This window comes from Haliotis asinina, chromosome 11 (assembly GCF_037392515.1).
Source record: "Haliotis asinina isolate JCU_RB_2024 chromosome 11, JCU_Hal_asi_v2, whole genome shotgun sequence".
NCBI classification, from domain to species: domain Eukaryota; kingdom Metazoa; phylum Mollusca; class Gastropoda; order Lepetellida; family Haliotidae; genus Haliotis; species Haliotis asinina.
The window spans coordinates 46,621,512-46,680,811 of NC_090290.1; the positions used below are offsets into that span (position 1 = coordinate 46,621,512).

Here is a 59,300-nt window from a genome sequence, read left to right on the forward strand (position 1 = left end):
TTTCAAAAGTGACGAGGGTGGTACGACTTTTTAAAAAAAATTTGATAAAAAATATGTGATGCAGGAGGAACGGATTTTTATTTTTTTTCTCTCAGAAATACAGCTTGGAAAGTTTAGCACAGTATAGTGAGGAGTAGATTCAATCACACTCGTTCTTACAGACCCTCATTCTTATAGTGAACAAATGGATGATCGGGACGTGGTCAAGTCAAAGCCATTTTTCTAAATAGCCGTAAAAAAATGTTACACGCACAAACAAAAGTGACGCTCTGATGCCTGAGAAACATTTCACCTTTTCTATTTAGCCTAACAAAGTATCAAGACTACAAACAAAACCTATTATGTTACGAAGCTATTATTGCAAATTCCAATATCTACAGTCACAAAGAATTCATTCTCACATCAGAATGGAAACACAGAAACGTTCATCGGAACTGAAAGACTCAAATGTATCAATGTCTTCAAGTTCTAAATATCAGTAACACAATGGTTATTCAACAACGTAACGCAAGCATGAACTGCTTGTTATTTTACATTCTGCTAACATATATACCATGCTAACATGCTCTTGATTGCTATACATTAATAACAAGTGCGTGACATTCTCCTCATTGTTACACAGAGTTGACATGTGTATGACACAGTCCTGATTACTATGTATTGTTAACATGGACATGAAGAGCTCGATAATTTGTTAACACTGTTAACAGAATGTGCATAACTTGTTCCATATTGTTACTTCCTTAGACTGGTGATCTACCTTCTGCTGTTGGTGATCTATAGCCTGTTTCTACGTTGTCCAAATAGTGACATTGGTTTTCACTTTCCAACTTTTTTAATTCTTATTGTGATATTCGAGTTGTTTTACTGTCCTTCTACATACATTCCATTTCAGTTTTAAATGTTCTCGTCATGATGTGGCTGAAATATTGCCGATGTGACATCAAATATTAGCTCACTCACTCACTCCATATTGTTACATACTGTTGACATATACACATTTCCCTCAGTGTGACAACCTTCTTATTGTTACACAAGGTTAACATGTCTAGAGCATGCTGATGACTATTACACACTGTTAACATATATGCTTTTTGTGATACTTGACCTGCGTCTCATTATTACACACAGATGACATGTATCTTTCTACACATTCAATAACTAAATATTTCCGTAGCAACAACAAACAGCAACAAACCATAACAAACCAACAACAAACATGACTGGAAATTCGTAAAAAATGAAGAAAATATTTTAAAAAGTAAAACGCACATAAGTATATATCACTACAATAATGAATGTACAAACCAAAAAATCAAAACATTTTCATACCAAACTAACAAATTTGCATCAAACATTTTGTCTGAGAAGTTAACAGATTACATCTTATACAAACGGCCGACTAAAGTTCTTCTTGTTGATAACTGCATATTCAAACCTGCATGCAAAATTACTTTGACAATGGTGTAAAAAACTTGTTTAAAAAAAATTAATCGACAAGGTGGAATTTTATGTTTGTGGATATTAGATACATCCCCTCTTTCCTGAGTATCATGATGAAAATATACAAAATGTAGTACTATCATTGTAATATTCGTGGCTACAAGAAATACTATAACATATTAAAGACCATGGACCCTGCATGAAACGCTAGGACACTGCCATTTGTGTCAAACACCAAATTTGTTCGTTCGTTCATTCATTCATTCATTCATTCATTCATTCATTTCTAAAAGGTTGGCAAAAAATGTTAATTGTCAAAGAATAGCCCCTTACAATGTTTGAGTGAGTTTTTGTTCTATCAAATAACTGCCACAAATTTTAATAAAATTAGCTCTGCTTGCAAGACTTCAACTGTGATAGAATCACTTTCTTGTCAAAAAAACTGACTTTTAAAAATTAAATAAATAGAAAGACTGCATGTTGTGATTTATTTGATCACTGATGACAGAATTTGAAGACAAAATAGGATGAGAGTATTAAACCATTTTTTGTCTATCTCTAAGCTCCTTAAACAAAACTTTCAACTTCGGGAAATGAAATATCACATCAACATAGCCAGTTGAATACTTTGCTACAAAACTTTAACTCGCCTCATGTAAGAATGTCGAGTTTTGATTGGTCCACATGACTCTGATAAAATACCATGTACATCCATCACGATCCGCCAGTAGGAGTATACGACTTTTATACTCCCGTTGCGAAAGTCATATCACCCCGCTACGCCTCGGTGACGACGCGAGAAGTGAGAAAAGCATGCATCGACAAGCCTTTAGTAACGTGCAGTGCATTGAGGTCAAACGATCAACTGGTGTCAACATGGCAGCATGTCGATTCGATGTGTGTTGTTTTGTTTTGATTTAGTGAAAACATTCACATAGATAAATGCGTTATCACATCATGTCTCGGGAAATACGGGGTTTTATCAGTCCCTCGTAAGGTTGTATTCCCCTCGCTACCGGCTCGGGAATACAACTTTACTCGGGACTGATAAAACCCCGTATTTCCCTCGACACGATCTGATAACTTATAGTAACAAAGTCCATAACAACTCTGAAATCAATTTAAAAGCCGTACATGAAAAAGACATTATTCTCACAGGTTATCATGCTCTAATAGTTCTGTAAAAAACTCAAAAGAATCAATGTCATGGGCAGTTTGGCAAAATATGTTCTCTAATGTCTGTGTGTAGAATACTTCACAATCCAAATGTATGCCTTTATTTTAAATGTGAATTACAACAGCTATGTTCAGTTTTACTAAGTTCTAAAATATATTCTATTAAACACATTGCACATGTAATGGTTTCGATTAATGCTTCAATGATATATATGGTTAAACCACACAGCTTTTGTCAGGGATAGTACAATCACTCAATGACACACCATATTTATAATATGAGTATGGGATGAATAAACCTCTGTAAGATTTCAATCTCAATGAAACAAATGGAATAATAAAAGAAATAATTTGCTGTAGAACATTTTAAAAATATTCTACATGTCAAATTCTTAACAATGGTAAATGCTATTACAAATCGTTTCCACGGCCTTTGCTTTCTCTGGAGCCTAGCCAGTGAGCAACATAGCCACTGGTCTGCTAGTTCATGGCTGGTGAAAATCCAGTCAAGCCAGTAAATATCCACAGTAACTAGCCTGACCAGTGAAATTTCATGGGGTCATTTTGTAAATATATCACTCTCTCCAACTTTTTCATTTATAGTACGCTTTTAAATCATTCAAGATTATGGCCTGATAAAAATATGTATCATATTATCAGCTTAATGATGAAACTAGTGTCCTGCTAACAATATCTTATTCTCATGTATTTTTGTAGCCTTTATCTTAGTTTTTACATTAAAATTTTGAGCTAGTGAGTTATTTTGTGGGCTAGTAACTTACAGGCATACCTTGCGTGAATGGCTAGCAAAATTTGGAAACTATTTCACACACTGGGTCTAGCTATGAACTATTGAACTTTCTGAAACCAGGTCATTTAACTGCAGTAGCCACAGTAAAACTGTTTCAATGAGGTTTCAGTGTGTATCATCAACTCAAAGAATAAAATAAATCACATGGATATAATACAAATAAGGGTAATAATTGGCAATTTCTACAGTGCTGAACTCCACCTGTTTTGAGGCCAGTATTTAGCACAGTTCTGTAGAAAATAACAGTAAGCTTTCCCAAACTGCAATAACAGTTTCCCATCTCATACTATTCAGCACGTGTAGAGGTGTCTTCTATTACACTACCAACAGGACCAGTGATACATGCCTTTTCACTTTGTATTTATACCATTTCAAATAATTACAAAACAGTCTCTTCTGAAATATACCAAAAGAAAAACTTTAAAATAAAAAAAAATATGACAATATTTTTCCACTTCAGCTCCAAAGAGTTTGGAATCCTAGACAGATCCTTAGAGTTTCGAGTCAATAAATTAACTAACTTGCAAAGACTGCCAATTTGGTCAAACCCATCCCCCAAGATGTTTGAGATGCAGCCCTCTCTTATACACAAGCCTTAGTAACAAAAACAATTTTAGCATGCAGCTTATTTTATTTCCTACACATAACAAAATATACTCACAGGAACAAGTATTTTTTTAGATGGTCTTATATATGATTTCCATTCCATATTTTGTATTTCTAGTTTTTAGCATAAAGGTTGCATACTACACTTCCTGCCTCTGTATCAGTTAGTTTGCTTGTTTAGCAATATTCAGCAATATTCAGCAATATTCAGCAATATTCCAGGACAAGAGAATTCAATGATCGATATCATGAACCCTGGCAGCTGGTGAAGATGATATAGGGATGTAAGAGACTGTACAAGATATGAAGCTCATAAAGTTGAATGCATTTCTACGGTCATCATAATTCACATGGTTTAGTTTGTTTGTTTGTTTGTTTCATTGTGCAATTCTTGCAATATAATGTCTGTAAGTCTTGACCAAACAATCCAGTGATCAACATCATGATCATCAACCTAGACAAATGGGATACATTAACATGTGTCAAAATATACTGAGCAGCAAAAGAAAAAAAATCAAATCTCATAAAAGTAAGCACCATGGCTTCTATTTAAAAACTTGACGAAAGCCAGAGTTGCATTTCCTTGCTGTTCAGTATAGCTGGCCAGCATGACCACTCGATCCTGAACTGGCTGCTCATGACAAGCTGATGAAGATTATTTCTAACTAAATCTTCACAGCTTCATATTTAATGTTGTTGGGTTTTTTCTTATAAAACATGACTATGACTGTATAATGTTACAAGAAAAGTCAAAGCACCATTCAAATACTGATATCATCCTCCCTACTTCTAATGTTTGGCTTTATGTTACACCCTGTTCATGAGTGCTAAAATCTCAGTTGATGATGATCAATGTTATTTTTACACATGACAACCTTATTGTGAACTGGACGGTAAATCTATAAAAATGTTCATAATAAACTTTAATAGTTATTGCATCCTATCACGTTACTATATCAGCATAGTTGTCCCAGATTTTACAAAGACTATGGACAGCAAAATGTCCATGCATTATTGTCACAGTATCTGTTGTGAGCCTCTTTGTGGGATCATCCACACACATTAAGCCATCTCATTAATGACTCCCGCAGATGAAACTGGTAATGTACTATATAATGATTAACGTAAATTAAAGAATCAAATGACCTTTGACCTTCAACAAAGATGACCTTGTTTAAAGATGACCCTGATGACCTTGATTTCTTATGACCATGATGACCTTGATTTTTGATGACCATGAGCCCAGACCATGAAATTACCTATTTGACAAGCTGTAGACAGGTCATAGTGATCTCCACATTGTCACAGTCAGGTGACACACCCTCTCCACATATTTGCATCAGGCCATGATGTACTCTGAAAGGAAACAAAAAAATACAATCATCAGCACAAGTTTACATACATACACTCAGAAACGGACCACGCCTGTTGCTAAAATCTATGAAAGATAATATCATATGGAGGACTTGCAATAAAACAATGGTTGAACATAGCACTACTGGCAACCAAGGATAAGTTGGACGGGCATAGAGAATGCATTAATGAGAAGAACGGATGCATGGCAATGAGCACACCCATCTCTTTCGTGAAAGGCAGAGCAGCAGATGAAGGCTTGTGCACATGCAGTGCATAATGATGAAACTGATTCCATGCTTAGCTGCACATGCCTCATTCATAAGACTCACATGGTCAGTGTAGCAAGTCAGTAATACTCTACACTTGACTGTGGACAACCCAGGGCCCCTTTGCTCACAGTGGTAAGTGCCAGTGGGGAGCACTCATACATGCCAACACAGGTCAATTGTCAGGTCGGTGCTCAACTTATCCTTGTTTGTCAGTAAATACTGCTTACTCACTTACTCAATCTGGTTCTGCTACATTAACTTTAAAATACTATGGAACAAAAGTCAAGGATTTTACATAACTCTGGAATGTGCTTTCAGTCAGCAGAAAAACATCACAAATAACAAGTATTGGGTCCTGAAGGATGCACAATGATATTAGTTCTATCAAACTCTTGACAAGAAATATAAGGTTCCTGAAACTGAAATACTATTTCATTATTTCATTACTCCACAGGACCCTCATATTTCCTGAAATTACTCATCAGCAGTAATTGGGGTCCTGTCATTCCCTACTTTTCAAGATAAGGGTAAATTACTGAAGCCTTACTTGAAATCAAGTTCTCGTTGGTGGCACAGCTCATTGTCAATATTCCAGAAAGAATTCAGGCGAGATTCCTCCTTTTTCTTGGCTTTTTCTTCCTTTTTCCTTTGTGCTTTCTGCCTCTTGGCTCTCTCCTGTTCCATGAAGGTTTGTCTGTACTGGGGCCCGACGTAGCGCGGCTTCTGATGCAGGGGATTCACAGGCTGGAATCAAACACAATCAGTGCACGTCGAACAGTTGATGATGGATGATTACTGTATCCAACAAATACCTATTCCCACTATCTGTCAATGCATTGTCTGTTTCCTTAGTGCTCTAGTACTTACACATGTCCCTACACAGTTTTCCAACTGCAGTCAAGTATGTTGTGTCAAAGTTTGACTGAGTTAAGTTTTACGCCGTTTTTAGCAACATTTCAGCAATATGACAGCAGGGAGACATCAGAAATGGTCTTCACACATTGTACCCATGTGGGGATCCATACCCCGGCCCTAAGTGTGACAAGAGAACCCTTTGACGACTAAGTTACCCCACTGCCAGTTGAACTTTGCAGTGTCAAGCTTAAGACTGTCTTGAAGTAAAACTTTGCTACCTTGCATAGTCCTTTCGTCATTATCTATAATAATTATAACAATAGTCCATTTACACAATGCATGCTCAAAGCACCCAAACAATCTGATTATTATTACCCCCGTTAACCCAAACTGTCTATTAGGCACTAGAAGGTTGGGAGTTACATGACTCTTCCATCACCTGTACCCATTTTCTGCTGGGTGAACAAACTCACGCGCCAAAGGTGAGACCACATGTGTTATGTGCTTTACTGTGGGTCAGGACTGAAGTCCTAGAAACTCTTAGGAGAGCCAAACACAGTCACCCATCCAAGGACTGTCCGGGGTCGATGGTGCCCAACTTCAACTGATTTGTGACCTGAGCTTTGTGCAAAGGGCTACACACCACCACATCTGGCAATTTCCCATATTTTACAACCAATACTTTTGTAACATTTGTTTTGTTTATTCGTTCCTCTAGTCAATACACTCAACACTTTTGTGGCCGATGCATCAGGAACGTTCACATTTGTCCTTCTTACACTCATCCCTGCAGTTTTCCTGTCAACACTCAGACACTGTTTGATGTGTCTACTTACAAGTATCTTGAAGTAAAAGCTTGGTCACAAGCTTGCATGTTCTCTTTTTTAATCAATATCTGGCAATTTCATCAAACTTAGGATACTAGTTACTCAAACTCTTACACAGGACCATTTTGACACTCTGGTGTTTGACCGCACACAAATCCAAACCTAAGAAGGAGATTTTCTTTAAATGCAAAATGACTCAGTCACAGATCTGGACCTGAATTAGCACATTTAGAATGAGGGAGTGTGTTTACTTTTATGTTACCTTGAACAACATACCAGCAACATCATGGCAAGAGAAACCAGCAGTGGGCTCCGTCATATGGTGAGTCATAGTTGGAACTTCCTTGTAATAAGGGAATGCTTAAACCAAAAGACTACCCCAACGCAGCGTTCAAAATAACTGCCGACCCTGAGGCCCAGTGCCGGTTGTTATTGTATCGGGCCGGCAGTTTCAAATATGTGCAGGCCCTTGTGACTTTCAGTAAATTATCAGTCAATTATTTTCCATCCGGAATGTTTCCCTCTTTTTCTTTAGTAACATTCCAGAATCATCCACGATCCATCATGCTACGCTCTGCCGTAGGAATGTCAACACCAGTTTAACAAATAAAACCTCCTCTGTGTGCCATAGACTTCACTTAATTTTGTAGAAACAGTGTGAAATTGTGTACATTGTAGTCAGTTTTGTTTTTATGGGTTTCACTCTAACCATATGGGCCTGCAGATTTCATTCAGGACCTGTAGATTTTAAAGCCTGCAGGTAGCAGCAGGCCATGATGGCCAGCTGGTAAATTGAAGTATTGCAAACACTGCCCCAACGACCCTAGAAATCATGTAGAAATACAAGCAGTACTACTGGGTAACAACAATGATGAGTGAGTGAGTGAGTGAGTTGCCACTTTTAGCAATTTTCCAGATATATCACAACAGAGATAACAAGAAATGGGTTTCACATATTGTAGCCATGTAGGGAATTGAACCTGGTCTTTGGCATGACAAGCGAGCACTTTCACCACTAACCTTCCCCACAACAACAAGGGGATTGAACCAACCAACTTTACATTCAGATACTCAACCTATTTGATGAGATCTAATTTTATTATCTTTGTACCTCACTCTGTCGCCGTTTAGGATTCCTCCGCCTCTGTCTATCATCATTATCTCCATCAAGATCAGAACTATCATCCGAGTCCTCATCAGAATCTTCAGAGTCACTCCTCCCATTCAAAGCCTTAACACTGTCTGCCCTTCTGAAGTCAGACCGAGATGCTCTCCGACCCATGAAGGAATCATCCATATCAAAGTCATTGAGCACTTCAGCTGACTTGCTGCTTTTTCTACTTTTAATCCTGGACATTTCGTAGTCGATCTCACTGAATGTGTGGTCTCTGTGTTTCCAGCTCGTCGGTAACCTGGGACGGAATCTCACCTCCTTCACACGATGTACTTCAACAAATGGGAAGTCAAACTGAAAGAGTTAATGAGTTTAGTTATACATCACTTTTTGCAATATTCCAGCAATATCACAGCAGGGGACACCAGAAATGGGCTTCACACATTGCACGCATGTAGGGAATTGAACCTGGGTTTTCAGCATGACGAGTGAACGCTTTAACTGCTAGGCTACCCAACCATCCCCAGACTAAAAGAAGACTGAATGCTTGATAGGCATTTGAGAAGCTGGTGTTAGTCAATAGTGAAGCACACAGCTTTAGGGACAACAACTGCTTGTTTACTGCATACAGAGATGATTAGATGTAAACTTATTTCGTCCAATAACAATGTAAGAATTTGTACCTAATATTCAGGGATGAGAATGGAAATTTTCATTTACAGCTGAAAACTAGTCGGGGGTCTGGGGGATTTTGGCATTTTACACACTAAATATGGCTTCTAAAATCAATATTAACACTGTATATATATTTAGACGTTTCAGAAAAATGACCCTGGGGATGTAAAAAAACACGGATTTCCGCGGATCCGCGGAAATTTCTCATCCCTGAATATTTACGATATAAGTTGTTAAAATAGAGATGTGTCCTTTGCTAAAGTCTGTAAGGAATGCTAAAGAACACGTGCATACACCTAGTTGCGGGTACAGCAACGTGCAGTAAACATGAACAAAGTGCTGTGACTATGTGTCCCAGTCCACCCAGCTGTCAAATGGGTACCTCGTTAGGATGAGAGAGGTACAATAAACTCGGTGCGCCTAGTGGCAGCAAGAGTTGTACACTCCCCAGGGAGTTGAGATTGAAATACGATGTGCTGTTGAGATTGACATCCGGTGATCGAGGGAAAAATACCTAGCGCCTAGAGAAATTGCCTTGCAGTTTGATTTGTGCGCTATACAAGAACACTTATGATAATAATAATAATAATAATAATAAAGATCATCACAACAGTTGCAACCAGTACAACCAACTCCATCCTCCACCTCCATTCTCCTCCTCCTCCTCATCATCATCACACTAAATATATATCTGATACTGATGCATTTTTGGCACTGCAGTAGCAATTCAGAAAAAGTGAGTGAGTTTAGTTTTACACCGTACTCAGCATTATTCCAACTATTGGGAAACAAGGAAACAATTAAGTCTGGACAAGACAATCCAGTGATCAACAGCATAAGCATGCACGTCAGCGAGTCTGACCACCCGATCCGGTTAGTCACTTCTTGCGATTAGCATGGGTTACTGAAGGCCAGTATTCTAACCCAGACCTTCATGGGTCTCAGAAAAAAACTTATAAATTAAGCTCAATGAGTTCAAACAATAGTTGTCATTGTTCCAGGAATTGTTCCAGTTGTTCATTGTTCCAGGAATTGTTCCAGTTGTTCATTGTTCCAGGAATTGTTCCAGTTGTTCATTGTTCCAGGAATTGTTCCAGTTGTTCATTGTTCCTCGAGTACATCATTGCCACAAATCCTGTTTAGGCAACAATCACCCAAAACCTTCAGATTTTCAACAGAAGTTGTCTTCGTTTTCAATTATACACAACTAGTTGTTCCCACAGTAGAACTATCATACCTCCATTCAGAAATGGAAGCCTGCAGACACTCAGCAATGGACCACCCAGATGGATTACGCAATAAAACAATTACTATTTACTCTGTTATCACAAATTCATAAAAGTTAACCAATCACCTTCAGAATAAACACAACCTGACAATACAAAACTAGAAATATATTAACCGTCAATGTATTTTGATAGTAGATGTGTCCTGAAGCAAATACTTACCTGATTTTTGGCATTGCCGTGTCTTCTAAGGAATCTAAGGAACTCTTTCCTGTCAGTGTCTTTCACCAGCACCAAGTCCATGTTGCCGTCACACAAATGTGTGAACTTACTCAGACCATTGGGTGCAAACTCACTTCTCCCAGGTAAAGTCAATACAGCCACATTCATAAAGGATCCTTTCACTGTCTTCCAGGGACTGTCATGTTCAATTTCTGTCAAAATAAGAACTGAAAATGATTCAGCTGTTTGAACTTTTCAGATAGGACTCCAAGGAGAACTTTCAGTTCATTCCAAGAGGAGATTGGACAGGCTTTGTGCTGCAAAGGTTCAGTTGTGTGAAGGATGTGTGTTGTGTACAGGTTGTGGGCAGTGCAGGTTGTGCATTGTAGATGCTTTCATTGTGTGTAGGTTGTGTGTTGTGTACAGGTTGTGCATTGTAAATGGTTCCATTGTGTATAGGTTGTGTGTTGTGTACAGGTTGTGCATTGTAAAGGTTCCACTGTGTCCAGGTGTGCTGTACTGGTTGTGTGTTGGACAGGTTGTGTGTTGCTCAGGTTCCCTGCTGTACAAGTTGCATTTTATACAGGTTACAATTTGTACAGGTTGTATATTGTACAGCTTTGTCTTGTAGATGTTGAAGTCACCTATGAGTGAGTTACTGGAGCCAGAGTTGGCAAGAGGGTCCAGCTCCTCCACCAGGTCCTGGGTGACACTGTCCTGGTCCACGCTGTCTTCATGCCAACATACATGGCACCTGCAACGTCAACATCATAACAATACATCATGGCTGGACATGTAAGCAGAACATGTACAGTACCAACACATACATCATCTACTGATCCTAACCTTACTTAGGGTTGTAGAATGAAGAATAAAAATAATCACACTGAATTCCGAGTCCAGTTTTTTGTATGCAGATCATATTTGTATGTTATTTAGTTAATACAACATTAGCTGGTCAGAACCCATATTCACATCCTTTCTTGACATTCACTAAACAAATACGCCACCTAGTGGCCCTGTATGTATGAACACCACTTATACGCCACTACATATGAACGCCACATCCTGCGTATATATGCCACCTACTGGTGGTCACCTAATGGTCAGCGCCTCCTAGTGACCCTAATGTATAAACTAAAAATAAGGGGAACTTTGTAGCTCAGTTCACTGAATTATTGAGAATAATGATTATTTTCAACTGCCAACTCTGAGTGACCACCTCGATTTGTTGAGAGGGGATGTGTTGACAGGAGATGGATGAATGCAGCAATGACAAGCCTACGAATTATAGGAAACAACATCTTACCCTATCCGACATGGTGTGTTGAGCAGGGGCGTGTTCACAGCAGTAGCAGGAATATATTCTATGTCACAGTGGTAGGATCTGAAAACAAATCACACAGATTTAGCAGACACATGCAAACAAAACATTCTCCACTGCTTCTGTCTGTTTCTGTTTCCTTCTTTCTTTCATTTTCTTCTCTGCTTTACTAGGCAATATTCCATCTGTTGAGGCAGTCTCTGCAAATAATCGAGCCTGACAATCCAGCGATGAACACCATTTTGACATAAACCAAGTTACTACTTGATTACTACTTGATCCATCTAATCCCACTCACCACTTACAACAAGCAAGGTTCGCAGAAAATCAACTCTACCCTGGAACTTCAATTCCCTGCCCCGCCCCTACCTGTGAAATGTAAATTAACAATTTTATCTTTAAAAACTAGCATCAACGTCCAGCTGAAGAATTTGACCAGTACCATACAAACATGATATTAGATATTTTGACTATTAGATTATCTCCCTTGGACCAAAGCTGAGTTAAGACAATGAAGAAATATTTTATAAATTGAGTTATGTTCCTGTAAACTGACACATCAGAATTCAATTCTTATATACCCACACAATCTAATAAGGGACAGTGGGGTGGCATCGTGGTTAGATGGTCAGCTCATCATGAGTATGAAGTTTGAAGCCTATATATTGCACCATAAAACCATAGTAATTCACACTTTCTAATAACTTAATCATATTACTTTATTTATTGACTTGTCAATAATAAATATTTTAATAAACTAATTCAAGTTCAATGTCATCATGTAATGTCCACAAGAAAACGGTTCATTTTCTGTGAGGCTCATAGGTCAATCAAGATCCAGGTTAGAATTGGTCTTCAGTAACCCATGCTTGTTGTATCCAGTTGTGCAGAATGATGCTCATGCTGTTGATCACTGGAGTGTCTGGTCCAGACTGAATTATTTACTGACCACCGCCATATAGCTTGAATATTGCAAGCTGCAGTGTAAAACAACAAAAATGTAATGCTGAGAACTAATTGACTAATCCTGGAATATTTTACCTGAGTTTTGCTTTAGTTAAAGCTTTGATAAATGCAACATCTAGCTTCTTAGCACCTAATGAGCTGTATCTACTCCGGAAAGACAGCACATTGCCAGCAAAGCCGTACTGGGAGTTGAATGCCCATCGGAGAAACTTGTCTTCAGAGTACACGGAACACACATCTACATGTTGTTTATGACCTGGGAAAACATGATGCAATATAAACATTACTAGACTAACAAATAGTCCCTCAAATAAGCATACTGTACTGAAAAAAGCATACTGTACTGAAAGAAACTAAAATGAAATGAAAAGAAGTCCTGAGACTTTCTTAGTTGTGGAAATCTACACTTGCCACATTTTGTAGACTTGCGTGGGCTTTCTTTGTAATATTTGCTTCTGGGTCTGTACAAGAGACTAACAGACAACAAAACATTGCAGAAAAAGATTTGTTTTCTACACTTGTTTTAGTTTCGAGTGGACTATATTTCCATTTCATGGGAGTAATATTTCTGTTTCATGTGACCAACTGTTCTACATTTATGTGAACAGTAGTTGTTTCATATGACTAATTGTTTTAGTTTCATGTGAACAATAGTTTTCTTTCATGAGACCAACTGTTTTAGTTTTATGTAAGCATCGTTTCTGTTTCATGTGACCAATGTCTGTTTCTTGTGACCAATTGTTTCAGTTTCATGTGAACAATATTTCAATTTCAATCAATCATATATCAGCATTATGTGAGACAAAAGTCTAAGGAGACAACTGTCATACCCACAGGCAAACTGTAGCGGAATGGGGTTGCACAGCAGAAAGAAACTGACCAGTCTTCATGGATGCAATCGAAGCAAGCAAAGGCTCGATTCATGAAAAATATTTTCATGTTAAAATAAAATATCGCCACCATCAATGGTATACACCTATTTCAGCATGGGTTGTGCTCTCAGATTTCCAAACCCATGATTATTACTTACTGAATAATTAATCATTTGTCAACTGTGCCAGAATTTTTTGTGTGTAGAATAAATGTTACGAAAACTCTAACTATAAGAGATAAGAAAAATAAACTCCAACAGGCTCATGGTAAAATTAGGCAATATGGTATTTCTTCTTAATTTCTGCTTATTTTTGTTCCTTCACTCCAAACACAGGATGGCAAGGAGAATGGAGGGGAAGAACAATCTGAATTAACTACGAGTGGTGCTTAAAATATTAAATAAAATACATTTCACATGAATAATTATTAAATATGATTTTGGAAATATGAGGAAAAGGCAGGGTACCTTTGATGGTGTCAATATTTAATTTTGACATGAAAAATATTTTTTCGAACGGAAGCGAGGGAAGTATGGTGCCAACCTTTGCTCACCTTGCTCACATATAAGAAGACTAGTGATATTCTCTACGCTGTGCAACCCTATTTGCACTATATTTTACCTGTGGTTTACCATTCTGAAGAAACCTATAAGTATGGTTGTGAAATTAGCAAGATGGATGATCAGGAAGAATCATAAGTTGCCAGTTAAGACAAGTGTGGGTTTCTGAAGACCAGTTCAAACCCAGAATCGTCACACTTTTCAAATTGTGTGTTCTTCTTTCAGCCACTCGTGCCAAATAGATTTTGATAAATGATAGCGAGATGAGAGAATGTTGGTTTATGTTACAGGTACATAAGATATATATATATAATTATGCACACCCCATTTGCACCATAATTTACACGTGGCCCTGGGTACTGCTAACTCAGCAAGAACCTTGTGTGCCTTAGGTTCCCTAGACTAACGCTTAGTCTCTGCATAGCGTGAGAAAGGAGATTCATAGCCTGATTAAATCTACTGGATAATCTATTGGATCTACTTCAGATCCTACCACTGTGACACAGAACAAGGATAAGTTGGACCAGCACCGAGAACAATAGGCAGTGCATGGCAATGAGCAAACCCATTTGGTTTGTGACAGGGACAGGACAGCTAGGCTAGTGCATGTACAGTGCATCATGATGAAATTCATTTGCACCTAGCTACACATGCCTTGCACATATGACTCTCATGTGGTCTGAGTAGCAACTACGCTTGATCACAAACAACCTGGGGCCCCTCCTTCACAATGGCCAGCACCAGTGGATGGCGCTCATACGTGCTAATATGGGTCATTTGTCAGGTTGATGCTCAACATATCCTTGTTTTACAGTAGACCTGCTCATTTTGGGCTTCAAAGCTTGGCAGAATGGAAAATAATATGGTTCAGTGACTGTGATCCTGACTTAGGACACCCCACCAGTCTGGACATACTGACCGTATATGATGTGTAATATAGCAGAGATGGGGTCCACAGTGCCAACAACAGACCCTGCGATGTGATTGGTCAGACCTGTGAATATAACAGCATGTTTGTTAAACCTATATTATGACAGGGCACTCTGTCCAACTCGGACCATATATTTCTCAGATTGCTGTCTAAACACGACGGAACTGACTAATCCAGACTTTTTAGTCGCACCCAAGCTGGTCAAAATTAGACAGAGTGCACTGTAGATAACAATAATGAACATCACATCATCATATTCATCATATTGGCAGGGTATTGTTTGATCACAGGAGAATACTCTTTTGGCTGATCTTTGTTGTGTCGTGTTGTCTGCTATTTTGATACAAATGGGATGTAACTCTAAACCAACACAGTCACAGGGACGAAGCAATGCTTATTGCTTATTTATCTAGCATGACGCAGGCAGTGAGGATTTCACAGCTGGAATATTCCAAACCCATTTTTAGAGGTACATGGATTGTTACATCGAAGTGGTGCGGTTGACATTGCTTAGTGTCAAAGCTGTCATGTGACCAAGTGGACCTATCAGAAATCTACCTGTCATATAATAATGGGCATTATGTCTTATATGAACTGTCCACCAATGGGCATTTATAATGCCTTATATGAACTGTCCACCAATGGGCATTTATAATGCCTTATATGAACTGTCCACCAAAGGGGATTATACCTCATATGAACTGTCCACCAAAGGGGATTATACCTTATTATGAACTGTCCACCAAAGGAGATTATGCCTTATATGAACTGTCCACCAATGATTATTATGCCTAATGTAAACAGCTTACCTATGGGAATAATGCCCAATGGCATATTACACCGGGCAGGTGTGAATCCTGGCTTCACATCAATGTCATTGTCTTTCTGCCATCGGTTCAGAAGTGCATCTGCCACCTTGTTTGCTGTCCCATCACCACCACACGCAACAATGCTGAGAAACACAATAAATAAATTATGATGTTGCAAGGGTTGGTCCAAAGTGAAGGAGTACGTTTGGGGGTAAAATATTGATCACATACAGTCTGAGTGAGTGAGTGAGTGAGTGAGTGAGTGAGTGAGTGAGTGAGTGAGTGAGTGAGTGAGTGAGTGAGTGAGGGAGGGAGGGAGGGAGGGAGGGAGGGAGTGAGTGAGGGAGCGAGCGAGCGAGCGAGCAAGGTCATATGAACTCAGCAGCCATTGTGGCCAAATTTGTTTCTTCTGCCTTACCTTACACTCTCTGTTTGTTAACAGGACACTAATCAATATTCCAGCTACTTGGTGTCAGTATCTAAAAATGAGTCCTTATCAGGTAATCCTGTGATTAGGAGATAAACCTACAGCACTTCTAATTTTGCTGAACTTCCACAATTGAGTTGATACCTCTTACTGTATTTTGTAGTGGTGACTATTAAAGGAAAAACAACTATATTGCAACATGCTATTGTGATGGCAATAGTCTACTGCAACCAACTATTGCAGCGGGTCTTTTTCCTTCTTGCCATGGCTTACTTGAAGTTATTTCCCAAATACATATATAGTTTAAATGAAATAGAAACAAGTTGAAGTAGTTTCAGTTTCCTTTGATGATGGATAAAAAACTAATGAAGCCCAGATCAAGTAAACAGTTAAAAGAGAAACTCAATGAAGCTGCAAGTCTGCACACAAACATCTTGCATTTTGTGATGCGCATTTATCAACAGAAGTCTGGACCGGCAATCCAATGATCAACAGCATGGGCATCGATCTGCGCAATTGGGAACCGATGACATGTGTCAACCAAGCCAGCGAGTCTGACCACCTGATCCCGTTAGTCACTTCTTACAACAAGCATAGTCGCCTTTTATGTCAAGCATGAGTTGCTGACGGCCTATTCTCCCCCGAACCATGACGGGTCCTCAACAACTACAATCCATCAGTAGTTAATGTATCATTACAGCTGTAGTAATATGGGACTCAGCACTTACACAATCAAACAATTAACTTCCTCCACATAAAATTGATGACTTACACAGAATAATGGCCTAAAACTTCTGCAAACTTACCAATCAAAGTCCTCCAAGTTCAAGTGAATCATTTCTTGCTTGATGTGTTCATTATGCTGAACCTCTGTAAAAAGATTTCAAGATATTACCAATCACTTGACACAGCAGCACAGCAAACTCTTGTCAGTACTGATAATAATTTATAGACCATTTGGGTTCAAATGAAAACGATGAATGATAAAATAACTCAAATTAGGAGATAAACATTATGAGTTGGTCATTTTGCGGGTGTTATTGAGTATTTGAAGCACGGGCATTTGGAACCGACGGCGTTAGCTGGAGGTTTCAAATGAAATATTCCCGTGCTTCAAATACTCAATAACACCTGCAAAATGACCAACACATGATGTGTATCGACGTTGTAAACACAAAAGTAAATCAAAGGGTTTTACTGTCTGCACTCGTTTACATCGAGTATGGGTTCAGGAGTGCAGTGTCCTCAGCTGGCCGTTCCAGCTGGTTCCCATGGTAGCATCTGGAGTTGCTCATTTGTGACGTCATTCTTACTTTACGTCACAATATGATTTGAATGACGTCACCACTGTTGATGACACAAGAAAACAATTGTTTGCGATGTTTCTTCTTGTTAATACACAGTAAATGGTCTTGCAGTTTCCGGGAATCTAATACCATTTGATCATGTTTTCCAACCAATCAGATTACACAACACGGTGACTTTTGGTTTACTACTAGGGATAAATGCTGAAAACATAAATAGGACACATGGTTCTGAAACCTCGGTATCAAACAGGATCTGAAATCTGACATCTTATGATCGATCATGGAAAAAGCTGCTTAAGAAATGTAATATTGTGCAATTTTCACTTTTCACATCAAGGAGTGACAAACAGCTGCTGCGGCAGTGCTGGCACACTCTTCAGGTGCACAGCTGCACAACCAGGTGTGACTGCCAACATGCAATACTCAGTAGTCCCGCCAGCTGTTTGTCATCCCTCATTGTGAGGCATGAAAAAAAGATCAATATCGCATGTTTTGTGTACTTATTCCTACCTCGAGTTATTTAATCATTCATCATTCTCGTTTGTACACAAGGTGACTGCAAAGTAAAACAGAACACACTACAACATTCCATCACGTAACAGAACTGTAAGCGACATAAAAATCATCCTCGATACCTCCAAGGTAAACGTTCAGATGAATCTTCATTACACCCTGGATGCATCGATGACTCAATCTGATGAATTTATTACCTCCCTTGGTTGGTTTTCTAGTCAATCAGAAGTTGAGGAAGTTGAGCATAGCAATCACACTTTCTTAATTATCTAACTGATTAAACCTGGCAACACAAACCATGCAGAGGTCCTCTGAAAGAGGTAGGAGTTCTAGCATATATATTTTTTAAAGTTTCAGACCTGTCAATTTGTCTGTACGATTTCCCCAAAATCTGAGTGGCACTGTGAACAAACCTTCACAGCTGCGAACACAATCTTTTTTGACAATGCCAAGCTCGGTTGAAAAGGCAGCTTAGTTGATTGGCTACTGTGAGAATGGGCCACCAGCAAATTGAGGTAATAAAATTATCAGGCCAACCTGTAGATGCATCCAGGGTATAGTGGAACTATTGGAACATATACATTGGAGATATCTTGGATGCATAAAAGTAGGCATCTAAAGTAATCAGTTTATGTTGAAATTGTTGACCTCTGTTTCAAATATCAATTTTAGAGTCCTCTGTACAATTTATACTTTTCAATCTCACCTGGCTAGCTATTTTCAAAACGTTTATAACCCTATGAACTTCTTAAGCCCATTCTTAACACATAGACTACAATCAAAGTTAAGAATTCTTAGGGCTATGAACGTTTCGATCTCACCTGGATTGTAGGTTATACTACATCAAATCAGATGCCACAGGTTAACATTTAGTATCGTTTTGTAGTTTACACTGAGCCTTCAGTACTGTCAGAAACATCTGACACTAGTGACAACTGTGACTGGATAATGTTGTGTAAGTTTTTGTGGTTTTTAAATTGACATCCATCCAGAAATTAAATGTGACCATATTTCCAAATATTAAATGCTGTCTTTTTATGCTGAATGTGAGCAGAGGTACTTTCAAGTAGGTGGCATTTGGTATGGATCTTGGGTTGGTGAGTTCAACGTCCTGTACTCAGAAAAGGAATTGGTTAAACAAGCCTAAATGGGAATTTTCATTGTGGGTTTCTGTCTATACTGTGCAAATATATCAATTTAATGACCGTTAAAGGCCTGGTTATTTTTTAAGACAATATGACGTTACTATGGAAATCTATGGAAAAACTTTTTTTTTAGTTAGTGTCACTTGTAGCCTATCCACAAACAAATCACAGCAGAATAATGCTGATTGATTGACTTTCCGATACAATAATGGCAAAATACATTATACATCAACTACCAATGAGCAGAAAAATCCAATAAACAGCTTTCCATTAGACCATTAACTAAGAATTCCAATGCATTACGAATTCTCTTTGCATCAACCACCATTAACATATTTAAGTGTGCCAAAGCTATCAGTGAATTTCAATCAATAAAATTTCATTCAGCCATGAACAATAATTACTCCCTCTCAATAAGTCACATCAAGCATGTGATTAGATATTCAAATGAATTTTTTGTTTGGTATTTATGGACTGTATGATGAATTAGTGAACATTTCACAACAACACTATAAAATGAGAAGGTTTTATGGGCTGTCAAGCTGGTGGTAATCTAGGAAGTCTATAAGTATTCAAAGTTTCCTAAAAGGATACGGTTTGACAATGGGCTGGGCTCAGTCAAAATCTACTAGCAGAGCTGCCAGCCCTGAATGTAATGAAAGCAGAGTCACATCTGGCTAAAAACCTGAGGCAGTATTCTATAAAAGTCTTAAGTCATAAAAAAAACTTAAGTCTAAAAACTGTTTTTCAGCCAGATGTGACTCTGCTTTCATTACATTCAGGGCTGGCAGCTCTGCTAGTAGATTTTGACTGAGCCCAGCCCATTGTCAAACCATATGAGTTAATTGAATTTTTGACAATGTATAATGAACAGCAAAAGAAACTCAAGTTTTGAAAAAGATGAAATCTCACAAAAAGTAAGCATTTGTGTTTATAACGCATATTAAAAACTTGACAAAAAACAGTTGCATTTCTTTTGCTGTTCAGTATATTATGAATCACATGACTCACTATTCATCAGGGTAGGCTTGTGGGTACACAGGTCTTATTCAGTACCCTTCCCTCCCTGACTTACATATTCCTGCCCTCTCTGCCTTATGTGTAATTCCAATTTCATACTTTTTTTTTCAGTTTTAAGCAAATACCTATCTTTGACCAGGTGCAGGAGAACCCTGAGGTTGAAACCATCAGAACATCAGTCATGGTTATGTTTGTATGTGGTTTAATACCGCACTCAGAAATATTCTGGCTATATAAGGAAGTCTGTAAATAATCAAGTCTGGACCAGAAAAAAACAGCACTCAATAGCAAGCATCAACCTGCTCAATTGGTATGAGATGACATGTGTCAACCAAATCAGTGAGTCTGACCACCCGATCCTGTTTTTTGCCTCTTACATCAAGCATGGGTTCTAAAGGGAAAATCAGGATATGGTGGAACTCAATCAAGCCTGAACAACAGACCCAGTTTCGTGCCTGATTGCAGGATGTGATGCAGATTTGTTCTTACCTCAAAGAAGGGTGTGTGGATAGCCAAGTGGTTAAAGCGTTCACTCATCATGCTGACTGGGACCTGGGTTCAATTCTCAGGCAGGCACAATGTGTTTAGCTTGTCACTGATTTCTGGTGTCGAACACTGAGATATTGCTGGAACCATACTCACTGATTTCTGCTGTCTAACACTGAGATATTGCTGGAACCACACTCAGTCACTCACTCACTCACTTGGAATTATCACTCACCTGTCATATCCACACTGACATCAGCATTTTTGAACATCGGTAAAATTGTGTGTCGATAGAACGAGCGTCCATTCTTGTGTCCAGCATGCTCTTGTAGGAACATTTTGATTGTTTTTGGCCTGCCTTTGATAGCTGTAGTAAAGAAATTTCATTCACAAACAAGCTCCAATAAATAATGTACTCATGATAAGCACTAATAGTATCATAGAAATTGTGTATTACTACATATGTGCTCTTGATCATATTTTCTTAATATGTACGTAACAAGTGACAAGGGCTGTAGGACTTTCGTTACATATTTGATAGAAAAAAAGTGACACGTGAGGAAGACATTTTTATTTTTTTCTCTTAGAAATACAGCTTGGGAAATTTAGCGCATGCTAATGAGTTATAGATTTAGTCACACACATTCTTACAGACACTCATTCTTGTAATTTACAAATGGATGATCAGGACGTGACTATGTCAAAATTATTTTTTTTGAATGGCAATAAAAAAAATTTACAAGCACAAATAATAGTGACGTGCCAATGCCAGATAAACATTTCAATTTATAATTAGCCTAACCTATCAACAGTCACACATATAGTTTTTTCTACCATTGATTAATTGCTATGGGAGACTAAACAATTGCAATCCACTGACAGTTTGATGCATGTTTGAGTATGGTCCTCCTAACACATGATAAGCTCTAATATTATCACATAAATTATGTATTACTATACATGTGTTCTTGATCAGACTGTTTTAATATACAAAAACAATGTTAGTAAAGATTACTTACTGACTGATATGGCAAAAGACACTGCAAAAGCAGGTTCAGACAGTTTTAAATGTTACTTCTCTGTTCGATGTATTTTTATTTCAAATCATGTTTAATATGATTGAGTAACATAATGTGCAGGAGAGTAACATAATGAGTAACATAATGTGCCATCATGTTACTGTTGATCAAAGTTTGATTCTGTTCCATCTATTTGAAGTTCTTATTTCAAGAGTAACTGGCATTGAAACTGGCGGACATCGGAAACAGTTATGCAAGCCAAAGCTTTCATTCCAAGCTTTGGGTACCAAGGGCCCAGATAATTTTTCAATATGAGCAGTATGTACGCCTTTGTTTCTCAATATAAGTGTACCGGGAAAAGTTAGAGTACACTTAGAGTACTGAATGGAATTTAATGGCATGTAAGTAATCTCGTGTTTCATTTCACACATGCACCACAGCATTGCTACTCTTGTGTAAACCGGTCAATAAACAATAGAGCAATTATACTTTTTCACATAAATAGGTCAATAAATGATTCTAAGACTACATTTTCTGATTTTTTTCCTACCGTAACATGCATATTTTTTATCTGTACATATGCCGATATGCCATAAAGTTCTCTACTGATACTTCACAGGACCGTCATTTTGTCCAAAATGACCCATAAAACAAAAAATTGGGACCCCTATGTTTGTGACTCGAAGTAAAACGTTGTGTTTAGTATTTGTCTGTACACCAAAATAAGTTAAAACTTTGCCAAAATGTACACATATTTAATGAAAAAATATACCGATATTTTAAGAACTTGCTATTAACTGTGTACTCATCAAAATCAGTATTATTTTATATCCACCTTTAGCTTGACACTGAATAAACTGTAGTTGAAATGTATTGTGTATGGTATGTATGTTTTACTGTTAGACAATTTAATGTATTTCTTTTAATTTGTACGGTTTTACTGTTATCACAGACACTATTTTGTGTTGTTTTTTGTAACGAATATGATCGCATAGGTTAGCATCTCTCAATGAGTAATGAACAATCAAAATAAAAGAGCAGTTTTGTCCAAAATCTAGTTAGATTACAATACAGGTCCAGAAAGAGGTCACTAGTTGAATGTGACCAATGGCGCCTACGGCTGTACAGAACGTCAATGACTTTTTGACATCCATACGTTATTTATAGACGTGGCCATCAATTGTTGATGAGGATGGTCTCAAACGATAGGCTCACATGCAGGTACAATCAATACGTCCAATGAAACATGACAGCGTATCTCCATCCTCTGTGAATCACCAGGATCACTAAAGCAGGATTAATCAAAACTTGTGCCTACTTCAGCATTAACACAGATTTATCCTGACTTTTACATAAAGAATCTCTAACTGGTAATGTCCGTATCAATCTACTGACTAAAAACATCACCATAATGACAAATAACTGATCACAATTTTTTTGTATGCTTTCATATCAAGATCTGTGACTGATAGTGCCAAGACTACGATGATCTGTCAAATGTTTGAATTGGAATTTTCTGCCTTTTGATTCTCACTGATTTTGGGAAGAATTCCAATGGTTATAACTCATATTATTCATGATTTTCTTAAAGTTTGCTTATTTTTGTTACGGTTAATAAACTGCCATGACAAAAAGTATAAGAAATCCCATCTGAACAAGCAAAATATAACACAGACACATCTTTAATATTCAATAATATATTGTGCAAAACGGTGAGCAAGTTACAATGAATCACAATACAGATTTCTAGTACAATGCTATTGAGTCAAAAGTCTGAAGTAAATTGGGTAACAAAAGTAAAATACTAAGTCACCAGAATCTTGGAATTACACAGAGGGAGCCAAAATTCCAAATGAAGCTTGTTTCATTTGTGTGCCATCAGGCATGGAGTGTAATTCTTGGATGTAGGTTGTAGGTTGGGGTGTTGCTGACAGTTAATGAGAATAATTCCGAGTGTAAGTCTGAGTGTGATTTCCCATCCACAGCACAACAACCAGCCTTTATATATACGACACTCAATTAAGAACAGTCGAGCCAAGCATGGCTGTTGTCAAAATGTTCCCAATTAGGAAATAAACAATAGATTGCCAAGGGCAAGTAGCTATGGCAGTGATACGAAATGTGACTCATAATAACTATCACTCAAATTCTAAACATTGTTTCCCAATTACTTAATCAATTATAATACAAATTACAGAAAACATTGTCTCAAAACAGTTTATCACTGCTTTACAAGTTCATCTTGAATATGCAGAAAACTATAATCAAAATGACCACAAACTATAGTTTTTTTAAAGACGTGTGGTCCTGTGCATAGAGCTCAAGTCACAAATCAGTTGAAGTTAAGCAACATAAAAACATGGGTCACAGAGAGGTCTTGGATGGGTGACAGTGTTGGCAAGTTGAGATTTTCTTTCGACTTTCTTCAGCCCCACAATGAAGTACATGAAATATATGTGGGCTAACCTTAGGCAAGAATATTTGTTAAAAAATGCCTCTGTTCACATAGCTGTGAATGGGTACCAGGAGGGATAAAATTGTTAATCAACTTTTGATAATGACTATTCTTTGCACATAATTTGTCCTTATACCACCAGTGGGTATCTTTGAGGTGGATATTAGATACTCTAAAATGCATGGGATCAAAGCATCTTATCGTTATATCTTTTTGTTTGTTGCAAAGTTATTTGTAATAAACACTTTTTACTATTTTCAGGTTACTACATATATCCTCAGGGACATCACATATTTTTCAGGAAATAACCATGCAGAAAGAACATAAAATTGCAAAATAACCAAAATATAGAAACAGCGTTTTGAGTTCATTAAAGTTTGTAAAACAGTTCTCTTTTAATCTCTGACATATAAGTATATATATCCTACCCTATTACTACAAAGGACCTGGCAACATTACGAGAATTAATAAATGAATTTAGGTGAGCTTTTGTTGTCATGCGGCGGTACCTGTTTTCATCGAGTTGTGGTGTTAACTTTTGAAATAATGGTCCAATTGTGAACACTTACTGCTAATTTTGTATGGAAATTATCTAGCTTTTGGTGTGTGGGGCTCAGCGGGGCCTTACAAGTATTTTATTCGTGAAATCTAACTTTGATTGAGCAGTGGTGGTTCCATTCTTACATCCCTTTCCTTTTAGTAATAGAGTAGGGTCCTATATGTCTTTCTAACACTGTTTCTAAGCACGATATGCCTCTATGGTCAAACCTAGAATCAGTAAATGTTAATGCGCAAATATACTCAGTCCATATGAAAACGCACCACTCACAAAATCTGGAATTGCTCCATGGATTGATATGTGAAGTATATACTTATGATGCATTTGAGATAATGAATGATTTAAGAAGACGTGTAAATATCATTAAATTTCATTCACAATAATGTTAATGCATGAGAGAGGCTTAACTGGTGTAGGGGTCAAACAGGAAAGTCAATAACGGGTGTGATCGCCATTTGCAATGACACATGCAGTGCATCGTTGTCGCATGGAGTTGGTCTCTGGATAGTGTTCTGAAGGATAGCATTCCACTCCTGAACAAGGGCAACCTGAAGTTCTCGGATGTTGTCCATCTGGCATCGACGTGAAAGACGTAATCCAATTTCATCCCATGAGTGCTCGATAGGGGAGCGGTCGAGTGACAGAGCTGGCCACTGAAGCACGGGGATGTTCTGCTGTGCAAGGTACTGCATGGACACCCTTGCAGTGTGTGCCCTAGCGTTGTCCTGTTGGAACGTGTGGACATTGTGGTGTTGGTTGAAGAATGGCACAACCTGGTTCAGCAGCACCTGGTCCCAGTTGTAGACGGCATTCACCCTTACTCTGCAGATATGGAGAGGGGTTCTGTGACAGTAGCGTATTCCATCCCACACCATAACGCTTCTGCCACCCCAATGGTCCGTCTGACACATTCAGCGTTATAACGTTCACCACGTCTCCACCAAACATGTATACGGCCATTTGCGCTCCTTAAGTGAAATCGTGACTAGTCAGAAAAGATGACACCGTGCCATTGTCATAGTTGCCAATTCTGGTGCCTGTTTGCCCACTGTAGACGCTGGTTTCAGTGATGATCCGTCAATATGGGGCCAAAATAAGGACGTTGTGCACACAGGCCTGCAGCTCGCAGACGGTTCCACACGGTGTTGGGGTGAATGAATCCACGTCATTCTTGCCACTGGCAGTGTTCAGTCTCGGACATGATCCCATACGATCTGATGGTCCTGACGTGCTGTTGTCACACGTTGTTGACTCGGTCGAGGACGGTTCCGAGTGCTCTCCGTTTGCAGAAACCTTTGATGGAGTCTTGCGATCGTTGTGTGTGCACAGTGTTGTCGTCTGGCAATTTCCCTGGTGCTGGTGCCGGTGCCATTTTGAAGCATGAATATGGCACGTTCACGTTCAGGGGCTGTAAGTTGCGGCATCATGTTGGCGTTTCACAAGTGTCAGTGAAGAAGTGAAATTCTATTTGGACTCACATGCTTTTAAAGGCAGTGTGTGCACAAATTCAGAGTAAAATTTACTTTTCCCGTGGTGTGCCTGCAAAATGTTGCGTTTTTGCGAAAAATTGCCTAGCATTACTGTTAACATGAAATTCTCGCATTTCTTGCATCTGGCATGTCGGGTGACTTTACTGTAGTGTTGTTGTTGTATAAAAATTATATTTAAGTTCACTTGAACTTATATATTGACTTTTTTCAAGTGGTGTGTTTTCATGTGTACTCGGTATATAATGTACTTACCAGACAGGTAGGACGATATCTGTTTCACCCATTTAATACAAATATCTTCACTTGGATGTTCGAAGAACAAAATCTTGTCTTTCAACATATTAGCCGATTCCTTCATCTCATAAGTAAAAAGTCCGAACCCAAGACAGTAACCTTCTCCTTCACTCTGATCCGCCCGACGGCGACGTCTTATTTTCACACCATATGCATCTTCAAGGTCAAGGCCATTGGTGTCCGCAGAGGTTTTGTTGCTTTTGAACAGTGACGAAAGCCCTTTGGATTTCTTCTTGCCTAATGAACACAAAAGGTACATTTAAATGAATAAAAAGAGATTCAACAACCAGCCGTAATGAAGACCTGTTCTGATATTTTGTGAAAATAGGGGTTCCAAGTTAACAATGCCTCTTGTAAGAGGAAACCAAATCAATAAGCTGTCAGGTTTACAGATCTGGTTTGTTTTGTGGATTGATGCTCATGACATCAGTCACTGGATTCAACGGACCATATTCATTTACACAGATGGAATACTGCTTGGTGAAGTGTTAAATAAACAGCACTGAATACATAATGGTCATAATGGACTGTGTCTGACCCTCTGACAAATCTGGCAGATTCACCAGTGGTCAGATAGAAATCACCAACCCGCCAGCCCCTGTGTCTGACTGAATATTTCACAGTGTTTTTGCGTCAAGTTTTTATTTGTGGCATGTGACCCTTGTTTGCTGTTTAACAATCTTATGTTTGCTATCATATGATGTTGATAATTTCAATGCCAGTTGTAAGAAATGTTAAATCTAGGTTAGGTTAGGTAGTGGAGCATGCCTCTGGCGTCGTGGCCCTTGCATGTACCCTCTCGTTTCTCCTCTTGATTATATTGATGAATTGAGCCCATTCATTATTTCTGTTTTCAAGGGCTTCTTTAAGATTGTTGTTGGCTGTTGACCTGATTTCATCATATTCGGGGCATCTGAATAAGATGTGCTCAAGATCTTCCTCTTCTTGATTACAAAATGTGCAAATGGAGTCAGTTGCCAGATGACATTTGGCTAGATAGCTCTGACAGGGAAAGTGGTTCAGTCGGATTCTAGAGATGGTAACTTGATCCGTTCTTTTGATATTTTTGTAGAAAATTCTGTTGGGTTTTTCCTGCAGTTCAAAGTACTTTCGACCTTTGCTGTTATTGAGCCAGATATTTGACCATTTATCACTAGAGGTTTCCTTCACTCTGCATTTCAAACTAGGTAGAGATGACATAGGTTTTAGCAGAGGGCCACACTCAGATGCTTGCTTGGCAAGTTCGTCAGACTTTTCATTCCCAATAATCCCTACATGGCTTGGGATCCATTGTAGGCAGATGACAGTTTTCAGGGTTTGTAGCAGACTGTTGATGGCTTTGGTTTGATGGTAGTACTCAGTAGGTTTGTATGACAACAGAGTGTGCAGGGATGATAAAGAGTCAGTCAGGATGGTGTAAGGACCGGAGTTGGAAAGATCTTTAATTTCCAGCAAGGCTCTTTCTATTGCTGTAAGTTCTGCACTGAGGATTGAGCAGGGGGTGAGTGGAATGATGACACTACTCTCATCGTCTTGGAGATATATGCCTGCCCCAGCTTTTCCATTGTTTGGATCCAGGGAGCCGTCAGTGTAGATCTTTCTGTATTCTGAATATTTAGTCTGGATTAACTCCAAGGCTAGCATCTTCAACTTGACTGGGTTTTCTGACTTATTGGCTTGTTCTGGAATTGATGTTACTATGGTTGGAGGTTTCCATTGCCATGGTGGTATATCATTCATGATTGCTGTTGGAGAGAAGTTGGGGTCTGACCTAGAAGGGAGATAGATGTTTCTTTCCTTGAGTAGCCTGCTGGATCTTGCATAGAAGGAGTTCTTTGCTTTGTTTTTCTTGAGATGCCCTGGAGAATCTTTTGGAAGGAAGTGATTTTTAATCCTTCTGTTCAGGATAACTGATTCCGAATGGATCTGAAGTGGAGGGATGTTTGCTTCTATCTCAAGTGACCCAACTGGCGTGGTTTTCAGAGCACCAACTATGAGACGGAGAGCACAATTTTGTAAGGTTGAAAGTCTTTTCATTCTCGTTGGGCAGCATGATGACCAGATTTCCATGGCATATGACATCTTACTCCTGATATATGTCAGATAGAATGTTCTTAGGGTGGTAAAATCGGCCCCCCAAGCTTTTGATGAAATGACCTTCATGAGGTTCAGTCTCTTTAGACAGTCATGATGTAACCGGTCAATATGGGCATTCCATGTGAGTTTAGGGTCGAGTGTTAGCCCTAGTATTTTTGGATTTTTGTTGTAGCCTATTGACCGACCAGAGATTTGTATACCAAGTTTGTCAAGTGGCAACACATGTTTTCGTTTTCTGGTGATGACTGTGTATTCTGTCTTTTCTTGGGATATCTTAAATTTCCACTTGGTTGCCCAATTGTTTATTGCTTCCATACATTCATTGGCATGCGTCACAATGTGGTTGAGATCTTTGTGAGTGATATATATGGAGCCATCATCAGCATATGTGACTTGTCCCAGTGGCTTTGAAACTACAGATGGTAGATCCTGCATCATGATGTTAAAAAGGATTGGGCTGATTATTGAACCCATCATGGAATAGGGCTGGTTGACTTGAGTTGGTGTTGCCGTTGATTGCTTTTATTTTCCTCCAGATAGTATGGGAAGGAGTGTCTCTTGTAAGCGTTGAGATGAAATTTCTCCAACTAGTGGTTTAGGCGATCTTGATATCCCTCTTTACTTTGGCTTCTAGACATTTGTATGCTATTTTGTCCCTCAAGTTGCGGGTGCGTTTCCAGGTTCTTCTGGCTCTTCTTCTAGCCTTTCTGTCCTTGCTTATACTTTCATTCCACCAAGGTGCAGGTGGTCTCTTGTGAAGTTTGGTTGAAGGATAAGTTTCTTCTGCCACATCAACAATACACTTGGTAATTGATTCCACCTTCTGTTCAACAGATGAGTGTGTTATGATGGCTTGTGTTTCCTCAATCTGGTGTGCTAGTAGAGATGTGAATCCTTCTCTGTTAGCTTTTTTGATGTTGAATCTCACTTCTTTGGTGGTGTTTTGTGGGGAACCGGGAAGTTCTATCTCTGTGATGATTGGGAAGTGATCGCTGCTGAGAGTATCATCCATGGTTTTCCATGACTTTATTTGAGGGGCAAGATTTGGGCTAACAATTGTTACATCGATGGAGTCAGTATGCCCCGTTGAGTGGCTTTGATGAGTGTGCTCAGTACCATTGATTGGCAGGAGGTTGCTGTCAGTTAACCATGCTGAGAGTCTTGCACCAGATGAGTTGGTTTGGGTGCTGTTCCATTGGGTGCTTTTAGCGTTGAAATCACCGGCTAGATATGAGTTTGTACCCTGACTGATATCATCTAGTTCGTTGGTCAGCCTGCTACATCCTTCCCTGGCATAGATGGATGAGGCACAGAATGTGAAGTTTTTACAGACTGTGATATCTGCACTGATGTACTCTATGATCTCAGAGTAGTAGGTCTTTACTTCTGACACTCCTAGATGACTTTTTGTCAATAGTGCTACACCTCCGCCCTCCTTGTTTGGCCTTGGGGAGTTATATAGGCAGTAGCCTTTGAACTTGTCTTGCCAGTTCTCATGTTCTGTTATTCTTGTTTCACTGAGCAGTGCTATGTCAATGTTTTCCTCCTGTAAGAGTAGCTTGAATTCACTAACTTTGTTCTTCAGTGACTGGGCATTCCACTGTAGTACTTTTAGAGCTTTAGTTTCATCATGTACAGCTTCTGAGTCTTGAGGTAGGTCTATGGTATTTACTTCAGATATAGAGGTTGTGTCATCTCGATAGTGGCGTGATTTTCTTTGGAGGTAATTGCAACCCAAACTACAGAACTGCCTCCATTTGTTTTCATGACATTTTTGTCGAATTTGTTGAAAAAGCGATTCCACTGATTGTCTATCCGTACACCACATTTCGATTCTTTTGTTTCTCTTGACACCTCTTATCACCATTGGTATGTTGTTGCTTATCCCAAACTTACTTCGAGTAAGTTTGATGAGGGTTTTTCCATGTTTCTTGTCTGGAACAGCTCTCCATAACAACACTTTCAGTCTGTCAGGGTGTCCATGCTTTCCCACCTTAGGTGGTTTTGAGGTATGAGTATGTTGACCCCTGGCTTGTGTGATAGGTTGGACAGTTTGAGTATCATTGACACTGTTCTCTTTCATGCAGATCTCTGTATGTTTCTGATAACTCTCTTGGTAGACATACTCCTTGTTGCAATATTTGCATTTGTAGGTGTTACTTTTCTTTGCAACTTCTTTGTTCTGGCAACTGGCCTGATGTTGTAGGAGGTGTTTTGTCCTAACATACTGTTTGCCACATTTGGCACAGCAGTTGTTGTTAAATCTAAAATGTTTGTTTAACTTAATTCTGTGGGTCCTGTAATTTTCAGTGGGTCAGACAGACATGGTACTCATTGTTTCCTGCCTGGCACTTGGCATTAATGGGTACAAGGACTCGATTGTCAGCTCTCAAAAGATAATGGATCTGCTCAATTCATATTTAGTAATAAATTCATCAATGGCAGATCTGAAGTGAGTGAGTGAGTTGGGTTTTGTGCCTCTTTTAGCAATATTCCAACAATATCACAGCAGGGACACTAGAAAAGGGCCTCACACATTGTACCCACGTGGGGAATCAAACCCAGGTCTTCGACATCACCAGAAAATGCTTTAACCACAAGGCTATCCCACCGTCTATCTCTATGAATAATCAGCCTTATTGATTCTTAAATAACTAAAATTTAGAGAATGTAATACTTTTGTACAATTAGTTGTTATAGTTGTTGTCAAAATGTACAGGTGTGAAACAGCTGGCATTAACAGGAGCCTGTGATTCTTGGTTTGGCAGCTCCATACCTATGCTCCTGGATTTCATATAAATGGTGATTATGGAAGACCTGCATTACTTTAGACTTTCCTCCAACACAAGCTGACATGCCATGACATACCTTGCTAAATGCAGCATTAACCCAAACTTTCTCACCCAGTTCACATGCTCATCAAGGCTAGAGATGTGACAGTTTAGCATTGATAATCATGATACTTTATCTAACAATAAATATATGAATACTTTTTTTTTCATTTCCCATCATGTATAGTTGACCTTAAAATTGTTAATTTGCCTCTGAAAATGATGGATATGTGAAAATTTACACTAAACTACACTAAAAATAAACCCCTTTTTCATGAAAATAACTTCAGATGGCAATTGTGATGTGCATGAAATCAAATCATATCAAATTATATATCATTCCAAGATATCACAATATGTTTTAATATGTTTTATCGTGAAAATTCTGTATTGTCACCCGGCCTCTAACCCAATGAATTTAAACTATCAAATCCTAAATCTACAATTCTGAGGTTGGGATAGCAAAAATAACATCTGGCATTTTCAGTGTATTCATAGCACCAATGTTTACATGCCAATCTCTTAAAGTAGATCCTTAGAAAGACAATGTAAGAAGTTTCAAAAGTCTGGGTTTTTTCTTCTTCTTTTTTAATGCATTAATTCCATAATCTACACATTAATCTGGACAATGCCAAAGTGAAGGCCATTACACAAATTCCATTAATAAAAATATATAATAGTGATCAAATGTCAATTATTTAATATCATATGATTCGTCTTTACCCACCATTTGGATTCATCGAACGCCAGCTGATTCTTCCTTGTGCCAGGGATAGTGTGACGTCATAACCCTCGCCGGCGATGTCGAAAATATTCGTGATGTCTTCTTCGTCTTCGAAGGAAGGAAGGTGTGAGGAGGGTCCAGCCTCAGACCTGTAGTTAACTTTTGGATTTCCATCCTCGTCGTAAGTAACTCCTATTGGATCAAAGTGTGTTTGCTTAACGCTGCTCATATTCTCTTCTGTGTGCACTTTCCCCACATTGATCTGTTGTGAATAGTATTGACACACTTACGGGCTGACAGCATACGTCAGCCCTGATTGGTTAAAAATCCATTGACCCGCTGGCGCGGGTCAGTGCGTGTCTGTAGTTATAGCAACGTATAAACAAGGGTGAACACAAGTACGAAATAACTGTCAAATCGACCTAGAGCTAGTTGATAGTTTGATCCCACGTATTGATTAATTCCATGTTGTTATACAATTAAACCCAATTCATATTTCAGGTGTTGATAAAGTGTTTTGTTAAGAAACGTACATGCGGGCACGAAAATGAAGACAAGCAGGAGAATAAAATGTAATCTGATGTAATGGATCCTTTCATTTGTTTGTTTGTTTGGGTTTTTTTCTGTTTGGGGTTTGTTAGGGCTTTTTGTTTGTTTGTTTTGTCCTGGTTTATTTTGGGTGTTTTTTTTTATTTTGTTTTGTTTGTTTTCGGTAGGCGTTTATGCTTGTTTTTGTGTTGTTTTTGTGCTTCGTTTGTTTGCTTGTTTGTTTCTTTGTTTGGGGTTGATGTTCTTTTGGGGGTTTTTTTGGTTTGTTTTGGCTCGGTTTGTTTTGGGGGTTTTGGGGGTTTTTTTGGAGGGGGGGTTGTTTTTGTTTTTGTGTTGTTGTTTTTCTTCTTTTTTTTGGGGGGGGTGTCTTCTCTCTCACTCATTATTATTTTGTTTTGTTTTTTGTTTTGTTTTGGGTTTTTTAATTTGTTTTGTTGGTTTTGGGGTTTTTTCTATTTTGTTTTTATTTTGTCTGTTTGTTTTGTTGGGGTTTTTTTCTGTTTCTTGTTTGTTTGTTTTTTGTTTTTGGTTTTTTGTTTGTTTTGTTTTTCTTGTTTGTTTGTTTTTTGCGGGGGTGGGTGGTCTTTGCAATGCGAGAGAACAATGCTAAAATACTTGATTAAATATTAATATCAAAATAAACAATTGCCATTAATTTACATGACATGTGAGGGGGTACGCTACAAAGTGAGTTCATTTTGTTTTCCATCGCTTTCAGCAGCCATTCTGGCCAAAGTTTGATGAGGGAACGATTTAACCATTAGCCTACCTCTAATCTCCATGCTTGTGGGGTGTTTAATGTTTTTGAGAGGATGCGTGAAGATAGGGGTCAGAAATGTGGACTAACGGGATCAGGTGGTCAGGCTCGCTGACTGAGTTGACACGTCATCGCATCTCAAATGCTCGTACTGTTCACACATTGTATGGTCCAGAGGCGATTCTTTACAGACCTTCGCCATATAGATCAAACATTGCTAAGTGCGGCGTTAAACAACAAAGCAACCCCCAGTAAAGCATCGTCATCACAAAGCAAACAATTGCTCGATTGTGTTTTATAATACCATGGCTCTACTGGCTTACCTCGTCACATCTATTTGTAGGCTATCGTGACGACAATAATACTGCCGTGCACGGTTTTATTAACAACTACGGTAGGGAAGTAGTGAGGGAGTGGGTTTAGTTTTACGCAGCACTCAGCAATATTCCAGCTATATGGCGGCGGTCTGTAAATAATCGAGTCTGGACCAGACAATCCAGTGACGAACAACATGAACATAGATCTGCGCAATTGGGAGCCGATGGCATGTGTCAACCAAATCTGCGAGCCTGATTACCCTATCCCCTTAGCCGCCTCTTACGACAAGCAGAGTTGCCTTTTATAGCAAGCATGGGTTGCTGAAGGCCTATTCTACCCCGGGACCTCCACGGGTCCATTAGGGAAGTACATATGTAGGCTATAGTTCAGTGAAGTAGTATATGTGATCATATTTTACACCGCTTTTAATTCTAGCAATATCGGAGCGAAGAACGTCCATGTACCACCTGGATCATAATATTAACTGAACTCATAGTTTGTCTTAACTCTTACGGGGTGGTGGATAGCCTAGTGGTTAATGCGTTTGCTCGCTCCGAAGACCCGGTCGTGTTCGATACACCACATGGATACAATGTGTTAAGTCCCCGACGTGATATATTACTGGAATATTGCTAAAAGCGGCGTAAATCTCAAATCTCACCTACTTAAACCTTAAAACCGCTCTTTAGCAGACTTCGTGCACGATTCGACCTAATATCGTTTATTTCTTGTTCCCGGAGTCAGAAAAGGTCTCTCCAAATGGCAGCCATGTGGGAAACGCTCTTGGCGCGACTAGGCTATCCCACTTCACCCTCATGGCATGAATGCAGTAGGAATGGGACTGTCTTTTTAAAACTTTCTTTTGTGTGATTCACCTGGATATGGAGACCTATTAGATTCTGGGTGAGGTGGGGTGGGGTGGGGAAGTGGTGGTTCTTGGAGATAATTTGTGTTGATTGATGTGTTGAACATGCTATACATGTAATTGTGTTTTTTTTCTGTGGCAGTGTATACTAGTATACACAACACGATGGATCGATTTATTTTCCACGGTTCTGAATCAGTGAACCCAGTTTGTTAGGATAACATGACTGGTTCGTATAATTTCCCAGACAAAGCGATGTTACCACTATTTGTGCCTATGCAGGTCCGATGAATCTCTGTAGTGTTCTCCGGTGTACAGTATGTACAAAGCAACAAAGCTGTTTGTGTTCGAAATCACCATGTTTATAAATATCCACTTTGTAAAGAAATATACCTGTATATGTAACTCTTTGATTTCATTTTGCATTCATTTTGATAGAAAATATTCATCGAAAAAGATTCTCAGGTGTTTGATTGTAAAAGACGACATAGAACACCTTAGGACGGACTATTTGAACTTTTCATATATGGAGCTTTCGGAACCAAATTATATCATTCTTGAAGAGAAGACGTCAGCTACGATCAAAGCCCAGGACATGATCCAAGATATCCCTATTCGAGGACTCACGGTGTTCAACAATGGGTTAATCCTGATAATGTATATATTTGCAATCGCCCAACACTAAGGCCGACTTAAAACGGTGCATTATTACACGGGTCAGTGGATCAGTGTGTCCTACATTCTCAATTCCACATATACTGGGGCAGTGGGGTAGTACATAGTGGTTAAAGCGTTCGTTCGTCTCGCTGAAGACATAGGTTCGACTCTGCACATGGGTACAAATGTGTGAAGCCAATTTCTGGCATCACAGCCGCGATATTGCTGGAATATTGCAAAAGGCGGTGTAAAACTCAAATCTCACTCACCCTGTATATATGGGACCTGTTAATATATGGACGATGACCACTTGAAATACATTTCTATTTCATCCATATTTTCCGCCGGCGAATAATTGGGATACGATGACATGGTATTTTGTTGACTAAATCACCGAACCAGACCACCCGATGCCGTCAGTCGTCCTTTACGACAAGCATGAGTTCCTGAAGACAAGTTCTAAGCCGGATTCAGATATATAGTTTTATTTATATCTGTACAACATTGGTGCCTTTGGGTAATGGGAATCATCGACTGCCAACGTTCGGTAAGAAATTGTATCATGATTGGACTCAGAAATAATCCTCAGAAGTATGTCTTCCTTTTGAAAATTATGGCACTAAAGGGCCATTATACGTGCGTGCCTAATGTGTACACAGTTTCACGTGGATGCAAAAAGTGTCATGTGCTTGAAACGAACCCCATCCTCGTTTGAGCAGGTGCAATTGTTGACTAGAATGGTTCGTCCTCTAGTTGATACGGGTACAGTGTGTGAAATAAATAAATAAATAAATAAATAAATAAATAAATAAATAAATAAATAAATAAATAAATAAATAAATAAATAAATAAATAAATAAATAAATAAATAAATAAATAAATAAATAAATAAATAAAAAACAACTATGGTCATAGAAACGAATAAGAGAACGCATGAAAGTACTAGTATTTCTTTCTATATTTCCAGAATTTCACTCACAGTGCAATGAATACCCAGTGAAGACACCTTGAAGAGAATAAAGGAACACTTGTACTCTCATATGTTCCCTTATTCGTTTCAGTGAGTACATAGCGAATGAATTGTCTAAGTTTTGGACTTAAGAAACCAGCAATAAACAAAAGAATCAAAGAAACATATAGAGTCTGTTGAAAGAACACCTGGGTTGAACACGTCCGAACCCTCTGTGAAGTACATTATTCACAATACAGGAAGTCATCTTGCAGTTTTCAACGCAGCTACAGTCAGGCGTCGAGATTACCTCATGCAAACGGCTGTAGATTGTTACAGGTATCACTTAATTTTGAAGTCTCCTTCTGTCACTCGAAGGGGGTAATTGGGGATCTAATCAAATGGACCGAAGGACAAAAGGGACGAGAAGTGCCGAGTCAAATGGGCCTTACTCTCAGTCATACGGATCGCACGAAAAGCAATACATATAGTTCATATGTTAAAGCTTATAAGCTTTAAAGTATCAGAGCCACTAACGTTGAGTTTCATTCCAGCATGTCGTTGCATTTGATGACGGATTCATAGTTCATAATATAGGCCCCAGAAATTAAGGCGCGAAAGTATCAGTTCATTCCAGAACTGGTATATCCGGCTCATGTACTACACTACTTTCAGTTTCTTACTGGTTCATTCAAGCATACTTGAGGCATACACTCTTGAACTAAATGAATAAATGGTGTCATCCTCGGCTGTGGACCTGGCAGACTTGAACATGTCTTGCATGTGTTGCAGCCTTCTTCACCTAAACAACAAAGTTAAATGATATGATTTCGAATCAACTCGATTCGTTAGCATCTCAAAATAGCAATTAAAGAAATTAGAGAAGTTCGATTAATAGTTCACTAGCAGTTTGGATCCAATTAACTACTGCTAAATAAATAAATAAATAAATAAATAAATAAATAAATAAATAAATAAATAAATAAATAAATAAATAAATAAATAAATAAATAAATAAATAAATAAATAGAGTGTAGGTTTGAGATGAGATTTTTCAACTTCAGAACACATTGTCAAAAATCCAAATCACTCTGTCAGCTGGCAACACACACGCTATCAACTGGCATCACGCTTGAATCATGGCTTCCAACATCAGTAATTGGTTCAAAAGAAAACTACTTGAGTCAATCAACATAAGAAGATTAGTGCCCGAGATCAACAGGGATCGAGGTTTACCTCCCTAGCGCCTGGTGCATCACCAAGAAATCATAGACTCTCAAACCTCTCTGCTATGTAAACATACCATTGTCTTTATTGTAATAACATGCCGATTCATTGTATTGCTCTCTTACTTGGACTGAGACAAGTTTGCCTGTCTCTGCTGTGCCTGGTATGATTGCCTGGCACTCCTGTGGACTTGGTCTCAGCAACAATTGCCTTACAGGGGCGTATGCGGCGTCTGTAGTAAATCTTCTTCCTAAGACATCTTAATTATATATATAACTAAACACCATTTACACTTTTTTATTAGTGGTTTATTAACTTTTCTGTCCTTTTTCTTTGATGAGTTTTGATTTTGGTCGATTTGGTCTTTTTTCGGCCGTTTTGCCTTTCGGCCCATTTGACTACAACCCATTTTCCATTCCCTTTAGGTGGCCTCTGATTCTCATATTTTCTCCACACTTCACAAGACAGTTCTTGCCACCTTAATGATGTAATCGAACGCTCACCCGATGTGAGGAAAATTGGGATCACGCAGAATTTTCCCCAAAACAAAGTCAAGTGCAGGAGGTTAGTTTACGTGTGTCTCTAACTGCTTAATGCTACTGTTTACTTGACATTTGAACCTGGTAACTTCTCATCCGAGTAGGTTTATTACGTCCAACTCATTTATGAATCAATTTATGTGTCATCTACTTTGATAATAGATTAATTACAACATTAACCGAGGTTCACTGCAATGAAACGTACAATAATCAAACTAGTATGAACATTGGAATTAAATTCGAATGGATCAAAAGAAAATTTCTAAGGGACGTAACTCTGTATGCTCTTTTGTAAAGAAAGCCGACATTTAAACTTCCGGTTGCGCTCGCGCGAGAAAGGGATTTTCCATGCAGTCTGACATCGTACACAATACAAATGTTCAGTTCAGTGTCCGATAAGATAAAGTCGTTTATTTTCCAACCATCCCACGAGGAATCAAACCTCAGTGTTTCAAGAAAACGCAAAAGAATTACGGATGAAACGTAAGTGTATGTTGTCTGCAGGTGTCAATAAGTGTATAAAACACCATAATGAAAACAGCGCTATTTTCCCCTAGTTTGTAAACATTACGCCGGTCGATCTAAGCCGCTGATCACTAGTCTTCAAAAGCGTTCGATACACTCCAGTGTTTGGTTTCCTAAGTGTATTTGATTACACACCGCCTGGATATCGTTGAAACAAAAATCGGTCTACTGAACATGTACCGCTGAGATGGAACACGTAATTTTGTCATTACCCTCGTAAAATATTATGTTCTCTTTTCTGTCGTGAATTCTTTAAATATTTAAAATCTCCATCACCTCCAATCATGACTTCAACTGCTTGAAGGTAATTTAGTATGCTAAACAGATCGGGGACATCCACATTTACATGTAACAGTTGTTTAATCGGAGTATGGAATTTTGATGTTTTGATTTTGAGGATATTCATACAATTAGCAGCCCGATTAAAGTAACTTATATTATTCTACCTACAGTTTTTTTTCAGAACTCAGGTTACTTACCTGAAAGAAAAGCATGTAAAACTTTATTATGAGTACAATTGGCACCTGACATTTGACTATTTTGAGCACTCTAGTCACCTATATTTTCATGACACATGTAAGATATTATCCCATTTTTCTCAAATGATTTCACCAGAATTGTTAAGTATGAAATAAGTATGACTCTATATATTGACAGCAATCTCCAATATGTCTTAACTCACAACATCCTAAGTATTAAATAAGAATCAAAACCACTAGGCTGTTTTTCACACATCACTTTGAAAGTAAGGTTCTGAATGATGAAAGGATCATGAAAAACATTACCATTTGCTTAAGCTGATTATTTTTCAAAACATTAAACATTTGGAATATATTTTAACATGTATATTCAACTCTTGACAGCTTGATCGTACGATATGAATGATGTACTTCTCAGGGCTCCAGATAAAGGCCGTATCGGTGTACATACGGATAAAACATATGCACAGTACGGCAGGGGATAATGTAGAAAATGTAGCAGATACGCACCGCAGCAAGGGTGCACATTGTTAGAATCATTTACAGATGTATTTGTCAGAAACATCATTGTTTATTGACCTGTTTACACAAGAGTAGCAAATGTTGTAGTATATATGTATATGAAATGAAACACAAGATTACTGATACGTTCCATTCAGTACTGTAAGTGTCCTCTTACATTTTTCCAGTGCTCCATTCTCTTCCCACAGAGGTTACTTGTCATATCTTCCTACGAACCTCTGTTCTAATATGGCCATATTTTGCGGTTCTCATAAAATCCCCTACCGACAAAAAATGGCAGCAGATTTGTCTCCCTTTTTTCTGTCCAATCAGAACATGTGTTACATCGACCTAGATCCAACTTGACAAATGCAAGCAATGTGGAGAAACAAATATGACATGACTGAGTTCTGTCTAGAAGAAACATCTGAGTATCGCGCTCGGGAAGAGGTTCTAGTTTTCACGATGCATCCGGAAATTACCGAGATCTTGCGAACGATCACTTTTGAAACAAGGTCGCTGATTGCACTATTAAATCTGATTGCCTCCAATCACGAGTCGAACACTTGCACCATGAAAGGGTCATATTAGAACAGAGGTTACGTAGGAAGATATGACAAGTAACCACTGTGGGAAGAGAATGCCAGTACTCATATATTGTATAAATAAGGAGTATGTACTCATCATGATGAAAAGTTATCTGGAGCCCTGCTTCTGCAACCTTTTATTAAAAGTGCAAGTTAAGTATAGTCATGCTTTCGAGTTCTTACAGTGGGTACTTCATAACTGATGTCTAAACAATAACAATTAAAATATTGGTTTCTATTGGCATTCATACTTCTTATCTCCACCTTCGAATCATGTTGATAGTCATTCTAAATGCATCAATATGCCTATAAGTCATATCTGAAATCAAGACATGAACTAACTTCTTTTTCACAAATTGACTACTTGATATTTCAAAAGTCAAGGGTTGTAATGAACTGTGTTGTGTTTAGTTTTCATGCTGTTTCTCCATCAACTTTTGTTTTTCTTCATTGCTCCGCATGTATGCACTTTGTTTCAGTGATGGTCAAGATTCCGATATTGAGATTGTTGAAGTTAAGAGACCTAAAAAGGAATCTACAGGCACATCATGTAAGTTGAATGTGTTTTTGAAAGTCACTTTTTGTGGTTTATTACACAGGGCATGTAATGCTAAAAACTGCCATCAAGGAATATATTGTCACTAACCGGGTACAAGCACTTAAAAGGAAAGGGATGTAACCAGGTGAACACACCAAGTTTGCTTTAGTGTGAATTCAACAATGATCACTGTATTTATTTGAAGGTATGCACACATTCAGGCCAATACATTTTCCTACAAAATGAGACATGCAGATTAAAAATTGAAGCAGCACTTTTGGAGCTAAGGTCTTCCTAAACTCAAAAAAATTGTGGTTTTTCGATTCCGAGCCCAAGTCCCTGCTCAGATTTTGAAGCAGTAACTTGTTTCTTGTTTATTTATACAGTATACACAAATGACTTGTACCAAACATGTTGAATTGATGGCACCTGTCAGAGTGGTAATCACCATTCTTTCAGGGACACTCACACCTTACTGTCATAATGACTTTACAGACATTTATTCATCACAAACAGGATTGTGCCATGCCTGTTCACCATTTATGACCATTGCCTTAACCTGCCCTGGCCCTAAATTTTCAAAGCGCTCTTGAGTCTTAGTTCTAGCGCTAAGATAGTTGTAACTGCCATACATTAACATTAACATATGATAAACGTAGCGTTAAGAGATCTTCGAAAATCAAGACCCTGCACTGAAGGAGTTGGCAATCTGATGGGACATATTTTATTTATAACCAATGAGCTCTCTGGCTCTTATTGATATCTTACTGCAATATTTTGTTTTTGGTTCAGCAGGGACTGACTTGGGCCACGATGTCACGATTTTCTTGCATCTGTTGCTAAAAAATCACACTCAAATTTATCTGCAGAGATTTAAAGTCACGTTATTCTCACCTGTATGATTAGAAATAAAACAACGTTCAAATCTCTTGTTAAGAACTCATTCAAATATCTTGCTAAGAACTCTATTCTATGGAAGAAGTCATGAAAAGGCACTTTTGTTTGGTTCCACATTCCAAGAAGATATACTCCCTCGGAACTTTAACCAAGCTAACAGTGCCTTTCCATGAAAACATTTATCCTATAGAATTTTCTTGTTACTGAACCGAACCGAGAGCTGTGTTCTGCGATACATACTGAATCCTGGCATGGCACCCCTAGTCAACTACATGTCCAGGTGAACTGCCATGTTGTAGTGCAATGCCATTTTACTATCACACTAATAAAGCCTTGATTCTGAATAAAGAATAACATTTTCTTTGTTTATTCCTGGTACAGTCTGGTCTTACCTGAAGCTACCAGTCAACAAGATGGCCCAATGGGTGCGGCAACGAGGATCAGGCAGTTTTTCCACAGACTTTGGTGTGAGGGAATTACCAGAAAACAGCCGATGGCGCCAGCGCCAACGACCACATCATCAGGAGCAGCATCCTGCAGTCAGGCCTACAGTGAAGGTGCCTACAACCAATGGAGGCTCTGTTCACACTCAGGTATGTGTGCCATGAGAAGGTTGCCTTGGTTACAAGAGTTGTGTACCAGTTTGTGTTGCATCACATTCTTATTATTAGCCTACTAAGACTAACCCCACTTTTAGTGTACTTTTCAAAACATCACTAAAACATCGCTTTTGTACATTTTGGTAATATAAATCAGCTTTGCACAGTATATAGCTCAGTCAAGCTGTTATAATGTAGTCTTTTATCAGCTAAACTTGCAAGGCTGATGTTTTTTATATTACTTGACAAGGCTTGAGGCAAGTCCTTCAAATCCCTGACCTGGTCAATAATCATGAACCATCCATGTGTCAAAGTGATATTAGTGTCTGAAACTGATTGTGTGAAACACAAAGGTCGTGTGGCCTAGTTCACCACAGTTTGCAGTACTGTGTGTATTAGGTATGTCAGATATGATTGTGGTTTTAAACAAAGGTTGAATCAATTTCCATTTTCTAGGATTGTCAGCTTGCCCATAGATTTCACCAAAGCAGAATGTCCTACACATTTGATTGTAGTCCTGCCATGGTGTACTCCATTCACTTCCCACAGATGTTACTTGTCATATCTTCCTATGAACCTCTGTTCTTATACGGCCATATTTCCCAGTTCCAATAAAATCCCATAGTGGCATAAAAAAAATTGCAGCATGAGTTATATTCCTTCATTGTATCCAATCAGAACAGTTACTTAGACTTAGACCCAGCTTGACTAATACAAGCAATTGTGAATACACAAAATCCCTCATATGCCGAAGATATATGACACACAAGAATGTAGTGGGTAGCTTGTCTGTTTTCAATGAGGGGTATGGAGATTCCATAGATCCAGTCATTACATGACTGTCTGGAAGAAACATTTGCGCATCGCACTGGGGAAGAGGTTCTAGTTTTCCTGAAGCATACAGGAATACCCAAAGCCTTACGAATAATCACTTTTGAGACATCCTTCCTGACTGCACGACTAAAACTGATTGCTTGTGTTTTTGAAAGTCGCTTCAGCAATTACATGACATTTGTTGTTTTAATTTCTCAAATGTAAGGTATTCATGAAGAAATATTCGTTAGCATCATAGTGTATTAGTAGCAGCTTTATTAGACTGTTTTTGTTGGCGTATCCAGAGGTGGAGGTAAGTTCATGGGGTTCAAACTCTCTTTTCCTTCCCATTTTTTCAGAAATAATTCACTTTTTTAATGCATATCCAGGGATTTCTCATAGTCACAGAATTCCATATATATTCTTGATATCCAGCCTCACTTACATGAAGCATTCAGTGAAAGTATACTTCAGTGTCTTTCAAAAATGGTGTCTCATAGTTAACTCTTTGCATATCCTTTTCCTTGCAGATTCATGGTAGACCACCCATCCACACAGACATGGCTGCCTCAAGTGAGTACAGTGATTGGTACCATTATAGCTGTGTCATTGTTGATGTCGGATTTTCTGTCCAGTCAGAAAGTTTAAGTCAGGCATTGACATATTGTGTGTATATTCTTGCCAAAGACTGTTGATAAAATGTTTCAGTTATTGAAAATGTGAAAGATGATTAATGTTAATAGCTCTTATCAAAATTTATGTTTGACAGAGATGCTCTGACCATGTATTAATCTGTACCACAGCATTTTGACACTTTTTTTGTATACATGGTAGAATTTGTAACAAGAAACTTGATCTGTTTGTTCTGTTGAAATGTTACCATGGTTACACCTTCTATGACGACTGTTTCAACAGTCATACATTCTTTCAAATGACACAGATTTCTTAGGTAACACGCTACTTGAAAATGTTAACCAGCAACACACTCCTTGAACATGTTAACCTACAACACACTCCTTGAAAATAATAGCCTACAGCACGCTACTTTAATACGTTAACCTGCAAGACACTGCTTGAACATATTAACCTACAATGCTTCTTGAACATGTTTACCTACAACATTCTTTGAACATGTTCACCTACAACACACTCCTTGAACATGTTCACCTACAACACATTCCTTGAACATGTTAACCTTCAACACATTCCTTGCACATGTTAACCTCCCACACATTCCTTGAAAGTGATAGTCTGCATCGCTCTCCTTTTGCATGTTAACTTACAACATCCTCCTTGAACATGCTAACCTTAAACAAATTCCTGAAACATGTTAACCTACCACACACTCCTTAAACATGTTAACCTACAAAACACTCCTTGAACATGTTAACCTTTAACACATTCCTTGAATATGTTTGCCTACACTTTCCTTGAACATGTTAATCAACAACACACTCCTTGAACATGCCCGCCTACAACACACTACTTGAACATGTTCACTCTCAACATGTTCCTTGAATGTGTTAACTTGCAACACATTCGTTAAACATGTTGGCCTAAAACACTTTCCTTGAACATGTTAACCTACAACACAATCCTTGAACATGTCCACCTACAACACATTCCTTGAACATGTTCACCTTCCACACACACCCTGAACATGTTAACCTACAACACATTCCTAAAACATGTGGAACTGTCACACCTCCCATGTAGTTTGATATATTCCCTTGAATTATTGCTCATTTCCTTGTACTGTCACACATTCCCTTGTGATTCAGCCTGCAGTGCACCTGTGAATGAAACTCCCCGTGTGAATGGGGAGCAGAGCGTCCATCACCAAGAGGTCCAGACTGATCAGCGGTCTCCCCGCCGCCGACAGGTCACCCCATCTGTTCGCAGTAGAGGCCTCTTCACTGCACAAGAGGTGACAACATCAATTTTATGCTCATGTACTAGGGGGATAGGAATGTTGTACTGAACAATATTTCCAAAATAGGTTTATAATTTATGGAAAGGCAGGTCATTGATTTTTTTACATGACATGCACGAGGAGCGATGACATCACCTCCATTCCTGTACCTTTGTCAACACATGAAGTAGCCATTCTAGAGAATGGCAAATCAATGACTGTCTAATCTCTTAAGCGAAGCTTGAGGTAACATGCATAAGACCTATGGTAGGGTAATAATTAAAATATTTAGATTTTAATAAATTTGTTCGAACCCCAGAGTGTGCGTCTGGATGAGAAGAAACGATATCGTGAGCTGCTGCAGACGTTTGCCCCTTCTGTTCGGTTGAATGAAGAAAACAGAGACAAGACAGCAGACGCTTCATCTAGCAGGCTGAAGATACCGACTACCTTCGATTTTGGGTAAGTATTGTAATGTTTTTTGGTTATATCAGTTGAGATTGATGATTCAGGTCTCAAACATTGAATGATTGACTAAACCAAGAATTGAAAAATAAAAAAATGAGAAACATTCCAAACTTAGTTGCAAACTGGTAAGTGTTAGTCATGAATGCAGTCTGCATGCAGTTATTCATTCATGAGGTAGAGAGTGGGGTACTTCAATTCCCCACAGGGGTACATTGTGTGAAGCCCATTTCTGGTGTTTCCCTACCCTGCCATGATATTGCTGGAATATTGCCCAAAGTGGTGGAAACCATACTCACTCACTCACTCACTTATGCATGAGGGACATATATTCTGCAGTTCTGGTTTTTAATTGTGCAGTATGGTGGCAGATCTTGCCCTGTGGCAAGTGGTTTTAAAAAATAATCTGTGAAGCCCTGATGTCAAGAACTTCTTTAGCTTGTGGTATATGAGAATTTAGTTCTCAATAAGCACATCATGTAACCATACTGAACAATGTGCTTGAAGTAGACTTAAATCATGCTGAAAGTGATACAATCTTTACAATCTATATTTGTTGAGAATATTCTTTAAATGAGTGAGAAAAGTACATGAAGTTTGAGTGCAAGCATGTCTTTCATGATTAGACCTGTTAACATGGTTAAGGTCAGGTTAGAATATTGATCTTCAGAAACCCATACTTGTTGTTGCAGCCAAGTAATATGATCGGTTAGTCAGGCTTGCTGAATTGGTTGAAATGTCATCAGTTCCCAGTTGCACAGATCAATGCTAATGCTGTTGATCACTGGATTGTATGGTCCAGACTTACATTCCAATAAGTCTCCACTATACCATGGATACATCTACAGCTAAGCCCGATAAATTTATTACCTCCCTTGGCTGGCTTTTATCCAATATTGTGTATACGCTGGGAAGTTGAGCGAACCAATCACACCTCACTTTCACTTTTTAAATGATCTAACCAATTAAACTTAGCAACACGAACCATGCACAGGGTCCATGAAAGAGACAGAAGGAGTTCTGGCATATATTTTTTTTTACGGACTTATTAATGTGTCTGTATGATTTCCTCCAACTTTGAGTCCACTGGGAACCAATTTTCGCAGCTGCAGCTGCTATTTTTGTTGACACTGGCAAGTTCAGTTGCAATGACGGCTTAGCTGATTGGCTAGTGTGAGAATGCAGAACCAGCAAGGGGAGGTAATTCAATTTCGGATTAAGCCATAGATGCATCCAGGGTATAGTGAAGATTCATTGGAAGTATACCCTGGAGATATCCAGGATGGTTCACTTAATGCTTGAGAACAGTGTTTCCCTTGCATCATCTATAGTATTGGAACACAATGCCTGCCAATAATAAAGAGGTTCAAATCTATGAAATTTAGATATTAAGTCATTTTATCTCGTGTGTAAATAGCAAATAAAGACATCTTGTTTGGGTTGCTAGGGGAAACAACAGTATCCTTGGTCACAGTTACCTTGGCAATGACAGTGTGTTTGCCTCTGAGCTGAAAGCCAAGTCCCCTACTCCTCGTCCCACAATCTCCAGCACACTCCTGACCACGCGGAGGAAGAATGCGCTGGATGTCTTCCAGTCAACGCCTTTGTCTCGGACAGGCAAGGAACAGAGAAACCTGTCCAAGCTTCGAGTTCACCAACAGACAGGTAAATTGTTATTTTAGGTCAACAGCCATTATGCATTATTTGTGATGACCAGGTAGACCATTAATCAGCATTATCAACAGACCACAAGACCATTATTCATGATCAACATGTAGACCATTATTCACAATCATCAACAGCCATTATCCATTATTTGTGATCAACAAACAGGTAGGCCATTATTCAGATTATCAACAGCCTATAAGGCCATTATTCATCATCAACAAACAAGTAGACCATTATTCATGATCATCAACAGTCTTCGTACATTATTTGTGATCAACACACAGGTAGACCATTATCATTGTCATCCACAGACTGGAAGACTGTCATTCATTTTCATAAACAGAGTGCAAGGCTGCTATATTCATTATCATCAACAGACAAGTAAACTGTTACGATCATTATTATACAAATATCCTGTTATTTATGATCACCCTGAGACAGGTCAAAGGGATATGAGTAGACCATTGTTTATGATATCAACAAATAGGTGGACCATTATTCATTATCACCATGATTACTGGATTGTCTGGTTTACAGACCACTGCCATATAGCTGGAATATTGCTGAGTGCAGCATAAAACTAAAGTCACTCACTCATGATCACCTACAAGCTTATAATTAAAGTATGATATAGTATAATATAAAGTTAATATTGTATTGATTGAAACCTGGCATATTCTTGAATGGATCCTAACGCAGCACAGACACAGATAGCAAGCAACAAACCGATTTATGTACACATTCATTTTGGGGAGGGAGGGGCGGGGGGGGTCTCATTTTAAAATTTCATGTTTGGGATTCAATATAGATTGAATATAATCAAAAACAAATGTAAACATAGAGTGCATTAGTAACCTGAAAATATATAGAATGTTATGTATTGTTTTAGTGTGTTGAGCGATGAGGTCATTCTTAATCAGTCTCTATATACTTCTACGATGTCTTACTGTGCCTTCCCAGTTTGCAGTAGGGCTTCCCCCAGACCTCAATTCAATTCCCTTTTCAAGATTGGATCCTCGATTCAATCACTTTTTATTTCATTTCTTATACAAGTAAAAACATCAGATTTCAAGTCAGATTGTAAGTGTGAAATTCATCGTCAAGTTAGCAATGTTTACCAATAAGTCTCATTGAATAATAAGGCCTGGCTTCAAGCAATCACGATTTGCCTTATTTCAGTTCTTGAAACTGCTTGAGTTGAGTCAAAATTACATTCCCACTGTATGGAAATAATTTGAATGATATTCATATATACAATAGAATTTGTGATAATGGTTATGGAAAATCAAAAGGAAGGTGTCAGATTTGATTTTCGATGAATCGAACAAAATCGTTGCAGCCGTAGTTTGCAATCCCCAGGTTTGGATGTCTCTGTCATCTGAACTAAGAAAAAAATCCAAAGACCATTTCTTTTAAAGATCTTTCAAAGACCTTTTAATCGCACCTTCTTCACTCAGCATTCCGCTAGACTAGATTATGTGTTTATATAATTTGCATGGTTTTAACTTAGTAATAGCACCAGTGAGCACCTGTTGATGGATACTATCGTTTTAGAAATCTTATATATATGTATATTTCCTATATCATTATTGTTGTATCCTTCACAGTTGTGATTCCCGACGACAAGAATGATGAGATCTCAGAAAGGATATCGCCAAGGTGAGCGTATTGAAATTTATCACTGATGGTGAAGTATAATCACAATAGGCCACTATGTTGACAAAGACAATGCTACACTGTCTTGAAATGACCTTGAAGTCCAGAGCCCTGTGAATGAATATTAACACTGTTATTTTGATGTTTGGACTTTCAATTGAATATTTTTCCCTGTATTTGAATGTTAATGGTTAATGAAGATATTCTTGCAGTGAGTAATATTATTGTTATCGTATTGAATTTGAAAGGTTCTTTAGACTATAATTTTACACTTCTCTTAGAAAGATCTCTAAACTATGTTGAGGTTGGTGCCTCATGTTTTCTTTGACAGAGTTTGTTCCATGTTTTGTCTTTAAACTTGTGTTAGGTATAACTTTCCTCTCTGTGTTACTTGTACACAAGATAGAGTATGGCAAGCCTTGGATTGTCCAGTATGAAATATATATGTGTTCACAGTCTGGAGAAGACGACCCATGAATTCAAGACGTCACCGTACGCCAGCGAGGGTTGGGTGGAGGACTTGTGAGTTGATTTACATTGTTCATGCTCAGCAATGAATGGGAGGATGGAGGGAAGGATGGATGGAAGGATGGATGGGTGAATAGATGGCTGGAAGGGTGGATGGATGGTGAGTGGTGAAGAAGGATGGGTGGGTGAGTGTGAGGATGGAGGGATATATGTGGGAAGATGGATGGAGGGATGGGAATGAGTGAGGGGTGGATAGAAGGAAGGATGGGTGGGTGAATGGATGGGTGGGTGGGAATGAGAGATGGGTTGGTGAGCGAGGATGGACAGGTAGATGTGGGAAGATGGAGGGAGGGGTGAATGGATGTAAATGAGGGAGGTACAGATAGATGGGTGAGTGGTAATGAGGGTTGGGTGGGTGACTTGGAGGGTGGTACTTGTTGGACCTTGGCGTTCGGCATTAATTGGTACAACAAGGACTGGTCAGCTTGGAGTTTAATGTGTCTTGAGTGGGGCACTCTGCAGCATGGACTCTCAGTGAGCTAGCTCTACAAAACCAGCTTAAATCTTGGCTATTACAAACAGCCAGATATACACATGCATGCACGTTGACATATGAGTGAAATATTCTTAATTACAACACCATTTCATATCACCTCGCTCTTTCACTCACTCATTCTATGCTCCAGAAAAAATCGCTATTCAGCAGAAGCAAGAGAGAGGAATCGGAAGATCACTGAAGCAGAAATAATCGCCAAAGTGCATGAAGAAAGGGTATGTTACTTTTAGTTTCTGGCTTTACAACTCTTGTGTGTTAACACGCATTTTCCACCATGTATAATGATATTTTTTATTTATATATGTGGTGGTATATTTGATGAATTTATTTTCATAATCAATTGCTGTTAAAACCAGTGATCAATCATTAAATTTGAAACAGTTCTCTGTGTGATGATTTACTCCGGAATGGTTCAAAGGGCAATTAATAAATGATTCTTTGACAACTCCATTTGTTGTGTCTCCAGTTCTATACTGAACAGAAAAAGAAACATGACTGTTTTTTTGTCAAGAATTTTTAATAGAAGACATAAACATAAACACTTACTTTTATGAGATTTCATTTTTTCAAAACTTGCATGTCTTTTGCTGTTCACTATGTTTTTAGAATGTTGCTAAAACCATACTCAGTCAGCCATTTACTTTTTTCAGAGAAAAGAGCGGGAGCAGAATTTGGAGAAAATGGTACGTCTGTTAATGTGAAAATTTAATCTGTATTGAAATATTTTGAAAGTTTTTTACCAGAATTATCTACTTGTTGACTGCATGAGAAAGTAATGATTAACTTCTATAGACCTACTCAGCTTTTTCAAAGTTCTTCTCCTCGTGTTTTAGATTAAGGAACGGATGAGGCTGGAGGATAAGGAACCTCCAGTTTTAGAGGAACCACCGCCACTAGAACCAGAGAAAGAAGAGGAAGAACGGTTACCAGGTTAGTCCTATGTTGATAGCCACAAAGATATACTCATCCTCTTCATCTCCAGGGCGTAGATTTTCGAAGCTGTCTTAGTGCTAAGATAGTCATAAGTGCCATACATTTACATTTAGTTACGATTATCTTAGCGCTAAGAGAGCTTCGAAAATCTAGGCCCAGGGTGCCAATCCAAAAAAATGTAGCATCATGACACATTGTAACTCTATACTCCATGATAGGCTTACATTATCATCATGCTTTGTGCATGTAGACAAGGGATACTTTTAAGTAAACTTCACTAAATCCTACATACCCGTGTCTTTTTGTAATCTCAAATACCTTACCCTTGATTTTGATTTGAGAAATTGGTCTTTCTGTGCTTCTCAAACATAGGGGTGAAATCTTTTCTGAAAGGTACATTCTTACTTACCCAATGCATGGAACCACCTTATCCTCAGTGACTAATCTTTATCCAAACATCTTTACCTGTAACTCGTTAACCTAATCAACACAAGTCTGCACACCAATCAGATGAAGCCTGTACTTAAGTTGAAACCTGTACATCAACCAATCGAAGCCTGTACATCAATTAATACAAACCTGTATATCTTGTTACCCATTGTTATCAGTCTACTGTTATGTGTATATATACTACAACCCTTTAGTTTTATCCTCACCTCACCTCACCTGAAGAAGAGACTAGAACCTGTCTCTAAACGTTGTGACCTTGTATAATAAAGAAGCTGAACCATAAAGCACTTTTAGTTTGATTCCTCCAACTTCTAAATGCCTTTGAAACAACAGGTACATTTTTACCATGATATTGCAGTTCACGTTATTCAGTTCAGTCCGTTTTGGTATATAAGAGGTGATGATAATGAAGAAAAGGAAAGAAATGCAAAGAAATTTGTAGATTTTGACAAAATGATCTGATTTTTATACATTTGGGAAAAGATTTAAAAAGAGTTGGTAAAATGGTGGTACGAATCAAGTTTTTGGAATCCATAACAGTATGCTGAACCAAAGGCGAAATACTGCAGTTCTACTAATACCATGGCATACTGTTTCAGCCAGACGTATCAGTCTAGATCTGAGTCGCAAACCAGACTCAATGTTGGGTTGGCAGTATCACCAACATGGCAGCCTGTCCTGTAGATCACAATTAAGTTACCAACAAATTCAATATTGAAAAACTGACAGACTGTAAAAGAAAGCCCTCAGGATACATGACTGTGTTTGCACCTTTAAAAGTCTTTTTGATGAATGATGGAATTGATGTCTTTATATTCATTAAAAAGTGATGGTGGTGTTGGTTTCAAAGTAATTTGAGGCACCTTCCTTTTGTTATTTTGATAGTGTTGATGAAAATCAAGGGCAGGTAACTGCAATCCCAAGTACCAGAGAAATGGTAGACAGTGTAGATTTACTGATATACATGCCTTAGATATGTTTAGGATAGGATTAAGTGAAATCAAACAGAAGAGAAACTCTGCACAGTACTGCAGTGGGATGTTGAAAATTGGTGTATCTGAAATTAATTGCAGAAGATTAAAAATTTGTTATTACTTAATAATACTTTATGAAATGCAATACATTATTGATTCAACAAATTATGAATGAAGTCGCTTTGTTCCAGACATCACAAGTGATATGGAAAATATCATCTCTACTGCCTTAAAAGGGTTTCCTCCAGACCAGGTGCTGGTGGAGGGGTACAGGCTGCAGATAACAAGGAAAGACATGGCAACGTTAGATGGCCTGAACTGGTTGAATGATGAAGTAAGATCCTTTAGTGATCACGTGAAGCTTGTTACCAGCTTACCTTACATTTTACATCAGTTAGATGTTGGGATTAAATTTATGGGATAGTGCTGTATTTAAGCACAAACGTTTCATTGTTTAATTTTTGTAAAGATAGGGTCACTTTGCACGCCTCTTGCAAGAAACAAGGATCATGTAGCATGGCTGTCATTCTTTTGAGAATCTGGGGCAGTGGATTTCTGGTGTCACTTCTTCTGATATTGCAGACATATTGCTAAAAGTGGTGTAAAACTCACTTACTGAGACTCTTGAAAGTCCATACATCTTCAAGTCATTGAATTATGAGTGAGTTTAGTTCAGTTTTTTGCCGCACTTAGTGATATTCCAGCTATATGGCAGCTGTCTTTAAATAATCAAGTCAGGACCAGACCATCCAGTGATCAACAGCATCAGCATCTCCTATTTGGGATGCAGTAACATGTGTCAACTAAGTCAGCCAGCCTGACCAACCGCACCAGTTAGTTGCCTCTTACGACACGCATGGAATACTGAAGATCAGTTCTAACATGGAACTTCACATTTCCCATTGTATGGGGCAGTGGGGTAGCAGAATGGTTAAAATGTTCATGAGTCTTGCCGAAGGTAAAGGTTCTATTCTCCACATTTGTGAAGCCCATTTTCAGTGTTCCCAGTTGTGACATTGCTTAAAGCATCATGAAGCCATGCTCACTCACTCACTTTTTTGTACTAAATGCACAATTTGTTAGAGAAACCATTCAAGAAATGTCGTAATTAGAATTATATTTTCGTGGTAGAGGTCATGTTCTTGTACTTTTGCTGGCTGAATCCCATCCAGAATTTAAACCCTCACACTCAGCAGTACATCTCCAGCACATAAGGTCATTGACCGATCCTACTTGGCTACGAGTGCTTCCACAAAAACAGAATCCTAACAACTTGTCGTCTTAACTAGTGCAAATTGACACAGCTTCCATGGCTGAAAGCTATGAATGCACAATGCTTTTTAGAATGAGATCAGTGTACTTTTACAAATACATTGTAACCCCATGTGTAACACATGGTAAGTTTCACCAAAGATGTAGGTAAATGAAGTAGCGTTGTCAAAGATCTGGGTTCAATTCCCAACATGGGTCCATGTGTTATGCCCATTTCTGGTGACCTTAGCCATGATATTGGTGGAATAAAGGTGGTGTAAAAATCACTCTCACCAAAGATGTAACTCACACTCACTCACTCATCCACTCGCTCATCCACTCACTCACCCACTCACTCAAGATATGAGTGTCAGAGCCCTGGATCTAGTTTGAGGTAACTGGTCTTTTTCCCACAGATCATCAACTTCTACATGAACATGCTAACAGAGAGAGGAGAGCAGGAGGATCGACCCAAAGTGTACGCCTTCAACACATTCTTTTATTCCAAATTAATGAACGGTGGCCACTCAGCAGTGAGAAGATGGACAAGGAAGGTGGACGTCTTTTCACACGACTACATCCTTGTTCCAGTTCATCTGGGAGTTCACTGGTGTTTGGCTGTAAGTAGTTGTTAAGGATATCGCTGGCAGTTGCTGATGTATTGTATTTGTTCCAGTTCAAACCTATTTCTGAGGTGTCCCGCTGTGATGTATCTGGAATATTACAGAAAGCTACACTCATTCATTCAGGTTCATGTAGGGTCCTTGATCAGTTTCATGTAGGGTTCATTGGTGTATGGCTGCTAGTAGTTGTGAGGGAAACAGCTGCACAGCTGCAGATGTGCAATTGAACACCGTTTACTCGGACCCCACATATACGGAAACCCTGCTTTCTGGACGATTTTTATGTGAAACGAAACTTACGTTCATTAATTGTACTCGCCTAACTGGACCCCGCGCTTCCGGACTGGGATGGCGAATTTTTGTCCCTTAACAGGCACCTTGGGTTATCCGGGGTAATAATAATCAGATTCTGATTACAGCATCCAGTGAGCAACTCGTCCGATAGATACTAGGTGTTAACTACCATCGTTTATGACTTACATTTTTAATTCCTGGAACTATATGTTTTAGTTAATACAAACAGTCTTAAGAATGTTTCTCATGTTTTCATTTTCAAAAATTTTCAATTATTGGATGGTAATATTGATAACATTTGGATGCCTGTTGGGTGTCATGTCAAGTTTTTGAATTAGTACTGTCACACCTCCATTTCTGATTTCAGGTGATTGATTTTAAAAAGAAGAAAATCAGCTACTTTGATTCAATGGGAGGCAAAAATGTACAGTGTTTACAGGGACTAAAGTAAGTTTGTTGTTTTTCAGCATTGTGTGTTCAATCAAAACATACAAGCCTGATGTTTGCCCCATATTTTTGCATGATTACTGACATATGCCACTACAGCTAGACAGTGAGGTGTATGACAATACAGAGGTTTATCAGTGACTGTGTCATTAGCCATAAAACTTTGAACTGCACATACAACTTTTCAAACAACGTAAAAATACTATAATCACACAAATATTGTACCAATGAAAGCAAGATTTTCCCTTCAGAGATGTTTATTTAGAGACACATGATGGTATCCCAATTACATAGAATGATGCTCATGTTGTTGATCACTGGATTGTGGGATCCAGACTTGATTATTCACAGACCGCAGCCATGTAGCTGGAATATTGCTGAGTGTGGTGTAAAATTAAACTCGTTCACATTTATTTAGACAAGTAAGCTAACAGAAATGAAAGAGTTAAAATACATGTGTACAGTCAGGCCGCGTTAATCCGGACGCTTCTGTTTTTCATCAAAAACGTTCGGATAGTGAAACGTACGGACTACTGAAACGAACTTTTATGAACACAGCTAATGTAGGGTTACTTCCCTTTGATATGGCAATACAAAAACATACGAGCGTATACAAGTTTCAAAAGACTTTATTACAGTTTGTAGACATAATAACTTGAATATTCATATAATAACCAATCAATGCATACAATCATGTCTGGATAGATTATACATACACGTAACAAAACTCACTTGTGAAAGAAATCTACATGACGGTAACAGTTCAGAATGGTGGAGCTTTTTACCTCGGACCAGGCAGTTTTCTCAGTGCTTCACACTGCGTCGGCACACTGGATGAAATGCTTGATGAGATATTTCTTGTAGTGGGCCTTGAAAGTTCTCATGATGTCAGCATCCATTGGCTGAATTGCGATGTGGTGTTTGGGGGCAAGAAATTAACTTTCACACTGGTCAGTTTGACATTGGCACACTTGTGACTGGCAGCATTGTCACGAAGTAAGATCACGTGTCAACCACGTGATTGCATCTGTCTGTCAAATTATCATAGCCAATCACAAAACATATCCGATGTCCGAAAATGTCCGAAATTGCCGATAGAATGTCCGAATTCTTGACCAAAATGTTTACACATAAGATCAAAATTGGCTTTAGGGTTTTCTCTTTTTTTTGTGCGGCAGTAATTTCACATCTTTTACGCCTATGGGCGGGACTTGCCATTATGACTGACAAGCGTCAGGTGATCTCATTTTGACGCGATCAGTGTTTTATACAGGAAGTAAGCATGACAGGTATTACTCCAACTAACCAAAAGTCAGACCTACTAATTGATCAAAATCACAAACTAACGACATCTTCAACTCGCAAGTGTCACTTAACAATTACCACTGAATGGGGCTCATGGTGTGAAGAGATTATCTGAACCTTTTTGATGTACCGCCGGATTAATGAAGCAAAACTATGTGTAATTAGCTAATCTGTTACCGCTGATTAACGTTCGGATACGGAGAGTGAAGCACCGGATTACTGAATCAACAGGTAATGAGTTTACATAGTAAACAAGATTGGTTACAGCTAGTAATTGTTCGGATATCGCGGGAATCGGATTGTCGGGGTCCGGACTAACGTGGCCTGACTGTATTATCTCGATTGGACCCAGTAAAGTGTGAGGGACAGTGGTTAGGGTATTTGCTGGTCATGTTGAAGACCCAGGTTTGATTCTTCACCATGGGTACAATGTGTGAAGCCCATGTCTACTGTTCCCAGCCATGATACTGCTGAATATTGGAAAAAGTGGTGTGAAAATAACCCCCCTCACTCACTAGAAGGGGTGAAAGATTTTCGCATGACAAAAATGGTGACTGCATGAAACGCTGCAGAGGAAACTAGCAGATTTCGTCCCAGATGAAACTCATGAAGCAGTAGCTGTTGTTGACATGGTTGAGGATGTTTGAAGCATTATCTGAAATGAACTTGTGTTTGTCCTCAGAAAATACCTTGCTGATGAATCAATGGACAAGAAAAAACAAGCCTTTGATTTCACGGGATGGGAATTCCAAATAGAGTCTGTGAGTAGTTTTATTTCTGTTTCTTGATTTCATATTGATCCACTGCTTATGTAGATAGCTACAGATGGTTTAAAATTTCTGATTCGGGCTTTTAGGCAGCAAGCAGCAGCAGCAAATGATGTTTCCAGTGCTGGCTAGAGTGAATTGGAGTGTGAAAGTAACTGATGTCTGTACATTGTAAAGTTAGTAAACCAGAATAGATGTCATAAAACTGTATAAACAATAAAAACATGTCTCACACGAACGCAACATTCATAACATTCTCTGCTCCCCTATTTAATGAAGTTAGCAGGACCTGCCATTTGGGCCGTTGGACCCCTTGGGTCATGCATACTGTAGTATGCAATATGTAGAGTAGCTCAGGTCAGGGTGAACAAGCTGTATAGCCACACCATATACCACCCCTCCATATACCACCCCTCCATATACCACCAAACTGATCATACCGCCTGAGTTGCCAGAGCTGATTTCCTCTCTGTGTAATTCTCTCTTAGGAGATATCGTTTTGAGAGTAGATTTTGCACAATGCCCTGACAATGTAATGACATTGTGAACTTGACGATATCACATTGCTATGACATCGCTGCACTGCAAATCAAATGGCAGTGCTGTGTTCAGAGATGTACGTTTTTCAGGGAAAGCTAATAAAGAATGATTTTGGATGATAAATAGAATCCTACCCTTGTGTCTACTGATATCAGTTATATGAACACGTGTTGATATATTTGATATCAGTAGACACTTTGGTGAGATTCTCTATCTATTTATGCAATAGTATGTCCTCATACAGAGGTCGATAATGTGAGAGTAAAAACCTACACTCAAACAAGTTTGGAATAAAGAAGTTGTTCCTCCATATGTTGTTACTCAACCAATATGTTGTAAAATGTAATCCTAAAATGTTTTGATTGTATTCCAGGACATCCCCCAACAGATGAACGGTAGTGACTGTGGAATGTTTGCCTGCAAGTTTGCTGAATACATCACACGAGAAGCCCCTATCAGTTTTACACAGGTGAACTGCTAACTTTACAACATCTCACTAGGAACTCCCAGGGAGCTGAGAATGAAGAACAAGTGCACATTGAGCCATTAACTGGTGTGATAATGTAGTGCTTTGAACATGCGTTTAGATGTGGATTTTCACATTGCCCTCCTCCTCATCATCATCGTTATCATCTTCAAACATCACATGATTATAAACAACAAAGATGCTTATCATTATCATCATACTCGTCAATCATGGAGATCATCAAACATGCACATCATTACATAATCAAACATGCACATTATTACATAAACATATTACATTATTATAAACATGTACATGTACAACATCATCATCATCATCATCAAACATGCACATCATCAGATATGCACATCATTCATCATACTTGCACATCATTAAGTGATCAAACATACACATCATTATCACCGTACTCATCAAACATGCACATCATTATAATCATCAAACATGCACCTCATCTAAATGCCCATCAAACAAATCATCATCATCATCATCATCATTATCATCAAATGCGCATATATTCATCATATTAATCAAATATGAACACCATCTTTGTTATTATCAAGTAATGACACCTTTTGTCGTTTTCAGGAACACATGCCCTACTTCAGGAAAAGGATGGTGTACGAAATATTAAAGAAGAAACTGCTACAGTGACAATGAACCCCAACTGTAGTGGTCATTATCATATCTTACCTCATTCTATACAGACAGCTGACAGTTACCGTGGTTACGTGAATCCTCAAGTTATCCTTGTTTACACACATTATATTTATAGAGCGTCCAGTTTTGTTGAACTAAGTCAAGTAATGTTTCCTGCTCTGCTTGAGTGGCATTAGTTGTTTCAGCTAGATTTGCATGACCTGTATGACCTTTTTGTGACCTTTTTGTGACACATTATTGAAGGCAGGTATCTGTTTCAAATATTCAGGGAAGCATTGCGGTTTTTACTGCACTTATTTTCATTCAAATAATCTTAAAACTTACATGCTGTGGAAGAAAATTTCAGTCATTTGTTGGGAATATCTTATGCATTACGGTTGTTAATGTGATAGGGATGTTGACTGCCATATTTGATACCTAGTGTTGCTAAGTCGATGAGTTGCGTGTAAGCTTCTTTAATTTAAGGGCTCAAAATTTCAAGCCTTTAGAATTGTTAGTTAGTCATGTTAATTATATCAGATTGTTTCCAGAAATATAGTTTGTATGTATGGTAGTGAATAATATTATCCCATTGGAATTCATTATTTATTTTTAAGAGTGAATTAATAATGATTTGTCATCCTGAAACATGATGTATA

The 59,300-nt window shown here is 38.5% G+C and overlaps 2 protein-coding genes across 2 annotated transcripts; one reads left to right on the plus strand and one right to left on the minus strand.

Moving 5' to 3' along the window:
* Positions 1–5,295: 5,295 nt before the first annotated feature.
* Positions 5,296–32,714, minus strand: LOC137256023 (ceramide kinase-like protein). Its single transcript, XM_067793681.1, has 13 exons — positions 32,413–32,714; positions 26,716–26,994; positions 21,176–21,307; positions 17,276–17,339; positions 16,043–16,185; positions 15,222–15,296; positions 12,946–13,126; positions 11,890–11,967; positions 11,225–11,334; positions 10,581–10,792; positions 8,455–8,811; positions 6,209–6,405; positions 5,296–5,392 (listed from the first exon to the last, which is right to left on the minus strand). The coding sequence occupies exons 1-13, from the start codon at positions 32,636–32,638 to the stop codon at positions 5,296–5,298; spliced, it is 2,151 nt and encodes a 716-aa protein (XP_067649782.1). The 5' UTR covers positions 32,639–32,714.
* A 5,872-nt stretch (positions 32,715–38,586) lies between these two features.
* On the plus strand, positions 38,587–58,752 carry LOC137256191 (sentrin-specific protease 1-like). Its single transcript, XM_067793908.1, has 18 exons — positions 38,587–38,753; positions 40,842–40,912; positions 42,179–42,390; positions 43,740–43,782; positions 44,991–45,136; positions 45,441–45,583; positions 47,034–47,251; positions 48,862–48,913; positions 49,367–49,432; positions 50,065–50,149; positions 50,585–50,617; positions 50,768–50,864; positions 52,483–52,625; positions 53,959–54,162; positions 54,827–54,906; positions 56,894–56,972; positions 57,892–57,987; positions 58,591–58,752. The coding sequence occupies exons 1-18, from the start codon at positions 38,647–38,649 to the stop codon at positions 58,654–58,656; spliced, it is 1,941 nt and encodes a 646-aa protein (XP_067650009.1). The 5' UTR covers positions 38,587–38,646; the 3' UTR covers positions 58,657–58,752.
* Positions 58,753–59,300: the final 548 nt, after the last annotated feature.

Excerpts from the sequence above, each read along its gene's own strand:
- LOC137256191 (XM_067793908.1), top strand. The coding sequence starts at position 38,647 with ATGTTCAGTTCAGTGTCCGATAAGATAAAGTCGTTTATTTTCCAACCA. Across the intron at positions 45,137-45,440 it reads GCCTCTTCACTGCACAAGAG|AGTGTGCGTCTGGATGAGAA; the intron begins GTGACAACATCA and ends TTCGAACCCCAG. Across the intron at positions 54,907-56,893 it reads CAGTGTTTACAGGGACTAAA|AAAATACCTTGCTGATGAAT; the intron begins GTAAGTTTGTTG and ends GTTTGTCCTCAG.
- LOC137256023 (XM_067793681.1), bottom strand. The coding sequence starts at position 32,638 with ATGAGCAGCGTTAAGCAAACACACTTTGATCCAATAGGAGTTACTTAC. Across the intron at positions 11,968-12,945 it reads TTAACTAAAGCAAAACTCAG|ATCCTACCACTGTGACATAG; the intron begins GTAAAATATTCC and ends ATTTGTTTTCAG. Across the intron at positions 5,393-6,208 it reads CAACGAGAACTTGATTTCAA|AGTACATCATGGCCTGATGC; the intron begins GTAAGGCTTCAG and ends GTTTCCTTTCAG.